We start from the raw sequence: 72089 nt of genomic DNA, 5'->3' as shown, positions 1-72089 counted from the left end.
GTTAGAGCAAGCACCTGTGATGGTGGAGTAGGGGAGATGTGCTCATTATCAACACGTATGTTCTAGAAACAGGAACATGTGTCATATTCACATGCATTATGTGTAAAGTAAGTGAGGGAGTCCTGGATTAGGGGGTCTCCGGACAGCCGGACTATATCCTTTGGACGGACTGTTGGACTATGGAGATACGAGATTGAAGACTTCGTCCCGTGTCCGGATGGGACTCTAATTGGCGTGGAAGGCAAGCTAGGCAATACGGATATGTATATCTCCTCCTTTGTAACCGACCTTGTGTAACCCTAGCCCCCTCCGGTGTCTATATAAACCGGAGGGTTTTAGTCCGTAGAACAACATACAATCATACCATAGGCTAGCTTCTAGGGTTTAGCCTCTCTGATCTCGTGGAAGATCAACTCTTGTAATACTCATATCATCAAGAACAATCAAGCAGGACGTAGGGTATTACCTCCATCAAGAGGGCCCGAACTTAGGTAAACATAGTGTCCCCTGCCTCCTGTTACCATCAGCCTTAGACGCACAGGTCGGGACCCGCCACCCGAGATCCGCCGGTTTTGACACCAACATTGGTGCTTTCATTGAGAGTTCCACTGTGTCGTCACCATAAGGCTTGATGGCTCCTTCGATCATCGCCAGCGATGCGGTCCAGGGTGAGGCTTTCCTCCCCGGACAGATCTACATATTCGGCGGCTTTGCACTACGAGGCAATTCGCTTGGCCATCTGGAGCAGATTGTGAGCTACGCCCATGGCCATCAGGTCAGATTTGGAATCTTGAACTACATGGCCGATATCCGCGGAGACTTGATCTTCGACGGATTCGAGCCCATGCCGGATGCGCCGCGCAGTCACGACGAGAAAGACGTAACTCTACCATCGGACAGTGTTCAGGAGATCGCATCCGCAGCTACTCCGGCCTTTAATCCGGAGCAAGTCGCGCCATTAAGAGCGGAGGGATGGACCCCGCCATGGAGGCCGCACTCTCAGTGGCGATACAGCCGGATACTGACTTCACCCCATACGTGAGCCATGTCGCCGAACCACTGGATTTATCCCCGGCCACGGACTCCGAGCTGCCTACATCTGTGCCTGCCGAAATCGACGGGGCACCGATCATGGAGTTCACCTCCGCGGATATCTTTCAGCACTCACCTCTCGGAGATGTGCTAAATTCATTAAGGTCTCTCTCCTTGTCAAGAGAACCCCGGCTGAACTATGTCCGGCTAGAATGGGATGCGAACGACGAAGAAATTCGTTGCCCACCCACCACCCACTTAGTAGCCACTGTCGACGACTTAACCGACATACTCGACTTCGACTCCGAAGATATCAACGGTATGGACGACGATGCAGGAGACGAACCGGAACCACCGCCCACAGGGCGCTGGACCGCTACTTCATCACATGATGTATACATGGTGGACACCCCCAAAGAAGCCAATGGCGATGAGAAAGCGGAGGATGACCCCTCCAAGAAGCAACCCAGGCGCCAACGTCAGCGGCGCCGCTCTAAGTCCCGCCATAGCAAAAACAGCGATAATAATAGTCCACGCGACTCTGGAAGAGACGACAACTGCACCACCCCGGTGGCAGAACACGATCAAGATGCAAACTGCAAACATAGCATGGATCCGACGTTCGAACACGATGACGCCAAAGATAAGCCTCATCAATCCCCGTCTAGGGAAGAAAACAGTCCGGACGAAGATGCACCCATCATCCCGGAAACACACTTGGAGCAAGAGAACCTCCGCAGAAGGCTTATTGCCACAGCGAGAAGCCTGAAGTAACAGAAGCAAAGGCTCAAGGTAGCACAAGATACACTCAACAGCACGTGGAACAAAGTAACAAAGTATGGTGGAAGTTACCATCCAAAAAGCTATCCAAAGCGCAAGCTATTACCGGAATTCGACGGTGAGGCCTTAGAGCCCATACAGCCGAAAAGTGATACGGCCAACCGGCCGGATCCACCACCATGTGAACGGGATAGAGCGGCTAACAAAGTCACGCATAAGTCAACACACGATCTACGTGAGAACTTGCGTCAAAAATCCGGCGCGACCAGATCTATCTATGGATCTATGAAGCGCGCTACGCTACACAACCAACACCGAATACTACAACCATCCGAACACCATGGTGCATTCCAATACAGGGGTGCCGCACACCCCTTATGTTTCACTGATGAGGTGCGGGATCACGAATTCCCAGAGGGATTCAAACCGGTGAACATAGAGGTGCACGACGGAACCACAGACCCTGGTGTCTGGATAGAGGACTTCATCCTCCACATCCATATGGCTCGTGGAGACGATCTCCATGCCATTAAATACTTGCCCCTCAAGCTTAAAGGGCCAGCTAGGCACTGGCTGAAAAGCCTCCCCAAAAACTCAATTGGAAGCTGGGAGGAGCTCGAGGACGCTTTTCGGGCCAATTTTTAAGGGACTTATGTCCGACCTCCGGATGCAGACGATTTAAGTCATTTAATCCAACAGTCCGGAGAGTCCGCCCGAAAGCTTTGGAACAGGTTCCTCACCAAGAAGACCCAAATTGTCGACTGTCCGGATGCCGAAGCCATAGCAGCTTTCAAACACAGCGTCCGAGACGAATGGCTTGCCAGACACCACGGCCAAGAAAAACCGAGAACAATGGCAGCCCTAATAAGCCTCATGACACGCTTTTGTGCGGGTGAGGACAGCTGGTTGGCCCGTAGCAGCACCAGCGACCCAAGCACATCCGAAGTCAGGGATGGCAATGGCAAATCATGATGCAACAAAAACAAGCGTCGAAATAAAGAGGGTAGCCCACATAACACGGTGGTAAACGCCGGATTCAGGGGCTCCCGACCACGTCAGTGGAAAAAGCCTTTCAAAGGAAGTAGAGAAGGACAATCTGGCCTAAACAAAATTCTTGACAAACTCTGTCAGATTCACGGCACCCCACACAAACCTACAAATCATACCCATAGAGAATGTTGGGTCTTCAAGCAGGCCGGTAAGCTAAACGCCGAACAAAAAGGGGAAGAGACACCAAGCGAAGACGAGGATGAACCTCGCCAGCAAAGCGCCGGAGGACAGAAGAAGTTCCCACCAGAGGTTAAAACAGTAAACGTGATCCATGTGACAAAGAGGAGAAGCAATCACACACTCCGATGCACACGCGCCATAGAGCCCGTCACCCCAAGGTCGAACCCCTGGTTGGCCTGCCCGATCACTTTTGATCGTAGGGATCACGATACACATATCCGGCGCGAAGGACTGATGACCTTGGTGTTAGACCCAATAATAAATGAGTACCATTTCACAAGGGTCCTCATGGACGGCGGCAGTGATCTAAATCTGATATATTAGGACACAGTCCGCAAAATGGGGATAGACCCGACACAAATAAGCCACAGTAATACTACCTTCAAGGGAGTAATTCCTGGCCAAGAGGCCCACTGCATAGGCTCCCTACTACTAGAGGTGGTATTCGGTTCTCCCGATAACTTCCAAAGTGAAACGTTAACTTTTCACATCGCTCCATTCTGAAGTGATTTTCAAGCACTACTCGGAAGGGCAGCTTTGGCTCGTTTTAACGCAATACCGCATTATGCTTTTCTCAAGCTCAAGATGCCCGGTCCACGAGGCGTCATTACAGTTAGCGGAAATACCAACCATTCTTTACGTACGGAAGAGGACGCGGCGTCTCTAACAGCCGCACACTAGACGGCCTCACCAACCAAAAAAATGGCAGGTCGTCAAGACCACAGACACGGTTAGACGAGTCCGGCGTTCCATCATACATGCATGAGATTGATTTTTGAACCCTCATAAAACAATACCAGGGGCTTCCCGCGTGTAATCAGGGCCAGCCCGGCTCAACTAGGCTTCTCTAGAGTTTTGATAATTCATTCTTCTTTTTGGCACGGAAACTTTCACCTAAGTTCTCTCCTTTTGCACATGACAATCGTGTTACACCCGTCCATGACACAGCACAACGGAGACACAGGCACAGACGTGCAGCAGGGACCCGCCCAAAGGTTTCTTTTTAGATTAGGACCCTGCGTAAACCTTTTTTACTATCTCCTGTTGCTCACATCCTCCGGATACTACACACAACCGAGAAGGATGCCGACGTTATTGGCATGTGGCCATGCCAGGATTTTGCAAGTACCTGGACACATGGGGTTTCTTATAAAGGGCGTTGTTTAGCCCGGTATATGTTATAAAGACCAAACACCTTAGGGAGTGTTCGGCGTCGCGAGTTTGGCCCTGTATGCATCAGCTCCAAATCATGTCTTTGGTCAAATGTTGGGTTTGCCCGGCTCCCAAGTTTTGCTACCTTATGTTCCGTTATATCGGCTAAGGTAGCACTGGGAGAACTACTGCGATTGTGCCCTGGTTCATCCGGATGAGCACCTCAGTAGAGAAAGCCGAAAACTGACTGTCATGATATAGCGAGAGACTGGTCAACCACTCGACGACTAATTGGAATCTTCGGGATTCCTTCGCATTAATGAAGGGTCGTTTCCCGGTCATATACGTACGCGCCCCGTACTCGGACGAGCGCAGAAGTACCAGGGGCTATATAGTAGCCCCACTGTCAAACTCCTATGGCTAAGTGAAAGTGTTAAAGCAATATAGTCTGATTGCCTCGTTCGCTACGCTATCACCTCCTTAACGGACCAAGACGTTGGATCAAGTGTGAATATGCGTCTTTTGCGAACACCCCCGCATTATATGCATGGGGGCAGAAGCCAACGACTGCAAACTTTCAGGTTATATTCATATATACATAAACGGCCACACAGGAGGCATCATAGTAATTTCGGGCAAAGGTACAAATACAGCCTTGATTAATTCAGAAAAACATTGTTTGTACAATGGGACTACATGTCACTGAAAAATAATATTCTTCGAGCACTGAGCCTCTCTCGAACGAGCGCCTTCAAGGACTTCTTCAAAGTAGTGGTCGGCAGCCAATCGGCCTATGGCCGAACCCTGTGCCGCAACAGTGGTGGCCTCCATCTCCGCCCAGTATGTTTTGACACGGGCAAGGGCCATCCGCGCACCTTCTATGCACGCCGATCTCTTTACAGCATCGATGCGTGGCACATCATCAAGGAATTGTTGCACTAAGCTAAAGTAGCTAGTCGGCCTTGGCCCTCCCGGCCACAGGTGATCCACAACGGACCTCATGGAAAGTCCGGACAACCTATGGAGCTCGGCCCACCCGGCCAATCGCTCATTCAGCAGGAGCGGACGGACTGGAGCATGAAACAGTGACCAGAACAGCTTTTCCACTTCGGGACCTTTCTGATCCTTGAAGTACTTGGCGGCATCAGCAGCACTTACAGCCAAATCCATGTACGCATCCGTAGAACTCCATAGCCGGTCCAGAGAAGCATACTTCGGATCTCCGAACTTAGTCCGCAACAAGAAGGGCTTCCCAGACACGATATCTGCAGCTTGATTCAGCTCCTCCTTCGTCGCTCTAATTTTTGAGTGGGCTTCCTTGGCAGCCACCCGGGCCTTCTCCAGGTCCGTCGCCTTCGCCCGGTTTTCTTCTGCAAGAAGCTGGTAACGGTTAGAAGCATCTTTTAACTCTACAGCCATCTTGGCTATTTTTTCCTTGCTCTCGCAATGCGCGGCCTGTTTGGCCCTTAACTCTTCGGCCGCCTTTAAAGCGGCCGCATTGCTACTCCTTGCTTGCTCCTTGGCTCGGGCAAGTTCCGCCTGAAGGGTCTCCATGGTGGCAGCTCCATCTGCAGTCACAACATATTAAAGATACTGGCATCATGCTGCTCTTATTACGTGACGATCACCAGAAAAATCACTCACCATGTGCCTCGTCAAGCCGCTTGTTGACAAGCACGATGTCGTCATCTGCCGCATCCAGTTGCCGCTTTAGTTCGGCAAACCCATCAGTCCGGCTAGCCACCGGAGCTTCAACCACCTGCACATAAAGGCGGTCTGGTTATTACCTGGGACTATGATCCTCTGTTTGCCACCGTTCTCGATGACAACCAGAGTCTCAGGGGCTACTATCTGCATGGGCATACCTAACGTATGTGGTACTGTTAAAAGCATACATTATTTCATGTTCCTCGAAGCCTTTCAGCAGACTCATAAAAGCTTCATGCAGACCGCTTTCAGCGGATGAAATCCTTTCAATTACCGAACCCATTAGCATACGATGCGATTCCGAGATGGCAGCTTGCCCCAGAAGATCCTTCAGCGCGTCCGACCGCACACTGTACGGACCCTTACTGTCGCTCTCCTTAGGAGCCGGATACTGGGGATTCCGGGCAGCCAAAGGGTTATCCTCTGGCCCTAGTGGATCCGGAGATACCCTTCGCGACGACACTTCAAGGTCACCCGCTTCTTGAGCTGGGGAGTCCGGGGAGGCGTTTCGCTCTCCATCATCTCCGGAAGAAGATCCCCCGAAGATGAACTCTGTAGAGAGGGGCTGCGATCCGGACTACAATTTATAAGAATCGGTTATTATCTTCGGAAGTAAGGAAGGATTGTCAGGACCCCGATTCCAAGTCACATCGATCTAGCCGGTAACACCTCATATCACATTGCGGCCTCACGCACGGTATCCCCACGGGTGTCGCCTTACCATGGCCTCGGACCATTTGCGCCTTTTGGCTCACGTATATGATAGTGTCGCTAGCATCCATATGACAGAGAACCCGAGCCGACATGGCTAGTCGAGAACCCAAAGCGGCACAGACCTATGGAGACAGGCATACATGAATCAAATCGAGCATGTCGGTCAACAGCGTGTGAATCCGGGTTGTAGCACTGGGCTAACAGGACTCCGGGGAACCCGGGCTGTAGCAGGCTAGGAAAGACTCCGAATGTCACCGCGTGACATTTCCCCGAAGGGACACACAAAGGAACGAACTGAAACACATGCTGGCCAGTCAAGTGTCCTGAGCAGTAGTGCTAGGCTAGCCAGACTCCGGTGAACCGGGCTGTAGCGAACTACTATGGCTCGAGGAGCACTAGACTACATTTTCCCATAAGGGAGGCTGCCAAGGATAAACAACTAGATTGTCGGATCCCACACATACCAAGCATTTCAATCATACACACAATATGCTCGATATGTGCAAATACAACATGGCATCACGACAAAACTCTACAACTCAAGTACTTTATTTAAAGGCTCCAGAGAGCCATACATAACATGTTCATACAGGTAGGGGTCACATGACCCGACACTCAAGTCATACAAGCATACAAGCACATGCGGAAGCAAATAGTCTGAGTACAGACACTAGAAAGAAAGGAGGCTTGTCGAAGCATGTCTATCTACATAGGGCCCTCCATGGCCAGGATCACCACCTGGGTGGCAAGTTACTCATCGACGTCGAGGTCTACATAAAACCCATCTGAGGGGCGGTGTTGTTGTCTGAAAACAGTAATTAAAGCAACATGAGTACAAAGGTACTCATCAAGTCTTACAACAGAACCTACTATACATGCTCATTCTCAAGAATGTGGTGGAGTTATTGCAGCAAGCCAGCTTTGACTCTTGGCTAAGCTATCCTACGAGACACCACTAGTAAAATAGTTTTCGCACACGAGTCCACTAATCACCAACACAATACTCCACCGGGGATCCTCCCTCGTCATCCTACGAGAGGGCCATCCTCGGTACTAACACTTATCTTGAGTCTTTTAGTTGTAACCATTAACTTGTCTATGAACTGTATAGGCAACCAAGTAGTCCTTTACCGCGGACGTGGCTATTCGAATAGATGATGTTAACCCTGCAGGGGTGTACTTATTCATACATGCTCTCACCACTTACCGTCGTTTACACGACATGTACTCGGCAACCTTCAAGCGGAAGCCCAACGAGGGTGTCGGCCACGGCCTACCTAAACACTCAAGTCTCTAGTCTAGGTTTATCGCCTATCCAAGTTCCATCCGCAGGGAGTCCGGCCGAGGTTTCCACATGCGGACCCGAACGATGTGAACAGGGTCCCGAGACGCCAAACGGGCGCCCGGCATACCGGCCATGGTGTATCTACCGCATCATAGCCCACCCCTAGGGCCAGCACTACGCACGGCCGCCAACACATAACCTACAAACACCAGAAACTAGTTGCAACTCCTGGACAGAGTACTAGGGTGATTAAGAAGCGGAGAGGGTCCATTGGTTTCAGGCCCAATGTATGGTAGTAGCTGATTGTTAAATCACACATACAGATCTCAGTTCTTAGGGACGGCCTCAATGAAACAACCCACCATGTACTCCTACAAGGCCTCTCATCGATACCTTTACCAAATCATGTTCAACACATCTCTCACATTACCGACATAATCATTTCACTCTAGCCCATCGCCCAGTTGAACCAGACCTGACACAACTCTAAGCATAGCAGGCATAGCAAGGTAGGAAACAGATACATGGCTCAATCAACTCCTACACATGCTAGTGGGTTTCATCTAGTTACTATGGCAATGACAGGTCATGCAGAGGATAAGGGTTCAACTACCGCAGCACACAGCAGTTTGAAACGTTGTTTTCTTAATGCAGTAAGTGAGAGCAGAAGCGAGAACATGGGATTGTATCGATATGATCAATGGGGCTGCTTGCCTGATGGAGGAGTAGTAGGGTACTGCCCTTCAGTTGGATACTCGGAGATATCCTCGGAGGCCGAACCTACCACGAAAGACACCAAAGAAAATAATCAACACATGGCAATATGCAACAATATGATGCATGCTATGACATGGCAAGATGAGGTGTCCTGCCTAATGCAATGGGAAACAAGTTGAAATGGGTCCATTTGAATCAAAGATTCAAATGGAAGTTTAAGTTCTTATGTATTATAAGTGTATTAGCTTGTTTCACCTAAACAACAAGGTTAAAGTGTTTTGTCATGCATGAAACCATTACAGATGGAAAGATTGAATTTTTCTGATCATTTTTCATATATAATTTGTTTGATTTGGAGCTATGGTTGATTTTCTATGATTTTTAGAAGTTTTGGCTATTTTCTGGAATTTCCTATATAAGAATAAATCCAGAAATAATTAACTACGTTAGCACTGCGTCACTGTGACGTCAGCGAGTCAAAGGCACCAGCCCAGGTCAAACCTGACTGGTGGGCCCCATCTGTCAGTGACCTATTGGGTTAACTAAAAGTTAATTAGTGCTAAACTAAAATTGGCAGGGCTCTGGGCCCACCTGTCATTGACCCAGGGGAGTTAAACCCCAGGTCAAACGAGGTCAACTCACCGGCGGTTTAACGCCGGCGACGACAGACACGGCAGAGGGCTTCGGAAAACGCCCACATGCGACCATTTGCGCGGCGGAGAGGCTCTACGCGTAGCTGGGAGCAAGCCGCATCGAGTGGTGCCAGTGGGTGGAGCTAGGGTGGCCGGAAACGTCGCCGGCGATGACCTTGGCGGTCGCCGGAGTTCGGGCGAGGTCAAAACCCGAGGCTACGGGGCACGGCGAGGCGCGTGGAGTGGTGCTACGGGCTCCTGTGGGTGCGGTGAGTGCGTTGGTCGCAAAGGTGTGGCCGGTGGGTGGCCGGAGTCACGTCGGCGACGAGCTCGGCGACAGTGGGTGCTCGGGTGAGCATGGTGCGGTGCACACGGTGCAGGAGGGAGTTAATGGAGAGGGGAAGGACGGAGCTGGGCTCACGACGATTGCAGCAAGCGTCGAAGCGGGCTCGGGGAAGGCCAGAGCTGAGCGGGGCGACGATGGCGATCTCGGCGGCCGAAGTTGGGGGAGACGGGGTCAGCGGCGACACCAGAGTGGGCGAGCGCTCGGGCCTCGGCCTGCTCGACGTAGTCGACGACGGCGGAGCTAGTGGACACGGTGACGCGGGACGGGGACGACAGTGGACGCGGTTAGCACGGTGGCGCGGGCACGGCAGCGTCGGCCATGGTGCGGGAGAGCGAGGGAGAGGAGCTAGGGAGAGAGAGGCGTGTCTGCGAGCTCGGGGGAGGGGTGTGTGACCGAACCAGGGCAGCAACACTGCGAGGGGAGGAAGCAGGGCGGCGGCCAGCTGCGTGGCGCGCGCAGGTGCCGGTGTCGAGCACCTCCCTGCCTGGGCAAGCCAAGCAGCTCGCTGGAGCGGTGGCTGGGCTGGGCTGGCAGGTGGGCCTGCTAGGTGGGCATCAGGTAAGCCTCTACTCTTTCTGCTTTCTGTTTTCTTTTTATTTATTCCTGTTCTGTGTTTTGAAATAGTAAAAATACTATTTCATTTAGGAAAAACCTGGAAATATTCAGAGGCACATTTGAAAATATTCTCAACAGCCTAAAAATACTTTCAGGGTTATTTGGGCATTTTAAAATATTTATAGGATTTAAATTGCCCAAATGCAAATAGTAATGATTTAATCCAATGACCTTAAGATGTCCTAGAAAAGTGTGCACCATTTTTGTCAAAGATTTTAACCCAAAACAAAATGGGTGGACTTTTTAGAAGGGCATTTCAGGTTCATTGAAAAAGTTTTTAGTAAACCCTAGTTGTTCCAGGGGGGGTGCTGGGGGTTCTATCATCCCCATTTCATTTTTCTGGGAAATTTAAACATGATGCAATCACTCTAATGCATGAACTAGCTAGGGTGTGACAACTCACCCCCACTCAAAAGAATCTCGTCCCGATATTTAGGATCTGTTGGGAAGAAAGTGGGGTACTCGAGTCGAAGACGATCCTCCCTTTCCCAAGTGGCTTCCTTTTCGGAATGGTGTGACCATTGAACCTTGAGAAACTTGATGTCATGGCGTCGAGTGGTACGCTCGGCTTGATCAAGGATACGAACGGGATATTCCCGATACGAGAGATTATCTTGTAGATCAAGCGTTTTGTGGTCCACTCCACGGATAGGATCCGCGAGGCAACGCCCGAGTTGAGAAACGTGGAAGACATCGTGAACTCTAGAAAGATGCGGAGGTAGTTCCAATTGGTAGGCAACTTCTCCTCGTTTGGCAAGAATGCGAAAGGGTCCAATGTAACGAGGATCCAATTTGCCTTTGATACCGAAACGATGGGTTCCCTTTAATGGAGTAACCCGAAGGTAAGCCTTCTCGCTGACGTCATAAGTCATGAGCTTATGTTTACGATCATATTGGCTCTTTTGACGAGATTGGGCTGTTTTCAATTTCTCACGAATAACGCGAACCTGCTCTTCTGCTTCCTGAATCATATCTGGGCCAAAGAGTTGTCTTTCTCCGGTTTCTGACCAGTTAAGAGGTGTTTGACATTTTCGTCCGTAGAGAACTTCGAAAGGAGCTCTGCCCAAGCTAGCTTGATAACTATTGTTGTAAGCAAACTCCGCGAATGGAAGGCATTTCTCCCAACCCATTCCAAATGAGAGGACAAAAGCTCGGAGCATATCCTCCAGAATTTGATTGACTCGCTCTACTTGACCACTTGATTGAGGGTGGAAGGCGGTCCTAAAAGAGAGATGAGTTCCCATAGCATTTTGGAAACTTTCCCAAAATCGAGAGGTGAAGAGACTCCCACGGTCTGAGTTAATTTCCAATGGGACACCATGAAGAAATACTATTCGGGAGATGTATAGGTCCGCTAGCTGGCTAGCGGTGATACTCTCACGAACAGGTAGGAAATGTGCTACTTTGGAAAGACGGTCAATGACGACGAAGATGGCATTATTCCCTCTCTTGGTCCTGGGAAACCCATTAATGAAATCCATACTGATTTTATCCCATTTTCACTCAGGAATAGCCAAAGGTTGAAGGGTGCCAGCAGGCCGTTGATGCTCTGCTTTAACACGATGACAGACGTCGCAACTAGCAATGTATTGAGCAATTTCTCTCTTCATCCTAGTCCACCAAAACCTCTGGCGTAGGTCTTGATACATTTTAGTACTACTGGGATGAATGGTGAGAGGGGATTCATGAGCTTCCTTAAGAATCAACCGCCTCAGGTTTTGTGCTTTGGGAACCACTAAGCGGTTTCCAAAGTATACGACACCTTGATCATCAACGGAGAAACAATTCGCGACTCCTTTCTTAATGTTTCTCTTAATACGGGAGATTCCCGGATCTACCTTCTGTGCCTTGATGATCTGATCCGTAAGGGTAGGTTTCGCCACCAGGGTGGATAGGAATCCTTGAGGAACAATGTGAAGGTTAAGCTTACGAAATTCCTCGTGGTGAAGTGGTTGACTTTGTTGTAACATCAGGTTGTTACAATAAGATTTATGACTTAGCGCATCAGCCATGACATTGGCTTTGCCCAGGGTGTAAGTTATTCCTAAGTCGTAATCCGAGATCAACTCGACCCAACGTCTTTGCCTGAGATTCAAATCCGGTTGGGTGAAGATATATTTCAAACTTTGGTGATCGATGAAGATCTCGCAACGATTACCGAGAAGGTAATGTCGCCAAGTTTTGAGTGCATGGACTACATCTGCAAGCTCTAGATCATGTGTGGGATAATTTTCCTCATGTGGGTGTAATTGCCATGAAGCATAGGCAATTACCTGACGATCTTGCATGAGTATGCAACCTAGTCCTTGTCGCGAGGCGTCGCAATAGATAATAAAGTCCTTGGAGAAATCTGGTGGTACCAGTACGGGAGCAGATGTCAGGCATCTTTTCAGTTCCTGAAAGCTGAACTCGCATTGTGGGGTCCACTCGAACTTTTTATCTTTCTTGAGGAGTTCAGTTAGGGGTTTAGCAACCTTGGAGAAATTCTCGATGAAGCGGCGGCAATAGCTCGCTAAGCCAAGGAAGCTCTGAACTTGCTTGACCGTTTCAGGTGGAGTCCAATCAAGGATGGCTTGAACTCGCTCGGGATTGACAGCAATACCCTTACCAGAGATTACATGGCCTAGATAGGTCACTTCTGGCAACCAAAATTCACACTTGGAGAATTTGGGATAAAGACGATGCTCTCGAAGTTTCGTCAATACCAGCCTTAGATGTTCGGCATGTTCCTCCTCACTCTTGGAGTAGATGATTATATCATTGAGGTATACCACGATGAATTTATCCAAATACTCCATGAAGACTGAGTTCATTAACAAAGAGAAGGTGGCTGGGGCATTGGTTAAACCGAAAGACATGACGGTGTACTCGTATTGGCCATAACAAGTAATAAAGGCCGTTTTGGGAATGTCCCCGTTTCTATTTTTGATTTGATGGTATCCCAACCTCAAATCCATCTTGGAAAAGACTGAGGATCCAGCGAGCTGGTCATACAGATCGTTGATCCTGGGAAGCGGATACTTGTTCTTGATAGTGACCAAGTTGACAGGCCGGTAATCTACGACCATCCGATCCGTTCCATCCTTGTTCTTGACGAAGAGGACGGGGGAAGCCCAAGGAGAGGAACTAGGACGGATGAAACCCTTTTTCAAGGACTCATCGAGTTGGTTCTTAAGCTCAGCTAGTTCTAAGGGTGCCATCTTATAGGGTCTCCTAGAAATTGGAACGGTTCCTAGAACAAGGTCTATCACAAACTCGACATCGTTGTCAGGTGGAACACCTGGAAGTTCTTCTGGAAAGACATCCGGAAAGTCTCGGACTATCGGAATATCTTCAAGGTCTGGAAGGGGTTGGCATTTAGGGAGTAAAGCTGGTGCTTGGCCACTCGAGTTAAGACATTGACTGTCTTGCCCAATGGGTGAGTAAGTTGAACGGTTCTAGTGGCACAATCAATCTTAGCATAATGAGCTGACATCCAGTCCATACCCAAGATGATGTTTATGTTCGAGGACTTGAGAGCTATTAAGGATGCAAGGAAGACAAGTCTATCGACAAAAAATTCATTCCCATGGCTTACTCTAGAAGTTTGCCATCTAGAGCCAGGGGTTTGAATTTCCATGGTAGTGGGCATGTCACAGAATGTCGTGTTATGCAATCGAGCATAGCTCTCAGATATGAATGAATGAGATGCTCCAGTGTCGAAAAGAACAGATGCTGGATGGCAATTAACAAGGAGCGCACCAAGGACGACGTTAGGATCCTCATGAGCCTCCTCATCCGAGACATAGTTAACATGGCCACGTGCAGTGGTGGCTGGCTTGGCGTAGAAGGTCTTTCCCGCTGGCTTACCACGGCCAATGAACTTTCCAGACTGATTGGGGTTGTTATTCTGGGGACACTCTCGACTGTAGTGACCCGGCTCTCCACACTTGAAACATATCACAACATTGGGGCGTGGAGCAGCATTAACAGCGGGGCCACCATAGGTCTTAGACGGTGCAAACTGCTGGTTGGGCCGAGGCGCCTCAAAGGATGGCCTCAGAATGAACCTGGGTGGCAGTGCCGTGCTTGGAATCCACACCCGGCGCTTCTGAGATCCAGAGCCGGATGAAGAACCAAAATCACGAGAGTGCTTGTGTGAAGCGTCATAGTCAGACTGGCCTGTCTCAGCACTGATGGCTTTATTGACCAACTTCTGAAAGGAGGTGCACTCGTGCAGACGAAGATCACGACGAAGCTCAGGGCTAAGTCCCTTGTGGAACCTTGCCTGCTTCTTAGCGTCGGTGGATACCTCTTCAGGAGCATATCGTGCCAGATTCCCAAACTCACGACTATATGCATCCATAGTCAGTCTTCCTTGGGTGAAATTGTAGAACTCTTCCCTCTTACGATCTGTGAGACCTTCCGGGATGTGGTGCTCACGGAAAGCCTCACTGAATTCAGCCCAAGTAGTGATTTGGCCGACCGGGCGCATAGCCTCAAAGTTTTCCCACCAAAGGCTAGCAGGGCCTTCGAGGTGATAGGCAGCATAGGTAACCTTATCAGCTTCGGCTACGTTAGCAGAACGTAGCTTGTGTGTGATGCTGCGGAGCCAGTCATCCGCGTCGAGGGGCTCGACAGAATGATTAAACTTTGGTGGGTACAACTTGATGAAGTCATTGATTGACACCAAGTCATTTCGCTGATGGCGTGCAGTGTTCTGCTCAATCCGCTCTAGCAAGCGGTTAGTCTCATGCTTGTTTCTTTCCGCCTCCAGCATAACTTCGGCCAGAGAAGGCGGGTGAGGAATATTTTCACCCATGGCTGCACTGGCTTCCCCCTGCTCCGAGGCAGCAGGGTTGCTGCAGGTGTTGACCATCCTAGGAAAAACAAGACAACGGTTTAGACAAGGATGGCACAAACTTAGCAAGGAAGTGCAGAATGTAATGGATAACATGGAATGCTAAGATGTTCATTGCATGACATGGTAATATAGAAACTGCCATATATATACCATTGGTCATACACACCGTACATAGTTTAGTACAAGCCCATGCTAGAGTACAACTACGGTGAAAAACATTACATCTCATCGGAGGCATTCCAAGCTCCTATACATTATTTTTCTACACCTCCAGAGCGTGATACACACCAAGTCGTATCCCACGGTCACGCAGGACTGTGGAGAATACAACTATTACAATACTAGAGAAACTACTACTAGCTCAGACGGCTCCGTAGTAATCCTCATAAAAGTCACAACCAAAGCCTGGAAGTGGAACATGATCATCTGGGAACAGACGGTCCTGCGGAGCATGCGGACCATAGGGACTAGGTTGTGGCCTTGGTCCCACAGGCGGTAGCAGACGGGGACCACGAGGAGGGGTGATTCCTCCTACATCGCGCCACTCCATACAATCTGGCAATCCAGACCGTATAGGGTACAGGTCCCTCATGTCCATGTATCCTACCTGCACCGCGGGTGCAAACCGAGTCAAAGTGGCCCAATGATCAGAACGAGTGTGGAAAAGCTCCATACGCAAGGCCCGATTTTCGCGGTCCTTATCCTCGAGCATCTCGGCAGTGGTGCGGAGTAGTGACTCCTCATGTGTAGAGTCATAGTACAAAGCCTGATAGTACCCCTGTGCTCCAGGAAGTGAGGCTGGCATGTAACGGAAATCAGTGTTCTGTAGCAAGGCAATCCTGGCTTGAATGATAGTCATCATTGAATAGGCTGCATCCTGCACAGACATCTCAATAGTGACCCCAAGTCCATAGGAACAATGAAGGGGCTCAGTGGCTCCAGGATAAGAGGGATATATCCTGACGGTACAAAGGTACTGGCTCTAGTTGAAATCTCTGAACTGCTCCTCGACGGTATATTCCGGATACCACCGATAGCCTGACTCAACCATCACTCGAACCAATATGCCCGTGTAGCCGGGCACATCGAGGCACCGGGTTAGACGAACCACTTGGTTCTGGGAACGGGTGGCCATCTGAAAGCACAGAATAATGCAAAGGCATTAGAATTTTCTAGGGAAAATCGGACAACATAACAGCTGTAAATGCTCAGAAAAAGATTTGAGACATCCACAACAGTTTGCAATACCACTCAACAACATCATATCAAGGTTCTGATTCAACTGACAACATACTAAAAGTAGTAGAAACTGTACTGAGGCTGGTAACAACAATCCTATAAGCTACTACGGATTAGTAAAACGTGAACCTGATAGAAGAAGAGAGCCTAGTCCTTAACCCACGTTGAATGAGAAGAGAATGACTCAGATCAGAGGGCATAAGGTAAAGGAGTAAAAAGAGCCTTACGTTCCCTCCCACAATCAATTCCCCTACATATAACTAAAGCATTTCTAGACTCGACATCGACCAGTTTGGCTCAACGAACCAACAGGCAGTCTGCCTCTGATGCCAACGCTGTCAGGACCCCGATTCCAAGTCACATCGATCTAGCCGGTAACACCTCATATCACATTGTGGCCTCACGCACGGTATCCCCACGGGTGTTGCCTTACCATGGCCCGGGACCGTTTGCGCCTTTTGGCTCACGTATATGATAGTGTCGCTAGCATCCATATGACAGAGAACCCGGGCCGACATGGCTAGTCGAGAATCCAAAGCGGCACAGACCTATGGAGACAGGCATACATGAATCACATCAAGCATGTCGGTCAACAACGTGTGAATCCGGGCTGTAGCACTGGGCTAACAAGACTCCGGGGAACCCGGGCTGTAGCAGGCTAGGCAGGACTCCGGATGTCACCGCGTGACATTTCCCCGAAGGGACAGACATAGGAACGAAGTGAAACACATGCTGGCCAGTCAAGTGTCCTGAGCAGTACTGTTGGGCTAGCAGGACTCCGGTGAACCGGGGTGTAGCAGACTACTATGGCTCGAGGAGCACTAGACTACATTTCCCCATAAGAGAGGTTGCCAAGGATAAACAACTAGATTGTCGGATCCCACACATACCAAGCATTTCAATCATACACACAATATGCTCGATATGTGCAAATACAACATGGCATCACAACAAAACTCTACAACTCAAGTACTTTATTTAAAGGCTCCAGAGAGCCATACATAACATGTTCATACAGGTAGGGGTCACATGACCGGACACTCAAGTCATACAAGCATACAAGCACATACGGAAGCAAATAGTCTGAGTACAGACACTAGAAAGAAAGGAGGCTTGTCGAAGCCTGTCTATCTACATAGGCCCTCCATGGCCAGGATCACCACCTGGGTGGCAATTTACTCATCGACGTCGAGGTCTACATAAAACCCATCGGAGGGGGCAGTGTTGTCGTCTGAAAACAGTAATTAAAGCAACATGAGTACAAAGGTACTCAGCAAGTCTTACAACAGAACCTACTATACATGCTCATTCTCAAGAAGGTGGTGGAGTTATTGCAGCAAGCCAGCTTTGACTCTTGGCTAAGCTATCCTACGAGACACCACTAGTAAAATAGTTTTCGCACATGAGTCCACTAATCACCAACACAATACTCCACCGGGGATCCTCCCTCGTCATCCTACGAGAGGGCCATCCTCGGTACTCACACTTATCTTGAGTCTTTTAGTAGTAACCGTTAACTTGTCTATGAACTGTATAGGCAACCAAGTAGTCCTTTACCGCGGACGCGGCTATTCGAATAGATGATGTTAACCCTACAGGGGTGTACTTCTTCATACACGCTCTCACCACTTACCGTCGTTTACACGACATGTACTCGGCAACCTTCAAGCGGAAGCCCAACGAGGGTGTCAGCCACGGCCTACCTAAACAATCAAGTCTCTAGTCCAGGTTTATCGCCTATCCAGGTTCCATCCGTAGGGAGTCCGGCCGAGGTTTCCACATACGGCCCCGAACGATGTGAATAGGGTCCCGAGACGCCAAACGGGCGCCCGGCATACCCGGCCACGGTGTATCTACCGCATCATAGCCCACCCCTATGGTCAGCGCTACGCATGGCCGCCAACACATAACCTACAAACACCAGAAACTAGTTGCAACTCCTGGACAGAGTACTAGGGTGATTAAGAAGCCGAGAGGGTCCATTGGTTTCGGGCCCAATGTATGGTAGTAGCTGATTCTTAAATCACACATACAGGTCTCAGTTCTTAGGGACGGCCTCAATAAAACAACCCACCATGTACTCCTACATGGCCTCTCATCGATACCTTTACCAAATCATGTTCAACACATCTCTCACATTACCGACATAATCATTTCACTCTAGCCCATCGCCCAGATGAAATCATTTCACTCTAGCCCATCGCCCAGATGAACCTAACCTGAAACAACTCTAAGCATAGCAGGCATAGCAAGGTAGGAAACACATACATGGCTCAATCAACTCCTACACATGCTAGTGGGTTTCATCTAGTTACTGTGGCAATGACAGGTCATGCAGAGGATAAGGGTTCAACTACCGCAGCACACGGCAGTTTGAAACGTTGTTCTCTTAATGCAGTAAGTGAGAGCAGAAGCGAGAACATGGGTTTGTATCGATATGATCAATGGGGCTGCTTGCCTGATGGAGTAGTAGTAGGGTACTGCCCTTCAGTTGGATACTCTGAGATATCCTCGGAGGCAGAACCTACCATGAAAGACACCACAGAAAATAATCAACACATGGCAATATGCAACAATATGATGCATGCTATGACATGGCAAAATGAGGTGTCCTGCCTAATGCAATGGGAAACAAGTTGAAATGGGTCCATTTGAATCAAAGATTCAAACGGAAGCTTAAGTTCTTATGTATTATAAGTGTATTAGCTTGTTTCACCTAAAGAGTAAGGTTAAAGTGTTTTGTCATGCATGAAACCATTACAGATGGAAATATTGAATTTTTCTGATCATTTTTCATATATAATTTGTTTGATTTGGAGCTATGGTTGATTTTTTATGATTTTTAGAAGTTTTGGCTATTTTCTGGAATTTCCTATATAAGAATAAATCCAAAAATAATTAACTGCGTCAGCACTGCATCACTGTGACATCAGCGAGTCAAAGGCGCCAGCCCAGGTCAAACCTGACTGGTGGGCCCCATTTGTCAGTGACCTATTGGGTTAACTAAAAGTTAATTAGTGCTAAACTAAAATTAGCAGGGCTCTGGGCCCACCTGTCATTGACCCAGGGGAGTTAAACCCCAGGTCAAACGAGGTCAACTCACCGGCGGTTTGACGCCTATGACGACAGACGTGGCGGAGGGCTTTGGAAAACGCCCACAAGCGACCATTTGCGTGGCGGAGAGGCTCTACGCGTAGCTGGGAGCAAGCCGCATCGAGTGGTGGCAGTGGGTGGAGCTAGGGTGGCCGGAAACGTCGCCGGCGACGACCTTGGCGGTCGCCGGAGTTTGGGCGAGGTCGAAAACCGAGGCTATGGGGCACGGCGAGGCGCGTGGAGTGGTGCTACGGGCTCATGCGGGTGCGGTGAGTGCGTTGGTCGCAAAGGTGTGGCCGGTGGGTGGCCGGAGTCACGTCGGCGACAAGCTCGGCGGCGGTGGGTGCTCGGGTGAGCGTGGTGCGTTGCACACGGTGCAGGAGGGACTTAATGGAGAGGGGGAGGACGGAGCTGGGCTCACGGCGATTGCAGCAAGCGTCGAAGCGGGCTCGGGGAAGGCCAGAGCTGAGCGGGGTGACGATGGCGGTCTCGGCGACCGGAGTTGGGGGAGACGGGGTCAGCGGCGACTCCAGAGCGGGCGAGCGCTCGGGGCTCGGTCTGCTCGACGTAGTCGACGACGGCGGAGCTAGTGGACACGGTGACGCGGCACGGGGACTACGACGGACGCGGTTAGCACGGTGGCGCGGGCGCGGCAGCGTCGGCCATTGTGCGGGAGAGCGAGGGAGAGGAGCTGGGGAGAGAGAGGCGTGTCTGCGAGCTCGGGGGAGGTGTGTGTGACCGAACCAGGGCAGTAGCGCTGCAAGGGGAGGAAGCGGGGCGGCGGCCAGCTGCGTGGCACGCGCAGGTGCCGGCGTCGAGCACCTGCCTGCCTGCCTGGCCAAGCCAAGCAGCTCGTTGGAGTGGTGGCTGGGCTGGGTCGGCAGGTGGGCCTGCTAGGTGGGCGTCAGGTAAGCCTCTACTCTTTCTGCTTTCTCTTTTCTTTTTATTTATTCCTGTTCTGTGTTTTGAAATAGTAAAAATACTATTTCATTTAGGAAAAACCTGGAAATATTCAGAGGCACATTTGAAAATATTCTCAACAGCCTAAAAATACTTTCAGGGTTATTTGGGCATTTTAAAATATTTATAGGATTTAAATTGCCCAAATTCAAATCGTAATGATTTAATCCAATGACCTTAAGATGTCCTAGAAAAGTGTGCACCATTTTTGTCAAAGGTTTAACCCAAAACAAAAAGGGTGGACTTTTTAGAAGGGCATTTCAGGTTCATTGAAAAAGTTTTTAGTAAACCCTAGTTGTTCCAAGGGGGGTGCTGGGGGTTATATCATCCCCATTTCATTTTTCTGGGAAATTTAAACATGATGCAATCACTCTAATGCATGAACTAGCTAGGGTGTGACAAGGATATATTCACTATTAAGTACTTTTTAATTACTTACAACTCGGTAGAGGGCTGATCCCCGCGCGGACATTGTGCGGCAAGAATACAATCTGAGGCAGGACCCTCTGGCTAAGATTTCTTCTCCCGTTTGGAAACCTTAGTTTCCGGATCTTCAGAGGTAGCCCTCTTCCTTCCCCGGGGAAAGAGGATGTCAGATTCTTCCCCTTGGTTATCCTCCCTCGCGGAGGCGCTCATTCCCTCGGTTGGAATAGGTAGCGAAGGAGGCCCGCCTTCGCCCTCTTTATTCCCCCCTTCATCTTCCTTTGAGGGCACTAGGCAAGGTGCTGGCTCGAGCATCTTTTCCAGCACCGGATTGCCCAAACCCTCAGGAAGGGGGGCCGAACACCGGATCATCTTCGCCTTTGTTATCCAGTCCTAGTCAAAAAGCAATTCTTCAGAATGATGTCATGATAAATAAAAGGACAGTGCGTTCGGCCATAGGATTACTTACTTGGGCAGCGGGGCGGTTGCAGCTCAGGCCCACGTCCTCGGTGGTGTCCGGACACTCTATTTGGGGTCCGAAGAACGATTTGTACATCTCCTCATGCGTCATGCCGAGGAAATGCTGAATAGTGCGCGGTCCTTCCGAGTTGAATTCCCACATGTGGAGGGGGCGGCGTTTGCAAGGCTGGACTTGACGAACCAGCATAACTTGCATTACCATAACCAGACTGAAATCTCCCTCGAAGAGATCTCGGATACGGCTCTGCAGCATTGGCACGTCCTTGGCTGGACCCCAACTCAGCCCCCTGCTGATCCATGACATCAGTTGTGGTGGGGGGCCCGAGCGAAAGGTGGGGGCAGCTACCCATTTGGCGCTTCGGGGAGCTGTGACGTAAAACCACTCCCGCTGCCACAATCTGGACACCTTTGGAAAGGAACCCTTTGGCCATGGAGCGTCAGCAATTTTTCTTATTAAAGCACCTCCGCACACTGCTTACTGCCCTTCGACCGTCTTCGGCTTCACATCGAAGGTCTTGAGCCACAGGCCGAAGTGAGGGGTAATGCGGAGGAAGGCCTCACATACGACAATAAATGACGAGATGTGAAGAAGGGAATCTGGGGCTAGATCATGAAAATCCAGCCCGTTAGAACATAAGACCCCCAACGAAGGGATCCAGAGTGAGGCCTAGTCCACGGAGGAAGTGGGAGACGAACACAACGCTCTCGTTGGGTTCGGAAGTAGGGACGACCTGCCCTCCGGCCGGCAGCCTATGCGAAATTTCGGCGGTCAGATATATGGCCTCCCTCAACTTCTTGATGTCCTCCTCCGTGACAGAGGAAGGCATCCACCGGCCTTGAAGGCTGGATCCGGACATGATTGAAGGTCCGAAGCACCTGACCTGAGCTTTTGGTGTTAGAACTCGAGGCGGGGGAAGGATTCAATTGAGCGCGGGAGGGAAAAAAGAAAAAACCTTGTCCCCTTTATAAAGAGGGTGAATATCAGGCGTCCTCCTCGTGGCCGTTTGAGACTTACCTAAGATCTAAGAGTCATACCAACAGGTATGGTTGGGTTACTCACGTTCGTATTAATGAGAATCTCGTGATAAGGGGAACACGATCTCTGCTTTGACAAGACGTGTCAAGGAAACCGCCTCGCGTTATGGTTCAAATAATGACCGGGCCGTGGCGTGATGTCATGCTACCAAAACATGTCAGCAGATTAGATTTGTGGAAATATTATTCTCTCTACGGTGGTATGTGGAGCTTATTTTGTAGGGTCAGACGCTATCCTTGTATTCAAACTCTTCCGTAGTGTATTTGGAGGAGGAACTCGCCTTGCAATGCCGAAGACAACACTACGCGCCAGACTCATCGTAATTGAAGCCTGGTTCAGGGGCTACTGAGGGAGTCCTGGATTAGGGGGTCTCCGGACAGACGGACTATATCCTTTGGCCGGACTGTTGGACTATGGAGATACGAGATCGAAGACTTCGTCCCGTGTCCGGATGGGACTCTACTTGGCATGGAAGGCAAGCTAGGCAATACAGATATGTATATCTCCTCCTTTGTAACCGACCTTGTGTAACCCTAGCACCCTCCGGTGTCTATATAAACCGGAGGGTTTTAGTCCGTAGGACAACATACAATCATACCATAGGCTAGCTTCTAGGGTTTAGCCTCTCTGATCTCGTGGTAAATCAACTCTTGTAATACTCATATCATCAAGAACAATCAAGCAGGACGTAGGGTATTACCTCCATCAAGAGGGCCCGAACCCGGGTAAACATCGTGTCCCCTGCCTCCTGTTACCATCCGCCTTAGACGCACAGTACGGGACCCCCTACCCGAGATCCGCCGGTTTTGACACCGACAGTAAGCATATGCAATTCAACAAAGTTAGAAGCAATACAAGCTAGACATCATACGCAACATGCAACCACATATAATAGTGCCAAGTTAGAGCAAGCACCTGTGATGGTGGAGTAGGGGAGATGTGCTCATCATCTACACAGCTACGTTGACTGTGCAGCCTTGTGTTGTCTTGGGAATCTTGTTGGGAGGATGGCGGAGTAGAATCTGTAGAGACCCTGTGTTAGAGTTGCTCTGAAGGACTACCATCATCCATTGCCGGACTAATTTCCTTTAGCTGTATTGATTTTGCATTGTGAAGTCAAACCGACAAGAAAAAGGAATAAAATTCGCTCTTGAGAACTCATTCATGGATGATACTGACAAACACTACTTGTCGGCGTCCTCCGAATGGGGGTACCCAGATTTGCCTGCCTGCGGCCCGGGCGTGGCTCCACCAACGGCCTTGTACGGCCCATCTTCACCATCAACCACTCAAGACCCTCGCGAGGGGCCAAGCCTCACGAGGAGGACGACACCAAGACCTCTTCTGGGGCGACCTCGCTAGGCTGGCTCCCGAGGAGCGGAGATATCTATGCAAGGGGCACCACGCGAGGTCCACGTGACGTGAGCCATGACAACCAAGGCCAGGCGGGCGCCATCGGGCGTAGGGTGCCAGTTTCATCTTTGGTGCTAATGGGGCAGGCGCAGGCGAGGAGTCCCGAGGCATCAGGCAAAGGTTTCCATATCGGTGCAGCAAGATCAAGACCAGCAGGACGGCAGGACAGAGGTCACCGCGTAGCCCGCGGTGGCGTCACCACCAGAGCCTTTGGCAGGCGAAGACCAGTCATAACTTGTACTAGTTGTCTCCCTTCAAAATTGGCCGTTGTGGGATCCATTCCTGCCTAAACATTTGGGAAGAGGACCCAGGACTCTATAAATAGGTCTAGCCACCACTGTAGTTAGGATCGGCTCATCGAGGGACGGATCATTCAGACCATCCTCAAACACACCAGGTCATCGAGCTCAAGAACACCTCTCCTCAGGAGGCTGTTCATCAATTGTACTAGTTCATCCTCAGCCCATGAGGCAATCCACCACACACACTGGAGTAGGGTATTACACCACAACAGTGGCCCGAACCAGTATAAACTCTCGTGTCACTTGTTCCTTTGGTTCGGCGAGCTAGGCCTAGAGATCGTTGCGAGTGTGAGCTAGGGAGAGAGAGATCTTCGTGCGCACCCCAGATTTCGAACCTCAAGGGTTTGCCAGAACCCGGAATCCGACATTTGTCGCGCCAGGTAGGGGTGCGCCGAAGCTTCGCCTCTCCGCTTGATTCATCCCGCTCCCATGGCAGGCGCCGCTCCTACAATTAGGCCGGCGGGCCCCTGCGGATGCACCCTCGCTCTACGATAGGTGCAGTGGCCATGCAAGTTCAAGCCAGAGATGCCGCCCCGCTACGACGGCGCGGCAGATCCAGCGGCCTTCCTGCAGGCGTACGAGGAGTTCGTTCTCGAAGCCGGAGGCGACAGTCAGGTCATGGCCAACTGGTTCCCCCTGGCCTTGACCGGCATACCACGCGCCTGGCTTCTCAGTCTGCCAGGATCATCGGTAGCCTCCTGGGAGGAGCTGCGCGATCTCTTCGTCGCGCGCTTCGCGGTACAGGCGCCCCATGCCGTAGCAGCCCTCCTTGGTGGATCGCGGGCACCACCCATGGATCACCATGTCAAGCAGTTCATCTGCCAGGTGGGCGCTGCCCGCGTGCAGCAGGGGGCTCCCCCAGGTTGGGAGGCGCCCCAGGCCGACCTCACCTTCATCTTGGAGGACCACCCAGCAATCACCACGGGCTCAGGCGCGCTCCCAATGCTCTGCACACCCACCATCTGCAACGTGGCTGTGACCAAGACCCTCATCGATGGAGGAGCCGGCCTCAACATGCTATCCATGGAAGATTTCGGCTTGCGTCACGTACCATACGGTCGGCTCCGCCCCACCAAGCCTTTCTCTGGAGTCGGCACCGGCTCCACCAGCCCCCTGGGGCATATACGCCTCCCGGTCACCTTTGGTACCCGCCACTACTACCGCACCGAGCTGATCGACATCGACATCGTCCACATCGGCCTCCCGTACAATGTCATCCTCAGGTACCCTGCCCTAGCTCAGTTCATGGAAGCAACCCATCCAGCCTACAACCTCATGAAGATGCCAGGGAGCAGCAACGTTCTCATCATGACTGGGGACACCAAGGAAGCCTCGACGACTCTCAAGCTCGCCTTCAAGGCCGTCGCGGCGGCACGCCCAGCCAATGAAGCCGCCCCGGGGGCTGAGGGGGCCGCGCCAGCAAAAAAGAAGCAGCTGTTCACTCAAGATCGGGCTGAAACCAAGCAAGTGCCATTCGAGGAAGATGGGGCCTCGGGAGCCACTTTCACCATAGGCGCCAACCTCGATCCCGTCCAAGAAGAGGCACTAGTGATATTCCTGCGTGCGAACAAGGAGGTATTCGCCTAGGAGCCCAAGCAGGTGGTGGGGGTCCCAAGGGGAGTAATCGAGCATCACTTAAGGGTGTGCCCCAATGTGCATCCTGTGAGGTAGAAGGCGCGACGACAGTCCACGGAGAAGCGGTCCTTCATCATCCAGGAAACCCGCAAGCTACAAGCTGCGGGTGTCATCCGCAAGGTCCGGTACCCAGAGTGGCTGGCGAACCCCATCATTGTGCCCAAGAAAGGTGGGAAGGAACGTATGTGCGTCAACTTCACCAACCTCACACAAAGCCTGCCCTCAAGACCCGTTCCCACTTCCGCGCATCAACCAGATCGTCGACTCCACCGCCGAATGCGACCTGCTGTGTTTTCTAGATGCCTTCTCGGGTTATCAACAGATCAAGATGGCACTGGAGGACATGGAGAAGACGGCCTTCCTGACCCCGTGCAAGGTATACTGCTACACCTGCATGTCGTTCGGGCTGCGCAACGCTGGGGCCACCTTCCAGCAGTTGATGCACATCGCCCTGGGCCAGCAGCTCAGGAGGAACGCTGAGGCCTACGTCGACGACATCATGGTAAAATCTTGGGAGGCGAGGACCCTCATACAAGACTTAGAGGAGACTTTCGCTAGCCTGTGCCAGGTGGATCTATGGCTCAATCCAGAGAAGTACGTGTTCGGCGTCCCTTTGGGCAAGCTACTGGGTTTCCTCATATCGCACAGGGGGATCAAGGAAAATCCGGAGAAGGCCAAGGTGATAGAAGACATGAGCCCGCCCCAAACTCGCGAGGAAATGAAGAAGCTCGTGGGTTATGTGACCTCGTTGGGGCGCTTCATCTCCAAGCTGGGAGAACGCGCCCTACCGTTCTTCAAGCTGATGAAGAAGAAGGGCCCATTCGAGTGGACCCCAGAGGTCGACCTGGCGTTTCCAGACCTCAAGAGATATTTGACCAACCGTCCGGTGATGGTCGCGCCTCGACCCCTCGAGCCCCTAGTGCTCTACCTGGCCGTCACGCCCCACTCAGCCACCACGGTATTGGTGGCTGCCCAGGAGGAGCGCCAGGCCAAGGATGCGCCGTGTAATGCCGTACCTCCAACCGGGATGAAGTGGTGCCAGGACGGCACCACTAAAGCCATGACGACATCCACGGACGATCAGACCCCGCAAGACGGCGTGTCTGGGCCTGCAGAGGCCATGGTGGACAACCAAGCTCCTATGGTCACCCTACCTCAGGAGGCGCCACAACCCCCAGAGGCCACGAGGCTCCACCGACGCCCTCGCCCTCGTCGAGCACCCGGTCTACTTCGCTAGCACGGTACTACGGGACGCAATGGCGCGACACCCCATGCGCAGAAGCTCCTGCTCGTGCTCCTGGTGGCCTCACACAAGCTACGTCATTATTTCCAAGGCCACCCAATTAAGGTCATCTCAGCCTACCCATTGGAGAGCGTGCTCTAGAGCCCCAACGCAGCGGGAAGAGTTGTCGAATGGAACATCGAGCTGCAGGCGTTTCAGCTGGAGTTCAGCACAACCAAGGTTATCAAGGGGGCTGCCCCTCGCCGACTTCGTGGCAGAATGGACCGACGCTCCGGAACCTGAAGCAGGCGAGAACCGATCCCTCTCGCCAGGAAGTGAAGCGCCAGACGGCTTGGTCATGTACTTCGACAGCGCTTTCGCACGCCAGGGCACGGGGGCTGGAGCCATGCTCATCTCGCCCACCCAGGACAAACTCTACTATGCCGTGCAACTCTGCTTCCAGCGGGGCGAGAAGGTCTCCAACAACATCGCAGAGTATGAAGGTTTGATCGCCGGCCTCAAGGCTGCGGCGGCCTTGGGGGTGAAGCGCCTCACCATCAAGGGTGACTCTCAGCTCCTCGTCAACTTCTCCAACAAAGTATACGAGCCTCAGGACGAGCACATGGAGGCATACCTCATGGAGGTACGCAAAATGGAGAAGCAATTCTTGGGCCTAGAACTACAGCATGTGCCTCGGGGCACAAACAAGGATGCGGATGATATATCCAAGAGGGCATCAAGGAGACAGCCCCAGGAGCCTGGCGTCTTCGGGGAGCGGCTCTTTAAGCCTTCAACAGCCCCTCCGGCTGCGGAGCCTATGCCGCCTTAGGAGGAGCTCCCCCCACCACCAACCTCAGGAGCTCCCGCCTGTGGCCAGACCTCAGGAGCACGCCCGCTCCTTGCGCTTGAGACTTAGGAGGGGTGCTGGACTGAAGAATTCAAGGCATACCTGCTGCGGGGGACACTGCCGGAGAAAGAGGAGGACGCGGAGCGTGTGGCCCAGCAAGCTATGACGTACTGCATTCAGGACAGTGAGCTGTACAGAAAACGACCAAACGATCTTTCTTCACGATGCATCTCTAGGAAGCACGGGAGCGAACTGCTAGCTGACATACACGTCGGGGACTGCTGGCATCACTCGTCGTCGCACACCCTAGTTGGCAAGGCCTTCTGCAGCGGGTTCTATTGGCCCACGACACTCAACGATGCAGCTGAGCTGGTAAGGGGCTGCGAGGCCTGCCAGTTCCATGCCCAGCAAATCCACCAGTTGGCCCAGGGCCTCCAGACTATCCCTCTCACGTGGCCGTTCGCGGTCTGGGGGCTGGATATCCTGGGTCCGTTCCGTCGAGCGCCTGGGGGCTACCGCTAACTCTACGTTGCCATCGACAAGTTCACCAAGTGGGTAGAGGTGGAAGCCGTACGCACCATCCCAGCTGGGTCGGCAGTTAAGTTCATCAAGGGCCTCGTGAGCCGGTTTGGGGTCCCTAACCGCATCATCACCGATAATGGCTCGCAGTTCACTAGCAATCTCTTCAAGACATATTGTGCTAACCTTGGAACGCAGATTTGCTACGCTTCAGTAGCACACCCCGGGAGAAATGGCCAAGCCGACCGCGCCAACGCGGAGGTCTTGAGAGGCCTCAAGACTAGGACCTTCAAGAAGAAGCTCGAAGCCTGCGGCAGGGGCTAGCACGACGAGCTCCAGTCTGTCCTATGGTCCATCGGCACCACCGCCACCAAGCCAACGGGTGAGACCCTGTTCTTCCTAATCTACGGAGCAGAAGCGGTTCTCCTTCACGAGGTCAGGCATCGCTCCACGCGGGTCCTGGCGTTTGATGAGACGCATCAGGACACCATGTGGGGGATGGACCTTGTGCTGGGGGAGGAACGCCACTGCCAAGCCTCGCTACCAGCGGCAAGGTACCAGCAGGCACTGTGACAGTATCACTGCTGCAATGTCCGATCCAGGATGCTCAAGGTGGGCGATCTTGTCCCGAGGCGGGTGCTCTCCAGGAAAGGGATACATAAGATGTCGCCCATGTGGGAGGGCCCATTTAGGATTGCCCGCCTCTCCAGGCCTGGTGCCGCACGCCTGGAGACGCAGGACGGGACCCCCATCCAGAATGCCTGGAACATCCAGCACCTCCGGAAGTTCTACCCGTGAAGCAAGGCCTAGTGCATGTGAAGGTCTCTTCTCGTGACACTCGCACGTAATAATGAGTGGGGCTGTACACGCCCGGAGTCTTCGGAGTGCCACCCTCGGGCCTCGGGGGCTCCCTCCCATGTCCTAGTGGCAGCACTTAGCTCTGCGCTGGTGAGAAGACTAGGCTAGGTGCCAGACGCGGCTGTTCATTTGCTTTTTGTAGTTGGTTTGCGCCCCCTTTTTTATGGAATTTGGAGTTCTGGCGTTTCTCTATTGCTCGGTTGAACCCTTTCTTTTCTCTTCTTCCTCACTCGGTTCTTTGTTTTGCACCAGGGAGGGCGGCAGTTGCCCGGCGCTCTCCCTCGCGTGCCTCGTGCGGGGGCTGGGCAGGTGTGTGCATGCGCTGGGCTAACCTAAGCCACGGACACGCCTTGCCAAAGCCCTGTTGCTCCATAGCTTCGGCTCCCCTGACCTTCGCGAGGCACCCTCGATTAAGCTCGCAGTTGGCGCACCCCCCTAAGTTCGTGCCCCACGGGTACCGCGACATGGTGCGCTGGGCCATGATCATGAGGCCTCGCGCAAGGAAGGACAAGGCACCCGACGAACGTCTTAACAATTTCTGCAGCCCTATGATGCCTCCCGGGGACAAGGGCTCCCAATCCAGCAACAAGGAGGGCTCACCAGGTGCCAAAGGGCACGCCCACACGAGAGAGGAAGCTACCCTGGGCGCATCCAGCTAAGTTACCCCTCTGTCTCTACATGAAGCACGAACGTCATAACACAACACATGAACAATAAACATAGCACAAAGCAGCATAAGCACTGCGGTTCATTACATGCCCTCGCAGGGCCCCATACTTGTTTCTTGATATGCATGAGGAAAGGAAAAGACTGTCAAAAGCGGCTCCTATGACGCGGATGCTCACCAGGATCGCCCCTCCCCCCTGGACTCAGCCGGAGCCCTCCTCGCGCTTCACTGGGGCGCGGCGACAAGACGACCCTCCACCGTCCTTGAAGCGAGCCCGGTGACGGGGCGACGAGTCATAGCCGCCACTGTTGGAGCTTTTATTGGAGGAGGAGTTGTCGTTGCCAGACGAACAACGGCCGTCGTCGGGGGCGAGGCCGCCCTCGTCCTCGTCACGGCCATCGCCAAGGCCGAGCACTCCGTCACCCTCGCTGTCTTTAGGGCAGCACCCGGCACGGCGACCATCTTGCCCGAACACCGTCACAAAGAGGGTCGCGGCTCCGTCTTACTTGAAGTGGAGGGTGCATCGCCTACCCAGGCCGCGAGCATGGGAAAACGTCTGCCAGCCGCGGGCTAGGGCTATGTTGCCCCTGATGGAGACCTCCACCGCGACCCATGAAGCCTTGCTGCAGCAGCCGTCGGCCTGCAGCCAGAGGCCGCCAGGACCCGTGGCCGGCAGCTCGCCGGCAAAGGACCACGGAAGCTGAAGCCATGTGCCAGCCGGGTTGTCCGACCACGCGACGAATTCTGGCAGCACCTCTGCCGAGTGGAAGCGCGGCCGGGGAGGTCGGGGGACCATGGCACTCCTCATTTATAGCCAGAGGGAGGCCAACCGCCGGCCTCCATGATCTAAGGTAATGATGGTTTTCTTCTGCATGCAGCAGGGTCTCGTCAAGTCGGGCAGTTGTCGAGCCAGCATGGGGAAGCGGAGACTCCCACGACCTATCAAACACCATGTGTCAATCGGGGCCACAAGCGGTTGGGGCCTGTGGTGCTATGCACTTTCCCTTTGGCTTCGCCTCGAAGACAAGTCCGAGCGCGCCTTGGGCTCGGGGGCTATTGTCGGCGTCCTGGGAACGGGGGTACCCAGACTTTCCTGCCAGCAGCCCAGGGCGTGGCTCCACCAACGGCCTGGTACGGCCCATCTTCACCAGCAACCAATCAAGACCCTCATGAGGGTCCAAGCCTCGCGAGGCGTACGACACCAAGACCTCTTCTGGGGCGGCCTCGCTAAGCTGGCTCCCGAGGAGCGGAGATATCTATGCAAGGGGCACCTTGGGAGGTCCGCGTGACGTGAGCCATAACGACCAAGGCCAGGCGGGCGCCAGCAGGCGCAGGGTGCCAGTTTCCTATTTGGTGCTAAATTGGCGGGCGCAGGCGAGGAGTCCCGAGGCATCAGGAAAATGTTGCCATATCGGTGCAACAAGACAAAGACCAGCAGGACGGAGGTCACAGCGGAGCCCGCGGCGGCATCACCAGCAGAGCCTTTGGCAGGCGAAGACCACCTTTTGTCAGGATAACTTGTACTAGTTGTCTCCCTTCAAAATTGGCCGTTGTGGGATCCCTTCCCGCCTATATATTTAGGAAGAGGACCCGGGCCTCTATAAATAGGGCTAGCCACCACCGTAGTCAAGATCAGCTCATCGAGGGACGGATCATTCAGACCATCCTTAGACACACTAGCTCATCGAGCTCAAGAACACCTCTCCTCACGAGTCCGTTCATCCATTGTACTAGTTCATCCTCAGCCCACGAGGCAATCCACCACACACACTGGAGTAGGGTATTACACCACAACGGTGGCCCGAACCAGTATAAACTCTCGTGTCACTTGTTCCTTGGGTTCGGTGAGCTAGGCCTAGAGATTCTTGCGAGTGTGAGCTAGGGAAAGAGAGATCTTCGTGCGCACCCCAGAGTTCGAACCTCAAGGGTTTGCCAGAACCCGGAATCCGACACTACTTGGATGAAAGGAAAACACATGATACGAGGATGGAATATGTACGAAAAACAGGACGGCGTGACATATTCACACCTATGATGTGGTAACTAAGCAGAAGGCATTTCAATAAATTAGAAGCACTGCAAGCTAGACACCATATGAAAGGTGCAACCAATATCACTCTGCCAAGTTCAAACTGTCTGGCGTTTCAATAAATTAGAAGCAGTACATGCTAGAAATCATATGCAAGACATAACCAACATCACAGTGGCGACTTAAAGGTGCCTTATCATAAGTGACCGATATGGGATATGCAAGAACCCTAGTCTGATGTAAGAACATGGTGTGGTCAGATATAGTATGTTCAAGAAACAGGAACACGTGTCATATTCACAGGCATTATGTGTAAAGTAAGCAGATGCAATTCAACAAAGTTAGAGGCAATGCAAGCTAGACATCATACGCAACATGCAACCACATATAATAGTGCCAAATTAGAGCAAGCACCTGTGATGGTGGAGTAGGGGAGAAGTGTTCATCATCTACACAGCTATGTTGACTATCTAGCCTGCGTTGTATTGCGAATCTTGTTGGGAGGATGGCGGAGTAGAATCTGTAGAGACCCTCCATTTCAGTTGCGCGGAAGGACCACCATCATCCAATGCCTTACAAATTTCCTTCCGCTTTATTAATTTTGCATTCTGAGGTTAAACCGACAAGAAAAAGGAATAAAATTCGCTCTTCACAACTCATTCATGCATGATACTGACGAACACTACTCTGATGAAAGGCATAGTCATGATACGAGGATGGAATATGTACGAAAAACTGGATGGCTTGACATATTCACACCTATTGTGTGGTAACTAAGCAGAAGGCACTTCAACAAATTAGAAGCACTACAAGCTAGACACCATATGGAAGGTGCAATCAATATCACTCTGTCAAGTTCAAACTGCCTCGTCATAGGTGGCGTTCATCAAACTAGAAGCACTACATACTATAAATCATATTCAAGACGCCAACCAATATCATACTGCCAACTTAAAGGTGTCCCATCATATGTGACTGATGCAAGATACACAAGAAGAGTAGTTTCATGTAAGAACATGGTGTGGTAGAAAGATATAGTATGTACCAAGAATAGGAAAGCATGTCATATTCACATGTATCATGTGTAAGCTAAGCAGATGCAGTTTACACTAATTAGGAGCAATACAAGCTAGACAACATATGCAACATGCAACCAGATATCACACTGCCAAGTTAGAGCAAGCACCTTGGATGGTGGAGTAGGGGAGCGGAGACTTGGAACTTGTAATGCACTAGCACTACAAGGAGAATCCGTACAGATGCTTCGTTTACATTGATGCACAGGACCACCATCATCATCTTCCTTACTCTTTTCCTTCCTCTTTTTTGATTTTGCCTTGTCAAGTCAAAGTCACAAGAAAAAAGGAATAAAATTTGCTCTTCAGAACTCATTGATGCATGATACTAACGAACACTATTTTCATGTAAGGCAGCCGCAAGATAGGAGGATGGAATATGTATGAAAAACAGGACGGCATGACATATTGACATGTATGATGTATAAAGTGTAAACTAAGCACAAGGTGTTTGAACTGGTTAGAAGCAATGCAAGCTAGAAACCATATGAAAGATGAAACAAATATCACTCTGCCAAATTAAAAGGGTGGCCTAACAAATGTATTTGACCAAATTAGAAACAATACATAGCAACATGCAAGAAATAATATACAATATGCAACGAATAAAGGTGTCTCATCGTAAGTGATTGATGCAGGATACAGAAGAGAGGTAGTTTCATGTAAGAACATGGGTAACACATAGATGTAGTGTGTAGCAAAAATAGGAAGGCATGTCATATTCACCGGTATAATGTGTAAACTAAGCAAATGCAATTTACCCTAATTAGAAGCACTAGACGCCAACCCGTGCATTGCACGGGCTAGTTTATTGAAAAATAGTCTATCCGTTCCAAGATACACATGTGGAACACCTTGTAATTTTAAAATTTATTTTTGACATATTTGAAAAAAACTACTATTTATGTATGTATGTTTTCATTTTTTGTATAATTGTGATGCCTCACTAATTTGTATTTAATTTACTTTCTTTATGATTTCATATTGTTTTATGTTATCTAAAATATAGAAATATTCCGTGCTTATGAACTTTATGTATCTTTATTAGTACTACATTCTAAAGTATGTCAATTTCTTTCGAGCTGATTTAGCTTAAAATGCAAAGATTGCAATTAAGCAAGTAGTACCTTGTTCCCCTGATGATGGATTAGTGAGCACTTCTATGCTACAGGTTTGCAAGCATGTAGTTATTGTGTACTTGAAATAAGGTCAATGGCAAGAGAATTCCTACCAAGAAATCTAATGGGTCAAATAAACTGAGCAAAGCAAGATCATGGAATGCATACTATATTAACTATATTAACTGTAGCTACGTCATCTAGATAAATTCCCTCTGGCCGGGAAATAAACCATTGTGACATATACATTTATAAAGTAAAAGTAAAGTGAGAATGGAAAAAAACACCTCGATGATAAATACAATAAACATTAGCACTTAGTTAGAAAAAAAGTTGTATGAAGGTATATGTGTGATATTCTATAAAATAACATAATCTTCCAAATATAGGTATAGGTCAAGTATGATTAATAAGTTGTGTTTGGACGCACCGCACGTATTTCTTATGAATACAAGTGATTTACAGGATAAAATTTTTATTTACCCAAATATACCACTGGTCTAATCGATCGTAAAAGTTGACCTGATAATATGTGCCAACCTTGTAAACTAAAAGGAAGGAGCTTTTAAATGGGTCTAGATTTTCATGATATAACCCCTGGAGGGAGCTAGCTTACCTGAAATTGCGATGCTAAAATTTAAATGGCACTAAGGCCTGGTGCCCACAAATAGTACGCGAGTTACTTCCATCATTTCCATTGAAGGCCGTATTATTCATCACAATAATGTCAAATAACTCATTTAAATTGCAATGAAGTTTAAAATGGAGTGTACGTTTCAACTACTATTTGTTTCACACTTATACCACGGATAAACCTACAACTAAACACAATGCGAATGTTTAATCCCATACCTGTTCAAATGAATATCCTGCGGTAGTTTGTGGTGCGCTTGGCGGCTCGGCAACGCACGGCGGTTTAACGCGGGCGTGTTGACCCGGCAGGGCCACGGCGGTCTTGGCTCGGCGAGCTTCAGTGACGGCGTACAGTGACGGCGGCTCGGCGTTAACTCGCCATCTCGAAGGCGGCTCGGCCATGGAGGAGCCGGCTTGAAGACAAGCGCGGCAGCCCGCGGCGACAGCAGGTCATGGCAATGACTTGGGGTTGAACCTATTGCAACCTGGCGACAGCGTGTAATGACGGCGGCTCGCGGCGATTTGATAATGTGGAGGCGCGCGCGGTAGTGACGAAGCGCCGGCGAAGCAGCGGGTTGAGGTAGCAGGGCGATTCAGAGTTCGGGTCGTCAACGGGGCGGGTCTTCCGAGGAGTACGAGCCCGCAGACAATCCGCTCCCGGGTCGTGGAACGATGCGGTGATCCACCTGATATATCGTTAATCATCAATTTCTTATTGACCTTCACAAATAGTGTCTGATTCGTAGTCTCATCTGACGGCTTGATTGGGACTTGGCTTTGTGCGTGTCTGGTAATTTTGGCAATTCTCATGGAGAGCAAGCGTGGTACCGGCGGTTCACGGTGGAAGCAATTCTGATAATCTTGCCAACCGACCTGATAAATCTTTCCCTATAATATACTGTAATAATAAACCACTTATCGCTTCTGGTCGTACGTCATCGTCATTTTTGCAGAAAAGTCCCTTCGTTTTTTAGAAATCAACCCGCAGTCTATTTTTAGTGAGAATCTGAGTAAACGTTTCGTTTTTGCAAAAACGCCCCTGTATTCATTGGTATTCAACCCGCGACCCTTCATTTATAGAAAAAAACTGAGTCCTCTTATCCATAGCGCCCGTTCTGTCGTTCGCCGGCGGCCGCTGTGGCTTGCGCGGGAGGATGGAGGACGCTCACCGGGGCGTGCGCGGCGGAGACGGCTTCTGTCGCGCGGCGAGGTGGAGCAAGGACGGTGGTTGTCGGGCTACATGAGGAGGTAAAGGCGGCCAAGGCAAGGAGGCATAGGCGTCGGCTAGCCAAGAGGCGGCCAGAGCAGAGGAGGATGGGAAGGCAAGGAGGCATGGGCGTCGGCTAGCCAAGGGGCGGACGAAGCAGAGGACGATGGGAGGCGGTCGACCATGGACGCGGAGGTGCTCGCAAGCAGGGAGGAGCAGAGGCGACGACGGAGTGGCTCGGGCGCTCGCGCTCGCGCAGTGTCAGAGGTCAAGATTTCCACCACGAGAGAGTGGTCGGTGCTGGTGCTGGACCGCCATGGCCGCTAGCGGTGGTGGAGGAAGGATGACGCCATGGCCGCTGGTCCTGGTGGAGCAGGGGAGCCGGGGGATTCGGCGGCGCGCGGGGGGTCTGGCGATGTGGAACGGGGGGGATCCGCCGGCGACAGTGGTGGAGGGACGCCCGCCATGGCCGCCCGTGTCCTAGTTGAGCAGGGGCTTGGTGGCGCGGGAGAGCGGGCATACCGGCGGTGGGGAGCAGGGGGATCCGGCGACGGTGGGCGCGCAGGCGGCAGCGGCGGCGTATCCTGGGGTGGTCGTGTGGTATCCGGGTGGGGGATGAGGATGGATAAGAGCCGCGCTTTGGCGACGGGGCTCGCGGAAGAGAAAACTGACGAGCGGAATTTCTGGAGAGAACGCGTGTTAGCTTTTTTAGCGATCAGCTGACGTGTTGACCGGATTTTTTTTCTCTTGTTTTGTACTAAGAAAAAGGGGTGCAGTTTGGATCTTCACGGACCGTAAACATCCAAGCCCATCACGGGGACATGTCAACGTGCACAGATGTGTTTTTGTTTGTTTCTCCCAACTACGTTGTCCAGTTTGGCGCTACATATTTTTGTTTTAACATTGAATTTAACTACCCCTCACGAATTCATATTAATTGGCTACCAGGAGACGAAAAATATATCAATCGATTTGGGATAATGACCATATCCCGAACTAAGTAAAAAAACACCCTTGGTCAGTTAATTGTTCTTTACATAGATCAATTGATTTGGGATCATGTCCCATGTCTTGAACTAAGTCCAAAAATCACTCCCTTAAAATATGCCCTTTTTTGCGGGGTATGTCATTTTTGTTATCAGTGTCCCATGTCCCACAACCCAGTTTCTCGATCAGATAAACCACTATTCATGGCACCTGACATTTGCTCCATACCAAAGCACCTATAATGATTAGGATCCATTCAGCGAAAGAAGATTTCAAATCATGCATCGTGAATGATGAATTTCGTCATTCAATATATACCGCAAGCCTATGTCAAAATTTTGAGTTACTCACATCAATATACTAATCTAGATACCGTCGACAATTTAGACATTGTCCCTCATTCGATTGTTTCGTTGGCCACAAACCAAATCGGTGCTATATGTGCACGTGAATCAGATGTTGACAACTCTGGCAGCACCTTCAGACGTCATTGGAATGTCTTTCCTAAGTAAAAGTTTCGTGTCACATTACAAATTAAGAGCAGCGAGCCTTTGAAGCTTCGCCTTCCACCTTTTTTCTCACCTGTCATCTCATACAATTCTGTATTGTAACGTTATATATTTTTGCTACACTCCCGTTGCAACACACGGGTATTTGTGCTAGTTCCATTAATGATAATTTCCGATCTTGATCAAAGCTGATGTAATACTTTCAGAACTTCCTCGGGAAATTTGCGAACTTCTCGAAACCCTAGTGAAGATCCCTCCAAAAACTCAACACCACCGTGCGCAGGCCCCACGGTGGGCGCCAACTGTCGTGGAAACGTCACGGCAGATGTTCTAGTGTGAGGACTTAGTCGTGAGGCCAACGCATCTATGCGGTAGCTTGAAGGGGTTGATCGGAATCGAGAAATGCAACACGCAAGAGAAGATTTAGACAGCTTCGGGCCCCGGGAAATATCATCCGGTATCAACCCTACATGTTGTTTGTGGCTAGGTCTCATTATCGTCCTCAGGGAGTCGTCGTAACTCCGGCTCTCCTAATCGTGTCTAGACTTAATGATTATTCAATCTCCCTCTTGGGGTGCCCTGCCCCTCCTTATATATGTTGAAGGGGCGGGTTACATGTAGAGTCCAACTCGGACTTAAGACTTAACTATTCTATTTTCTCTCCATGGGCTTTCTTTAACGTTTCGGGCTTCTTAACTGTTAATCCACAATCTGACTTACCATCTGGCTTAATTGTCCGGCTTAACTGTCTGGCTTAACTGTCCAGCTTAACTGTCCGGCTTAACTGTCTGACTTAACTGTCTGCTTAACTATCTGGCTCATATGACTGTGTCTGCCTGGTTACATGACTGTGTCTGCCGGGTTAAATGACTGCGTCTGTCGGGTTACATGACTGTGTCTGCCGGGTCACCAATGAAAACATCAACTCCTAGCCGGGTCATATCTTCAGTCGGGTCATACCGCGGGGTATATCCCCGACAGAAAGGCTCCCCCTGAAGATGTACATATAAATACTTTGCTTTTGAATGCAAATGCACATGACAAGTTGTACTTGCGGAGCTCCTCTTCTACTTATGAAGACAATTCATCATGCATGAAATGACATAATGAAGATAATGACATGCATAATGAAAAATGGACGTCTGCAAAATGACTTCGTGCGGAATTTATCGTCGCACATGCGGAATTTATCATCGCATCACATAGTGTCGAAAAAGGTAGCAGACGACCATCAAGTTTAAGTGTTACAACTCAAAACGAACCAAATGTTTCAAAAGCGAGAGTTGTAAGCACTTGGCAAAAGTAGAAAAAAGTAAAGCAACCACCCATATGAACCCGCTTGAAGACTATCAACTCATATGCTTCTCCCCCTTTTGTCAGTAATGACCAAAAAGGTTTGAAGACATAGAGCTTCTACTCGTTCCCATGAGGTGCAGGCGAGGCAGTAGGGTCGTCGTTGAGGTACGATGGTGCAGAAGAACTTGGTGCAGTGTTGAGACGCGCTGAAGGTGGAGGTGGTGAAGTGGCATCATCTTGATCATCTATAACTCTGGCATTCACCGTGGCAGCTGAGGAAGAATAGTCAGAGTCTTCAAGGGAGGGAGTCCAACGCAAGTGAGCATTCCTTGGAGGAGTGGAGTCAAACTTGAATCTTTCTGTGAAGCCATCATCTTGAAGATCTTCTTCAGCAGTGAGCAAGGTCAAACTCTTCCAAGACCTCCGACAAGTTTCATGCGTGACAAAGGCATTCTTGGTGGTGAGATTGCGAATGCGATTGATGTTCACCAAGAGGCTTTGCATCTGACGCTTAAGCCAGTCATGATGCTTATCCTGTTTCTGATGTAGCGCAACGAGAAGCTCTCGGTCATTGAGAACACGAGATCGCTTCCGAGGCTTTTGGGCAATGGTGCTTCCAGTTGCGTTAGTTTGGGCACGAGGGGCACATGTGTTACCAGCCAAGGGATAAACACGAGAGACTGCCTGAACTCCTTCAATGGGCTGGGTGAAGCTTTGATGATCAACATTCTGAAGATAATTTGGATCCTTAGCAGGCTCTGGGTAAATAGCTTCAACAGATAGATCAACCTCTGGCAAGAATACAAGATGATTGCGCGCAGAGTGAAGCTTGATAAGACACATTACCCATGGAGCATAGAACTTCAGACCAAAAATGTCGGAGCCAGATGCAGCCAACTGCCTGATGAAGAAGTCTTGAGCATTGAAGCTGATGCCATTGAAGATATAGAAAACCAAAGTCTTCATTGCTCCTTCAAGCTTTGCTGCAGATGAATGTCCTTTGACAGGCCATAGAGTCTTTCTGATGATATGATAAATGGTGCGGGGCAGATACTCTAGTCTTCAACAAAGAATTCGGTTGGGTATTCAGGGTCGCGTGGCAAAGGCTTCATCATGCTCAGCATTTGACTCATGTTGAGTTCTGGCTTCTGGAAAATGCTCTCCAAAGCATTCTGGTGTTGTTGACAACCTGGTTCATAGTAGTCACCAGGAGTGGGCAGGGCTGTGAGCTCAATGATGTCTTGAGCTTTAGCTTCATGATGAACATCTCCTGTCATCCACTCAAGGATCCAAGTCTTGGGATCCCTGTTGCATCCACGAATGAGGGTAGCATAGAATTGAAGCAGAAGTTCTTCATTCCAGTGTTCCTTGTCAGTCACAAACTTAAGCAGACCCGCATCACGGAAGCAGTCAAGGGCTTCTTCAAGGCATGGGAGTCCAGCAATGGCTTCACAATCAAGATGCATGTGAGGGAAGATGCGTCCCTGATTGTACAAGATGCATGAATAATAGCTTCGCCGCTGATAACTCCAGAATCGGTCCGAAGAGATTCTTGGCCTGGTGTAGGGGTTCTTGGCACTGTTGAAGAATGTGTTGTGTGCCTTGAATCCATTCAGATTAAAGGATCCTGGTGAAGTTGCAGTACCTGGAAACCGTGGTAGCCTTGGCTTTGGCTTCTGGACCTGAGGCCTGTGCTCAACATGATAGGCAAACTGAGGTCCGGGAGCAGGCGGAGGAACCAGGATTAGCCAGCGGATAGTAACAAGCTGTCCATGATCATATGCTTGCTCGATGGTGTGTGGCCTTGGAGGAGGTACAGGAGCAGAGGCATTGGCTTCAGGCGGCGGATTTGCTTCAGGTGCTGCATTGGCTTCAGGTGCATTCACTTCTGGCACCATATTAGCTTCAGGCGCCACATTAGCTTCAGCCATGACACCGTCATTGGCATCAGTGTTGATGTTGGTGGCCGCCTCAGTATTGGTAACCTCCACTTCAGGAGCTGGAGGATCGGACATGTTCTCCTCGAGAACAACTTCAGGGTTGGACGGGGGTGTAGCAACTCTTTCTTCATCACGTGGTTCTTCTTCTTCATCGGCTGATGCAGCCGAAATATCTTCAGCCGCTTTGACTTCAGATTCAGGAATGTTCACAGTAGGAGAGGCTTCAGGAAAGACTTCACGTGAGACGGATTGGCGCTCTTCTCCTTCGGGAACACTTGACAATGTGACCTGTGGCCTAGGTCCTCTGCGAAGCCTGCAAAATGATGGCGACGCCTGTGGAGATGGAGTTGGTTGGGCCTCAAAGTCTTCACTGTCAATCACCGGAGTGGTGACCTGTGGTGGGGGAGTGACTGGTGTTTCTTCAACATGAGGGGATTCTTGAGGGTGATCAGCCCATGAGTCATCCTGAGCTTGGTGTCAATGGACGACCAATGCTGACGAGTTCGCTGTTCGTGAGAATAGGCGATGATACTAAACTGTGCTCGATCTGAGGAAGGACTTCATCATCTTCAACATTGTCGTGAGGACCAATGTCTTCAGCTATGGTGGGGTCAACAGCTGGATTCTCTTCAGCTTCAGGAGCCTCTGTGGAAGCAGGCTCATGAAATACCAGACGACGTTCACGATGTTCAGACGCAGGACGAGCAACAGAAATTGGCTCGACAAGAAGGGGCTCTGTGAAAGCAGCCTGGTCTCTCTTCTTTGTTTTCCTTCTCTTGGTTGGGGAGCATCATTAGTGGTGGCTTTGGTCTTGCGCTTTCTGGCTTCGTCTTCAGCTGCTCTGGTTTTTTGAATTCTGAAGCCACTGTGGGGACCTTAGGCTTCGAGCCTGTCATACTGGCTGGGAAGACAATGCAAGGTTCTTCCTTCCTTGATGCTTCTGGTTTTGGCACAGCTGGCTTCTTCTTCTTCGTCTTGGCAGCCATTCTGGGGTTGATGCCTGGTCGCCCCAAGGCCTTGCGCTTTTCAGCTTCATTGTAGCCTTGAACACATTTTGCAGCAAGATTCTTCATGCGGTCTGAAAGTGCTAGTGATCGACTAGAGGGGGGGGGTGAATAGGCAATTTTTATGAAAGTCTTCAAAACATGGAAGTTTCGAAGACAAACGATAGAAACAACCCTATTACCATGCAGCGGAAGGTAGACTACACTAAGCAAGCCATAGTCAAGTATCCAATGAACTGAAAGCACAAAGACTAATAGCAGCTAGGCAGTATAGATCAGGACGGAAGATAGTATGAAGCCAATCAGAACAAGCAGTCACACAGTGAAGACAAATAGATAATGCAAACAGGCAATGACTTCACAAGGACCAATCTGCAAATAAAGAGATGGGAAGGATAGAACCAGTGGCTCGTTGAAGACAATGATTTGTTGGAACAGTTCCAGTTGCTGTGACAACTGTATGTCTGGTTAGGGAGGCTGAGATTCAACTCAGAAGACCGCGTCTTCACCTTATTCCCCTTGAGCTAAGGACACCCAGTCCTTGCCCAATCACTCTGGTAAGTCTTCAAGGTAGATTTCCAAACCTTCATAGACTTCGTTCACCGGCGATCCACAATGACTCTTGGATGCTCAGAACGCGACGCCTAACCGGCTGGAGGATTCACAGTCCTCAAGTGTAATAAGTCTTCAGATCACACAGACAAGAAGACTTCGGTGATGCCTAACACTCTTTCGCTCTAGGTGCTTAGGGCTTTGTCCTCGCAAGGATTTCTCTCTTAAAGGCTTCAAGGTGGGTTGCTCTCAAACGACAAAAGCCGTACACTAACTCTGAGCACCAACCAATTTATGGTGTAGGGGGTGGGCTATTTATAGCCACTAGGCAACCCGACCTGATTTGTCTGAAATGACCCTGGGTCATTAAGGAATTGACACGTGTTCCAATGGTCAGATTTCAAACACACACGGCAACTTTACTTGGGCTACAAGCAAAGCTGACTCATGTAGCTCTGGATAAGATTTGCTCTCATAGTCTTCGCTCGAAGACATAGGATTTTTGGTTAAGTATCACTTTAGTCATTCTGACTGGTTCACTTGGACCCCACTTAACAGTACGGTGGTTCCTATGACTCGACAAAGAAGAAAAAGAATGACGAAACAACTAAGTCTTCGCGCTCCATAGTCTTCACACAATGTCTTCTCTTGTCAGTCTTCAATGTGAATACCTTCACGTACCACCTTTGTCTTCAATGTCTTCATACATTTTTAGGGGTCATCTCTGGTAGGTAAATCGAATCAATGAGGGACTTCTACATGTGTTATCCTGCAATTCTCATAAAGACATTACTCCCTCAACCAGGTTTGTCGTCAATACTCCAAAACCAACTAGGGGTGGCACTAGATGCACTTACAATCTCCCCCTTTTGGTGATTGATGACAAACTGGTTGAAGTCTTCAACGGAGAATAAAATATGTGAAATTGTAAAGGATAGGGTATTGTCTTCATAAGTGGCAAAGGCTTCCCCAGAAGATGTGCATATAAGTAATTTGCTTTTGGAATGTAAATGCACATGGCAGGTTGTACTTGTGGAGATCCTCTTCAACTTATGATGACAATTCATCATGCATGATTTGATATTACGAAGATAATGACATGCATAATGAAAAGTGGACGTCTGCAAAACGACTTCATGCGGAATTTATCGTTGCGCATGCGGAATTTATCATCGCATCACATAGTGTTGAAAAGGTAGCAGACGACCATCAAGTTTAAGTGTTACAACTCAAAGAACCAAATGTAGCAAAAGGCGAGAGTTGTAAGAACTTGGCAAAAGTAGCAAAAAGTAAAGCAACCACCCATATGGACCCGCTTGAAGACTATCAACTCATATGCTTCTCCCCCTTTTGTTAGTAAGGACCAAAAAGGTTTGAAGACATAGAGCTTCTACTCGTTCCCATGAGGTGCAGGCGAAGCAGCAGGGTCGTCGTTGAGGTCCGGTGGTGCAGAAGAACTTGGTGCAGTGTCGACACGCGCTGAAGTTGGAGGAGGTGAAGTGGCATCATCTTGGTCATCGATGACTCTGGCATTCACCGTCGCAGCTGAGGACGAATAGTCAGAGTCTTCAAGTGAGGGAGTCCGATGCAAGTGAGCATTCCTTAGAGGAGTTGAGTCAAACTTGAATCTTTCTGTGAAGCCATTGTCTTGCAGATCAGCTTCAGCACTAAGCAATGTCAAACTCTTCCAAGACCTCCGACAGGTTTCATGTGTAACAAAGGCATTCTTGGTGGCAAGATTGCAAATGCGATTGACGTCCACCAAGAGGCTTTGCATTTGACGCTTAAGCCAGTTATGATGCTTATCCTGTTTCTGATGTAGCGCGACGAGAAGCTCTCGGTTATTGAGAACACAAGATCGCTTCTGAGGCCTTTGGGTAATGGTGCTTCTAGTGGCGTCAGTTTGAGCGCGAGGGGCACGTGTGTTACCAGCCAAGGGATAAACACGAGAGACTGCCTGAATTCCTTCAATGGGCTGGGTGAAGCTTTGACGATCAACATTGTGAAGATAAATCGGATCCTTAGCAGGCTCTGGGTAAATAGCTTCAATAGACAGATCGTCCTCTGGCAAGAATACAAGATGATTGCGCGCAGACGGCTGATAGTTGAAGGCATAGTGCAGCTTGATAAGACGCATTACCCATGGAGCATAGAACTTCAAACCAAAAATGTTGGAGCCAGATGCAGCCAATTGCCTGATGAAGAAGTCTTGAGCATTGAAGCTGATGCCATTGAAGATATAGAAAACCAAGGTCTTCATTGCTCCTTCAAGCTTTGCTGCAGATGAATGTCCTTTGACAGGCCATAGAGTTTTTCTGATGATATGGTAAATGGTGCGAGGCAGATAGTCTAGGTCTTCAACAAAGAATTCAGATGGGTAGTGAGCGTCGTGAGGCAAAGGCTTCATCATGCTCAGCATTTGGCTCATGTTGGGTTCGGGGGCTTCTGAAAAATGCTCTCCAGAGCATTCTGGTGTTGTTGACAACCTGGTTCGTAGTATTCACTAGGAGTGGGCAGGGCTGTGAGCTCAATGATATCAAGAGCTTTGGCTTCATGATGGACATAGTCTGTCATCCACTCAAGGACCCAAGTCTTTGGATCCCTGTTGTATCCTCGAATGTGGAGAGTTGCACAAAACTGTAATAGAAGCTCTTCATTCCAGTGTTCCTTGTCTGTGAAAAATTGCAGGAGTCCAGCGTCTCTGAAGCAATCCAATGCTTCTTCTAGACAGGGCAGGCCAACTATAGCTTCAGTGTCGAGACGCATATGTGGAAATATGCGCCCTTGATTATATAAGACGCATGAATAGTAGCTGCATTGCTGATAGCTCCAGAACCGATCCGATGAAATGCGAGGTTTGGAGTAATGGTTCTTGGTGCTGTTGAAGAAGGTGTTATGTGCCACGAAGCCATTCACATTGAAGACCCCAGGTGAGGTTGCAGTGCCTGGGAATCTTGGAAGTCTTGGTTTGGGCTTCTGGACTTGAGGCCTGTGCTCGACATGATAGTTAAATTGTGGACCCGCAACAGGTGGAGGAACCAGAATGGGCCATCGGACCATAACAGGCTGACCACGATCAAATGCCAGCTCAACAGTGTGAGGCCTTGGAGGGGGTACAGGAGCATTGGCATTTTCGTTGACATGGGCTGCAAGTGGAACAATAGCTTCAGGAGGAATGATTACGTCTGGTGCAGCATTGGCTTCAGGGGCCACATTGTCTTTGGGCATGACGACATCAGTGTCGTCAGCAGTGTTGTTGTTGGTGGTGACGTTAGCTTGAGGCGCCACATTAGCTTCAGCCATGACAACGTCATTGCCTTCAATGTTGATGTTGGTGGTCGACTCAGTATTGGGAACCTCCACTTCAGGAGCTGGAGGGTCGGACACGTTCTCCCTGAGAACAACTTCAGGAATGGTTGGTGGTGTAGCAACTCTTTCTTCATCACGTGGTGCTTCTTCTTCATCGGCTGATGCAGCCGGAATATCTTCAGTCATTTTGGCTTCAGACTCAGAGGCGTTCACAGTTGGAGTGGCTTCTGAAAACACTTGACGTGCAACAGATTGGTGGGGCACTTCTCCTTCTGGAACACTCGGAAGAGTGACTTGGGGCCTTGGTCCTTTGTGAAGCCTGCGTAACGCTGGCGACGCCTGTGGAGATGGAGTTGACTGGGCCTCAACGTCATCTTCATCTTACACTGGAGAGGTGACTTGTGGTTGGGGAGAACTTGCTTGGTATGTCTTGTTGTTGTGGGTGATCAGCCCATGATGCATCCTGAGCAGTTGGCGTCAGAGGACGACCAATGCTGATGAGCTCGCTGTGCGTGAGCATAGGCGATGATACCAAATTGTGCTCAATCTGAGGAAGAACTTCATCATCTTCAACATTGCCGTGAGGACCAATGTCTTCAGCTGCGGTGGGGTCAATAGCTGGATTGTCTTTAGCTTCAGGAGCCTCTGTGGAAGCAGGCTCATGAACTATCAACTGGCGCTCTCGATGTTCAGACGCATGATGAGCAACAAAAATTAGCTCGATAAGAAGGGGCTCTGTGGGAGCAGCCCGATCCCTCTTCTTTGTTTTCCTTTTCTTGGTTGGGGGAGTATCATCGGTGGTGGCTTTGGTCTTGCACTTTCTGGCTTCAGCTTCAGCTGCTTTGGTTTTCTTGAATTCTGAAGCCACTGTGGGGACCTTAGGCTTCGAGCCTGTCATACTGGCTGGGAAGACAATGCGAGGTTCTTCCCGCCTTGATGCTTCTGGTTCTGCCACAGCTGGCTTCTTCTTCTTCTTGGCAGCCATTCTGGGGTCGATGCCTAGTCGCCCCAAGGCCTTGCGCTTTTCAGCTTCATTGTAGCCTTGCACACATTTGGCAGCAAGATTCTTCATGCGCTCACGAGAAACTTTTGCTTCTTCTCGTTTCTTGTGGAATGCCTCCTTGAGCTCATGCATCATGACCTTGAAGTTTTCAATGTCTTCAACATTGAGCTTGGCCATGTGCTTCTTGAACTGAGCCTTTTCATAATCGATCTTATGCTTCAGCTCAACAATTTTCTAAGCTAGAGACAGCTCAGGAGCAATGGATCCGTGGAAGGCGACGCTGAGGCCAATGGGAAGCTGAAGATCATCAAAGCTGACATCTGGGCTGTCAAACCACTCATCAATAAACTTGTTTAAGATTTCCAAATCAAAGAAAGGAAGATCATTGAAGATTTCCGCCTCTTGCTTGCTCTTGATCAACTGCTTAAGAGCGTCATCGCCAAGATTGTCGTCGCTGGATAGATCAATGGCGTCATGCTCGTTTCTCAAAACAGCAGCAGGGGTCAGTGCTTGACCAGTGGGTTGCATGGGCTTTTTCGACTTGGTAGACTTGGAGATGCGTGAGAGATCTTCAGACTGCACACTGGCTTCAGGAGGTGCAGTGGACAGAGGCTTTGCCTGTGAGACCTTTGGTGCAGATAAGGGCTTTGAAGCCTTTGGTACTGAAGAGGGCTTTGAAGCCTTGGGTTTCATTTGCTTCACAGGCTTCGGTGGTGTAGGCGCTTCGTCAGAATCAGCGTCGTCTGCAGGTTGATCCACGTCTGCCCCTTGAACCATTATGTGAGTGATGAGACCTTCTAAGTTGTAGAAGGGCCCAACAAGATTGGGTTCAGCTTCTCATGTGCCGTCGGCATGTGGCGCAGAGGGGCCTGGGTTGAAGTCTAATCCCAAGGACTTCTTGTTTTCCTTGGCTGAGTTCTTTGCAAACTGAAAGTTGCGCTTGAAGAGATTATCTTCACGACACCACAACAGAGAGGATGGGTCGGCATTTGCAGGCTGAGGTCCACGAAGCATGCAGGGGTAGAAGCCTTGAGCAATAGCTTCGGACCTTGACTCGGGCTGAAGACCTTTGTATATAATATCTCCCCAGGGGCCCTTGATGGCACTCTTCTTAGCATATTCGTCGGTGACAAATCTGTACTTGAACCATTCCTCTGCCCAATGTCTTCGAATCCATTGGATTCGGTTCTTGCGTTCTCCATAGCTCTCTTCTGGATCTGACTTGTATAGCTCATAGAGATCTGGTGGCAGGTCCTTAGCAGTGTTTCCACGGTGCTGTCTGCTGCCCTTCCTAACTGATTTTTCTGTTGCCATGAAGTTTAGACTGAAAGGCTTCAACACTGTCAAAGTCTTCCATCTACTGGTCAGACAAGAACTAGCTTCAGGAGAATTTATATGATGCTGTAAGAACTCTGCAAATGAATGCAGACTATGAGAACCAAGGGATTCTCCCACGGACATGTACCTGTGACAGCATTAAAGGTGCGAGGGAAGGGGAATAGGTCATATGCATTCTCAGAAGATTTTGAAGATAAATCAGTTTAGAAGACATTGACCTCATAGTGTGAAGACATTCACTCATATGTAGAGAGTTGGTTCCAGATTTGTACGAATCCACGAATAAGTACAAGTGAGGAATCTAACTACTTTGTGAAGCATAAGTGAACATACTAGACATGCTATGAGATGCAGAATGAGATAGATCCAACTTGTGGGAACAGAAACCACTTGTGGTTGAAAAGGATGAATCTATCGAATCAAAAAGACTATAAAAAGAGGCTTTATTTACCACACGAGGAACTGCTAGACGGAGTGGGAGAGGAGGCCGAGCTGTTCGATCTTCCGTGCCCTAACTTGGCGATGAAGGACACCTACGGCGACGGCGGAGAAGACGATGTCCGCGGCCGGCGTGAGGACGGCGTTGGTGAGGTCGCGGCAGCTAAGCGCTTCGTCGCCGGCGTCGTCGAGGGCTAGCGGTGGCGCTAGGGTTTGTGCGAGAGTGGAAGAAGAGATAATGACTGGGGTGAGGCGTGTATTTATAGAGACAGGGACGGCACAACGTTATTACGCAGGTGCCCCTGGCGGTTCACATCTGAAGGACACGTGGCAATCATGCAACACATTGGAGGTTGTTCCACGTTCCCACACATGGCTAGATTGTCGGGAGGTCGTTCCCACTTCTCCGGGTTTCAGGTAAAAAGGATTGAGCATTGAAAACAGATTAATGTTTGTCTCTGTGCCTCCCGCTGACAAGGACTCAGCGAAGACATTCGACAGTTTCAATAGAATGCATATGATTTGGATAGATAGACTTGAGACGGGAGCATAGAAAGGTTAGGGTCCGATCACATTCACTTAGTTCAAAAGATTCAACGTGAAGACATATCTATAAGTGAATGCTGTAGAGGACATAAACCAAATCAGTACATTTGAAGATAAACATGAGGCCATGTTAACATTGAAGACAAACAAAATGCGAAGACTTGCAAATGTAATGCCATGAGAAAAACACTTCTAAGGGAAGAATTTGGTGGTGGCGTTACCCACTGTATAGGAAGTATTAGACCCAGACAGGGCGCACAATTATCGTGGCGCTCCGAAGTCAAATTCCACGTTAATGTATTCACACTCAGAATGTAAGTCTTCATTGTTTGAAGATATACTTTACTTCGTGTGTTGCACATCTAAGTCATCAACATGCATAAGTGTTAGGATATGTGCCTGATCACAGGACATTTGAGGATTCCAAGATATTTAGCTCACACCGTAACTTGCAAAACCTTTTCTCATCCAAGTGCTTTGTGAAGATATTTGCCAGTTGCTCTTCAGTGTTGACGTGTATGATATCAATATCTTCCTTCATGACATGATCTCTGAGAAAGTGATGATGAATTTCAATGTGCTTTGTCTTCGAGTGCTGAACTGGGTTGTTAGCAATCTTGATGGCGCTTTCATTGTCGTAGTAGAGTGGCACTTGCTTTAGATGAATGCCATAGTCTTTGAGTGTTTGCTTCATCCATAGAAGCTGAGCGCAGCAAGATCCAGCAGCAATGTATTCATATTCAGGAGTGGAGAGAGATACACAGTTCCGCTTCTTTGAAGACCAACATACAAGTGAGCGTCCCAGAAAGTGACATGTGCCTGATGTAGACTTGCGATCCTCCTTGTCACCAGCATAATCAGCATCCGAGAATCCAACTAGATCAAACTCTGAGCCCTTTGGATACCATAATCCTAGTGTTGGGGTGTGAGCCAAATATCGAAGAATTCGCTTCACAGCTAAGTGATGCGATTCCTTTGGTGTCGCTTGGAATCGGGCACACATGCAAACACTAAGCATGATATCTGGCCTAGATGCACATAAATAAAGCAAAGAACCAATCATGGAGTGGTATACCTTTTGATCGAACTCTTTACCATTGTCGTCGGGACCCAGATGGTGTTTAGCTGGCATTAGCGTCGTTGTGTTTCTGTCACCGAGGTATTTATCTTGAGATATGAAGATGCCGTTGTGTTTCTGTCGTATTTAAAGTCCAAGGAAGAACTTCAACTCTCCCATCATGGACATCTGATATTGCTCTTGCATCATGTATCCAAACTCATCACTGTATTTCTGATTAGTGCAGCCGAAGATAATGTCATCCACATATATTTGGCACACAAACAGTTCATCATCATATGTCTTCATGAAGAGTGTGGGATCTAGGGAACCAGGTTTGAAGACTTTGCTCTTCAGGAAGTCTTTGAGTGTGTCATACCAAGCATGAGGGGCTTGTTTGAGGCCATACAGTGCCTTGTTGAGCTTATACACCATGTCAGGATGATTTGGATCTTCAAAGCCAGGCGGTTGTGCAACATACACTTCTTCTTCAATCTTGCCATTGAGAAAAGCGCTCTTCACATCCATTTGATACAGAAGAATGTTATGATGATTTGCATAGGCCAACAGTATGCGTATAGCCTCAAGCCTAGCCACATGAGCAAATGTTTCATCGAAGTCAATTCCTTCAACTTGAGTGTATCCTTGAGCAACGAGACGAGCTTTATTTCTGACAACTTGACCATGCTCATCTTGCTTGTTGCGATATATCCATTTAGTGCCTATGATATTGTGCTTACGAGGATCAGGACGCTTGACCAGTTCCCATACATTATTCAGCTCAAATTGTTGAAGCTCTTCTTGCATAGCTTGAATCCATTCAGGTTCCATGAAGGCTTCATCAACTTTCTTGGGTTCAGATATTGAGATGAATGTGAAGTGCCCATAGAAATTTGCTAGTTGTGTTGCCCTTGAACGAGTGAGTGGACCAGGTGCATTGATGCTATCAATTATTCTCTCAATCTGTACTTCATTTGCAACCCGAGGATGAACATGACGAAGATTTTGCTCTTGCTGATCATTGTCATCGTTAGAAGGATTGTCTTCAGTCTGAGCATTGTCTTTAGGTTGATCAGGTGCAGAGATGATGAGTTCCTCTTCAGGCTGTGCTTCAGACGGTATGATTTCTCCAGTTCCCATAAGCTTGATGGATTCACTGGATGGAACTTCATCTAGCACATTTGGCAGGTGCTCTCTTTGCCAGCCGTTCGTCTCATCGAACTGCACATCCACAGTTTCAACCACTTTATAGTGAAAGAGGTTGAAGACTCTGTAGGAGTGTGAATCCTTTCCGTATCCAAGCATAAAACCTTCATGTGCTTTCGGTGCAAATTTTGAAGTGTGATGTGGATCCTTGATCTAGCACCTGGCACCAAATACTCTGAAGTAACTGACATTTGGCTTCTTACCAGTGAGGAGCTCAAAGGATGTTTTGTTCAGAAGCTTGTGAAGATAAACACTGTTGATGATTTGGCATGCAATATCAATGGCTTAAGGCCAAAACTTTCTTGGAGTCTTGTATTCATCGAGCATCGTCCGGGCCATCTCCATGAGTGTTATGTTCTTGCGTTCCACGATGCCATTCCGCTGCCACGTGTACGGAGCTGAGAACTCATGAGTGATGCCCAAAGTATCAAGATAAGTGTCGAGGCCGGTGTTTTTGAATTCAGTGCCATTGTCACTTCTGATGTGCTTGATCTTGACGCCATAGTTGTTCATGGATCGATTGGTGAAACGTCTGAAGACATCCTGCACTTCAGTCTTGTAGAGAATTATATGCACCCATGTATATCTTGAATAATCATCAACAATGACGAAGACGTAGAGACAAGCAGTAGTAGTAAGAGTTGAGTAGTGAGTGGGACCGAAGAGGTCCATGTGTAGCAGTTCGAAGGGTTGAGTCGTTGTCATGATTGTCTTCGAGGGATGCTTGGCCCTCGTCATCTTTCCAGCTTCGCAGGCACCGCATAAGTGATTCTTCTTGAACTTGACGCCCTCAATGCCTATGATATGCTTCTTCTTTGCAAGTGTGTGCAAGTTCCTCATGCCAGCATGCCCTAGCCTCCGATGCCAGAGCCAGCATTCTGAAGCTTTTGCAAGAAGACATACGGCAAGCTGTGGTCCTGCTGAGAAATCTACCATGTACAAATCATCTTTCCGATACCCTTCAAAGACTAGAGACTTGTCAGATTCCATTAGAACAAGGCAATGATATTTTCCAAACATCACAATCATGTTTAAATCACAAAGCATTGAGACAGACATTAAGTTGAAACCAAGGGATTCAACAAGCATCACTTTATCCATGTGCTGATCCCTTGAGATTGCAACTCTACCTAGACCCAATACCTTGCTTTTACCAGTATCAGCAAATGTGATGTGACTCTTGTCAGATGGGCATAAGGTTGAGTCCATGAGAAGACTTCGCTTGCCAGTCATGTGATTAGTACATCCACTATCAATGATCCATTCTGAAGCAGCTGGTGTCATACCCTACAGTGCAGTTAGGGGGATAGGCTTCACGAAGAGAATTGTGAAGCATAAAAATTTGACGGGCAAGTGGATTATGAAAGCTTTGATCGAGGTTAGGACTGATAGGGCAAATAGCAAGCGACTCAGGAACAAAATACATAATAAGACCATTTGGGCATTTGATCTTGCGCCCTACAAGATGTTTAAGGTCCCCAGCAATAGCTTCAGACACATTTAATTTTCGACTGGAGACCCTTCCCTGCAGAAAAAAGTTAAGATTTCTTAGCCACCTACATCTTCAAGGGTGGCTTCGAAGCAATGAGTCTAAGTGCAGCATCTGAGAACTTCAGCTTTGGAGCCCTAGCAAATAGTCTTGCAGGTGAACAATAGTACTCATAAGAATAAGCAGAGTAGTTCTTGGTCTTATGAACATGGCGGTTTGATGAAATGCGCTCATATTCATAGGCCTGAGTATGGTTTCCCTGCAAAACATTTGCTTTAGTGCGACTCAGGTGAGTCCTCTGTCTGTATGAAGCCTTTGGACCATATGAAGCCTGTGGTCTAGGGTTTTTCTTCTTCACTTGTGGTGTCATGACGACATTCACGGGAAGATTCTCCAGACACTTTTTCGGCACCCAGACTTTCTTCATAGGTGGCCCATTCCTGCAGTTAGTACCAATATACCTAGCAAACACTTCACCATTATGATTCTTAAACAGTTTATAGTTTGCATCAAAGGATTCATCAATGACAATGGGATTAGTACAAGTGAAGCCAGATAGGGTGGATGGATCCACTGAAGGTTCATTTGCAGCAACCCATGTGGTTTTGGGGTACTGCTCAGGTTTCCAGTAAGAGCCATCAGCATTCATTTTCCTTTCGAACCCAACACCCTCTTTCCTAGGGTTTTGGTTCAGGATCTGCCTCTTGAGGACATCACATAGTGTCTGATGCCCTTTGAGACTTTTGTACATCCTTCTTTCAAGCAATGTCTTCAACCTAGCATTTTCATCAGCAATAGCAGTGGCATCCTCAGCAGAGGGGTTAGTTACCACATCAATAGTTGAAGATATTGCAACAGTAGCAGCAGTAGAACATCCAGTAACAGAAGTAGCGTTGTCACGCTCAATGCATTTAAGACACGGTGGTTCAAATCCTTCCTGAGCGGAACTGAGCTGTTTGGCGCGAAGTGACTCATTTTCCTTTTGAAGATCTTCATGAGCCGCTCTCAATTTCTCAAGATCTTGCTTCCTTTGAAGATAATCATAGGAAAGCTTTTCATGAGTTGTGGAGAGCGTTTCATGACGACTTTCAAGTTCCTCATACTTAACATGAAGATTTTTTATGTCTTCAATTAAGGACTGAGATCGAGTCATTTCAGCGTCTAACATGTCATCGCTTTTGTCTAACAGTTTTTGAATATGTTCCATAGCTTTCTATTGTTCAGTTGCAATTTTAGCAAGTTTTTTGTAGCTGGGTTTGGAACCACAATCAGAGTCATCTTCACTGGATATTTGATAGTGAGTAGTGCGTGAGTTTACCTTGGCACCGCGTGCCATGAAGCTGTAGGTGGGAGCGGAGTTGTCCTGATCATTAGCATCGGCGTCGGTGATGAATTCATTGTCTTCAATGTTGAAGATGGACTTGGCAACGTAGGCTGTAGCCAGACTAGCAATGCCAGAATCGGACTCCTCCTCCGACTCCACCTCCACCTCCTCAGAAGCAGACTCCTCCTCTGAATCCATTTCCTTGCCAACAAAAGCACGAGCCTTGCCAGATGATCTCTTCTTGTGTGATGAAGACTTTGATGAAGACTTGGAAGAAGACTTCGAGTATTTCTTCTTCTTCTTGTCGTCAGAATCATATTCCTTGCTCTTCTTCTTCTTCTTCTTCTTCTTCTTCTTCTTCTTGTTCTCATTGTCCCACTGCGGACACTCAGAGATGTAGTGACCAGGTTTCTTGCACTTGTGGCATGTTCTCTTCTTGTAGTCATGAGTAGAAGCTTCATTATTCCTTGAGCTAGATCATGAGGACTTTCTGAAGCCTTTCTCTTGGTGAATTTCTGGAACTTCTTCACAAGCATAGCAAGCTCCTTTCCAATGTCTTCAGGATCATCAGAACTGCAATCAGATTCTTCTTCAGATGAGGAAATAGCTTTTGCCTTCAAAGCACGAGTTTGTCCATAGTTGGGACCATAGATGTCTCTTTTCTCAGAAAGCTGAAACTCATGTGTGTTGAGCCTTTCAAGTATGTCAGACGGATCGAGTGTCTTGAAGTCAGGGCGTTCTTGAATCATCAGGGCTAGGGTGTCAAATTAGCTATCAAGTGATCTCAGGAGTGTCTTGACGACTTCATGCTTGGTGATCTCAGTAGCGCCGAGGGCTTGAAGCTCATTTGTGATGTTAGTGAGTCGATCAATCGTGAGCTGAACATTCTCATTGTCGTTTCTCTTGAAGCGGTTGAAGCGGTTGCAAAGGACACTGATTCTGTGATCTCACTGGGTTGAGACGCCTTCGTTGACCTTGGAGAGCCAGTCCCAGACTAGCTTGGATGTTTCCAGAGCACTCACACGGCCATACTGTCCTTTGGTCAGATGACCACAGATGATGTTCTTGGTAGTGGAATCCAGTTGAACGAACTTCTTGACATCAGCAGCGGTGACACCTTCACCAGCCTTGGGAACGCCATTCTTGACGACATACTAGAGGTGGCTTCCAGATGCATGCGCATCTTATTCTTCCAGTAGGGATATTCAGTTCCATTGAAGACTGGGCACGCAGCAGAGACTTTGATTATCCCTGCAGTCGACATAGCTAAAACTCCAGGTGGTTAAACCGAATCACACAGAACAAGGGAGTACCTCGCTCTGATACCAATTGAAAGTGCTAGTGATCGACTAGAGGGGGGGGGGTGAATAGGCGATTTTTATGAAAGTCTTCAAAACATGGAAGTTTCGAACACAAACGATAGAAACAAACCTATTACCATGCAGCGGAAGGTAGACTACACTAAGCAAGCCATAGTCAAGTATTCAATGAAATGAAAGCACAAAGACTAATAGCAGCTAGGCAGTATAGATCAGGATGGAAGATAGTATGAAGCCAATAAGAACAAGCAGTCACACAGTGAAGACAAATAGATAATGCTAACAGGCAATGACTTCACAAGGACCAATCTACAAATAAAGAGATGGGAAGGATAGAACCAGTGGCTCGTTGAAGACAATGATTTGTTGGACCAGTTCCAGTTGCTGTGACAACTGTACGTCTGGTTAGGGAGGCTGAGATTCAACTCAGAAGACCGCGTCTTCACCTTATTCCCCTTGATCTAAGGACACCCAGTCCTCGCCCAATCACTCTGGTAAGTCTTCAAGGTAGACTCCCAAACCTTCACAGACTTCGTTCACCGGTGATCCACAATGACTCTTGGATGCTTAGAACGCGACGCCTAACCGGCTGGAGGATTCACATTCTTCAAGTGTAATAAGTCTTCAGATCACACAGACAAGAAGACTTCAGTGATGCCTAACACTCTTTGGCTCTGGGTGTTTAGGCTTTGTCCTCGCAAGGATTTCTCTCTCAAAGGCTTCGAGGTGGGTTGCTCTCAAACGACAAAAGCCGTACACTAACTCTGAGCAGCCAACCAATTTATGGTGTAGGGGGTGGGCTATTTATAGCCACTAGGAAACCCGACCTGATTTGTCCGAAATGACCCTGGGTCACTAAGGAACTGACACGTGTTCCAACGGTCAGATTTCAAACACACACGACAACTTTACTTGGGCTACAAGCAAAGCTGACTCATCTAGCTCTGGATAAGATTTGCTCTCATAGTCTTCGCTCGAAGACATATGATTTTTGGTTAAGCATCACTTCAGTCATTCTGACTGGTTCACTTGGACCCCACTTAACAGTACGGTGGTTCCTATGACTCAACAAAGAAGAAAAATAATGACGAAACAACTAAGTCTTCGCGCTCCATAGTCTTCACACAATGTCTTCTCTTGTCATAGTCTTCAATGTGAATACCTTCACGTACCACCTTGGTCGTCAATGTCTTCATACATTTTTAGGGGTCATCTCCGGTAGGTAAACCAAATCAATGAGGGACTTCTACCTATGTTATCCTGCAATTCTCACAAACACATTTGTCCCTCAACCAGGTTTGTCGTCAATACTCCAAAACCAACTAGGGGTTGCACTAGATGCACTTACACGGTCACGAGAACCTCTTGCTTCTTCTCGTTTCTTATGGAATGCCTCCTTGAGCTCATCATGACATTGAAGTTCTGAATGTCTTCAACATTGAGCTTGGCCATGTGCTTCTTGAACCGAGCCTTTTCATAATCAATCTTATGCTTCAGCTCAACGATTTTCTGAGCAAGAGCCAGCTTAGGAGCAATGGCTCCATGGAAGGAGACACTGAGGCCAATTGGAAGCTGAAGATCATCAAACTTGACGTCTGGGCTGTCAAACCATTCATCAATAAACTTGTATAAGATTTGCACATCAAAGAGGGGAAGATCATTGAAGATTTCCACCTCTTACTGCTCTTTATCAACTGCTCAAGAGCGTCATCGCCAAGATCGTTGTCGCTGGACAGATCAATGGCGTCATTCTCGTTTCTCAAAATAGCAGCAGGGGTCAGTGCTTGACCAGTGGGTTGCATGGACTTTTTCAACTGGGCAGACTTGGAGATGCGTGAGAGATCTTCAGACTGCACACTTGGTTCAGGAGGTGTAGTGGCCAGGGGCTTCGCCCGTGAGACCTTTGGTGCAGGGGATGGCTTCGAAGCTTTAGGTTTCTTCATCTTCTTTGGCTTCGGTGGTGCAGGCGCTTCGTCAGAATCAGCGTCGTCTGCAGGTTCATCCACGGCTATCCCTTGAACCATAATATGAGTGATGAGACCTTCTAGGTTGTAGAAGGACCCAACAAGATTGGGTTCAGCTTCGCGTGTCCCATCGGCACGAGGAGCAGAGGGGCCTGGATTGAAGTCTAATCCCCGTGACTTCTTGTTTTCTTTGGCCGAGTTTTTGGCAAATTGGAAGTTGCGCTTGAATATATTGTCGTCATGACACCATAGCAATGAAGATGGGTCTGCATCTGCAGGCTGTGGTCCATGTACCATGCAAGGATAGAAACCTTGTTCAATGGCTTCAGCTCTGGACCTGGGTGGAAGGTTTTTGTACAAGATGTGTCCCCAGGGTCGCTTGATGGCATTCTTCTCAGCATATTCCTGGGTCACGAACCTGTACTTGTACCATTATTCTGCCTAATATCTTCGAATCATTGGATTCGGGTTTTCGTTGATTGTAGTCCTCCTCTGGATCTATCTTGTACATCTCATAGAGGTCAGGAGGCAAATCTCTTGAGGTGTTTCCACAGTGCTGTCTGCCACCCTTCCTTGCAGGCTTTTCTGTTGTCATGAAGTTTAGACTGAAAGGCTTCAACTTTGTCGAAGTCTTCCGTCTACTGGTCAGATAGGAACTGGCTTCAGGAGAGTTTATGTGACGATGTAAGAACTCTGCAAATGAATGCAGACTGTGAGAACCAAGGGATTCTCCCACGGACATGTACCTGTGACAGCATTAAATATGCGAGGGAAGGGGAAGAGGTCATATGCATTCTCAGAAGATTTTGAAGATAAATCAGTTTAGAAGACATTGACCTCATAGTGCGAAGACATTCACTCATATGTAGAGAGTTGGTTCCAGATTTGTACGAATCCACGAATAAGTACAAGTGAGGAATCTAACTACTTTGTGAAGCATAAGTGAACATACTAGGCATGCTATGAGATGCAGAATGAGATAGATCCAACTTGTAGGAACAGAAACCACTTGTGGTTGAGAAGGATGAATCTATCGGCTCAAAAAGACTGTAAAAAGAAGTTTTATTTACCACATGAGGAACTGCTAGAAGAAGTGGGAGAGGAGGCCGAGAAGTTCGATCTCCCATGCCCTAACTTGGTGATGGAGGACACCTACGGCGACGGTGGAGAATACGATGTCCATGGCCGGCGTGAGGACGGCGTCGGTGAGGTCGTGGCAGCTAAGCGCTTCATCGCCGGCGTCGTCGAGGGCTAGCGGTGGCGCTAGGGTTTGTACGAGAGTGGAAGAAGAGATAATGATTTGGGTGAGGTGTGTATTTATAGGGATAGGGACGACACGGTGTTATTACACAGGTGCCCCTGGCGGTTCACATCTAAAGGACACGTGGTGATCATGCAACACCTTGGAGGTTGTTCCACATTCCCACGCACGCCTGGATTGTCGGGTGGTCGTTCCCACTTCTCCGGGTTTCAGGTAAAAAGGATTGAGCATTGAAAACAGATTAATGTTTGTCTCTGTGTCTTCTGCTGACAAGGACGCAGAGAAGACGTTTTGACAGTTTCAATAGAATGCATATGATTTGGATAGACAGACTTAAGACGGGAGCATAGAAAGGGCAGGTGTCGGTGTCAAAACCGGCGGATCTCAGGTAGGGGGTCCCGAACTGTGCGTCTAGGCCGGATGGTAACAGGAGGCAGGGGACACAATGTTTAACCCAGGTTCGGGCCCTCTTGATGGAGGTAAAACCCTACATCCTGCTTGATTAATATTGATGATATGGGTAGTACAAGAGTAGATCTACCATGAGATCAGAGAGGCTAAACCCTAGAAGCTAGCCTACGATATGATTGTATGTTGTCCCAAGGACTAAAACCCTCCAGTTTATATAGACACCGGAGAGGGTTAGGGTTACACAAGGTCGGTTACAAAGGAGGAGATATCCATATCCATATTGCCTAGCTTGCCTTCCACGCCAAGTAGAGTCCTATCTGGACAGGAGACGAAGTCTTCAATCTTGTATCTTCATAGTCTAACAGTCTGGCCAAAGGATATAATCTGGCTGTCCGGAGACCCCCTAATCCAGGACTCCCTCAGTAGCCCCTGAACCAGGCTTCAATGACGATGAGTCCGGCGTGCAGTATTGTCTTCGGCATTGCAAGGCGGGTTCCTCCTCCGAATACATCACAGAAGAATTTGAATACGAGGATAGTATCCGACCCTGCAACACAAGTTCCACATACTTCCGTAGAGAAAATAATATTTCCGCAAATCTAATTTGCCGACTTGTTTTGACAGTATGATGTTATGTCATGGCCCGGTGATTATTTGAACCGTTTCCTTTAACTAGCCCCGCACATAACGCGAGGCAGTTTTTCGACACGTCTTGTTAAAGCAGAGATTGTGTCCCCTTATTACGGGATTCTCATCAATACGGGCGTGGGTAACCCAACCGCGCCATCGATTATGGTGCTTGGGGTATAAGCGAGTTTTACCAGGCAAATGGGGACGCTTAGTTTCGTCCGCCCATATAAAGGGATAAGGATTCACCTTTCTATCCACGCCTTCTTCCTCCTTTGCTCATCCGTTTTCGCACACTCGAGCTCTAGCGCCCAAGTCCGCACTTCCCACCTCAACCTTCTCCAACCATGTCCGGAGCAGGAGGCAGGTGGATGGTCTCCTCCGTCACGGATGGAGACGTCAAGAAGCTGAGGAGAGCTGGATACCTGCCCGACGACATCGCGCACCGGCTCCCAGATGAGGGGCAACTCATCCACACCCCCGGGCCCCATGAGAGGGTAGTGTTCCTCACCCATTTCCTCCGCGGACTGGGATTCCCTCTCCACCCATTCGTCCAGGGGCTCATGTTCTATTACGGCCTGGATTTCCACGATCTGGCCCCGAACTTCATCCTCAACATCTCGGTGTTTATCATTGTGTGCGAGGCCTTCCTCCGCATCAAGCCCCACTTCGGCTTATGGTTGAAGACCTTCAATGTCAAGCCGAAGGTTGTGGGCGGCCGCCAGGCGGAGTGAAGAGGTGCCATGGTGGGCAAGATGCCCAATGTAACATGGCTCGAGGGCTCCTTTGTGGAAACCATAAAGGGGTGGCAATCGGGGTGGTTCTACATCACCGAGCCGTGCAACCCTGCATGGGCAGCGGCCCCCGAGTTCCGATCTGGCATCCCCACGCGGCTCACCTACTGGAAAGAGAAGGGCCTGTCCTGGGGTAGTTCGGGAGAGCTGACCGGACTCCAAACATGTATTCAAAACATGGTGAACAAGAAGCTCAAACTTGTCAACGTGGTCCAGGTCATGCTCCACTGCCGGATCCTCCCGTGCCAACAACGGGAGTTCAACTTGTGGGAGTTCGACCCGGCGCAGCACCGAACTCTGAACAGGCTCTTCGACACAACTCACAAAGATGCCTGGAGGGTGCTGTTCAAAAGCGCCGAGGTCCCCCCTCCCATTACTAAGGATCGCGGATTCAGCGCGAAGCGCCAAGCCAGTGCGGTAAGCTGCTTTACCTTTCACAGGATACTTATTTTTTATAGATTGATTCCATGCGGGATCTAAACTCCCGTACCTTTGACAGGACTGGTAGGATACGGCCGGACAGATCGATTGTCTGGCTCCTTTGCTCGAAGGCCCAGCAGACGCTCTTCTGGCGAAGATGCTGACTGTGGCTCCTTATACGGTGTCGGAGAAGACCAAGAAGGACAAGGGAACCCGGAAGAGTTCCCGATGCCAGGCGTCGTCGGACTCACCGTCCGATGACTCTGCGGCGCACTCCTCCCCCGAAGACGAGGAATAAGAAGAAGATGCTCCCCCTCCGGCTGGGGGAGATAAGAAAAGGAAGGCCGCCCCAACTGGGGGGCCAAAGGGTCCAAGAAGGGAAGGACTCTCCTTCCGGACAGTTCCGCCGCCGCCGACGAAGGCGAAGACGAGTGGTTGCCCAGGGCCAAGCCCCTGGGGAGATCGTAAGTATTCGGATACCAGAGTGACTCATAGCATTCCTTTGTCGCACTGCTTTCCCTAACACCGAACATAATTATGCAGGCCGCCACGAGCCAGTATCGATGTATCATCGGACGGCTCCCTGGGCTCGTCGGACATGGATAGCGATCCAGTCCGGACCGCCACCTCCCCTCATCCCGCCGACGATGCCGAGGTGCTATCTCAAGAGGCACCGGATCGTGGGGAGATAGTCCCGGAGGCGCCTCAAGGCGACCTTCCGGACTCCGGGAGCCGAGGGGACGGGGCCCCTGAGAGCTCCGAGTTCGGCCCTCAGCCGAACACCACGCCGGAACCTCTAGTGGTTCTGGGCTCGGGCAGGCGGCCTCTTTCTAAGAGGGGCAAGACGCCTGTGCCGGTGACCTCTGTCCATCCAGAGGCGCCGGACAATCTGCTGGAAGCACTTCGCAGCGCTTCCATTGACGAGGAGCACCGTACTATTATGAGTGCGGTGGTCCAGAAGGTTCAGTCCGCCAAGAGCGGGTTGGCTGAAGCCTGTGCCAGCCTTCTAACAGGCTTTGAGGTAAGTGTTTTAAAATGTAGTAGAAATATTACTGCATAGACGGTAGCCCCTGATGCTTTGTTCGGTGTTCACAAAGAAAAGCCGAACAGAGGATCAAATAATATCGCATGAGTCTAATATAAGTATGTCAATATGCATATGCAGGCTTCGCTGCTGGCGTCCGCCGCACTGACTGCGGAGGTCACCGTACTGAAGCAGGACCTCGAGGGGTCCAGGAAAGAGCTCGGCCTTGTCAAGAGGCAGCTCGAGGAGAACAAGGGTAAGTAATACCCTGTCTATAGATATGTATATATAAAAGAAGACGCGATTGCAAAATGACAGGATCATCGTATATTCGCCAGGGGCCACGACCGAGGTGGCGACCCTGAAGCAAGCGCTAACCAAGGCCGAAGATAACGCGGCCAAGGAGCGCACCGAGCGAGAGAAGCACGAGGCTCGGGTGGGCGAGGTGCAGCAAGAGCTCCAGGCTCTCGTGGCGAAGCACGAGGCGTTGGAGCTTGACTCAAAGACGCAGGAGTCTGAGATTGCCGTGGCCCTCGAGAGCGCAAAAAGTGCCAAGGCCGAAGCCCAAAGGGCCCTCCAGGAGATCGATGCAATGAAGAAGATAGCGGCGGGTAAGGCTTTCTATATGCAAAGCAAGCATGTAAAAGTAAATTACCGATTACTTACCCGAATCCGAAGCTCTCCGGGAGCATTCGCAGATTTGCCCCGCAGCGTGTCCGATGCCGCACAATTTTACCAGGCCGAGGATGGAAGCTCAACGGAGAAGCTGTTCTGGTCTCAGTATGTTGATTCCGAACACCCGGTGCCAATGAGCGACCAGCTGAAGCAGATGGTCGAGCTACATAAGGCGGCCGATCAGGCCATGAAGGGCTTTATAGTCCGGCTATGGCCTAGCGACGCCCTTCCGAACAGCTTCTTCGTCCTGGTGAGGCGGCTTGTGGATGCCTGCCTGCGGATGGAGGTCGTCAAACGATCTGTCTGCATTGAGGGTGCACGCCGGGCTTTCGCCCGTGTGAAATTGCAGTGGGTCAAGCTAGATGCCGTGAAGCTGATCAAGGAGGGGCCGCCGGAGGGCAAGGAGCACCGCCACCCCGAGATGTACTACGAGGGTGTTCTGCCGGGTGCCCGTCTCATAGCGGACGAGTGTTCAAAAGATGTAACATTTGAGTGAGACTTGCTCATTTTATCCTGTATTTATGAAAACTTGTTTCATACGCGCTATGCAACGCTTGTTTGAATTTAAAATATTACCTTCTGTTTGGCTGTTTATCCAATCTGAGAGATGGCTAGTCCTCGGCTTCTGCCCCCATGCCATGAGTGCTGGGGTGTTCGGGATAAACCTGAGCACTCTAGTTCCCATGTTTGGGTCCTTCGAGGGAGGTGCTCAGCACAGCGAACAAGGCAACCGGACTAATAATGCTTTATCACTCTCACTTAGCCATAGAATTCTATAATTTTAAATTTCGGCGAAGCCCTTGGTATTCGTAAGGCCGAATTTGGGGCGCGATACACGCCTTTAAGCCGGACAGGGCCGGCCCCTCGCTCTAAGAAGCATAAGTCTTTAGGGACTCGAAAACCTCGCCGAACAGCGACCAGTCTCTCGCCTTATCATGATAGTCAGTTTTAGCTTTCTCTACTGAGGTGCTGAACCCAGCAGAACCGGGGCACAATTGCAGTAGTTCTCCTAGCGCTACCTTAGCCGATAGAGCGGAACGTAAGGTACCAAAACATAGGAGCCGGGCAAACCCAACATTTGACCAAAGACATGATTCGGAGCTGATGCATATAATGCTATAAGTTTGGGGTGCCGCACTTGTAAAAGTGTTCGGACTTTTCACACCATATTGTGGGGTACGTAAGCCCCTGGTGTATTGGCCGTACCAAAGTGTATGGTTGCAAGGCGTCATTAATGAACACATAGATATATATATATATATAACAAGAATGCAATAATAGTCGTAATGTCATGCATTGTTTATTCAAAAAATTGCGTTAAAGCAAAGTGATACAGATAGTGTGATAAGCAAAGAGTAGGACTATGTCCCTTCCAAGGGCAAGCTGAGGAATGATATTAAATCGAATATTTCGCTCGTTACTATAATCCACCTAGAATTCCGTGGTATGACGTAGCTGTCTGCCTCCTTGGTTGCTGCATCATGTGTTCGGCAATAGTGCTGCCGGCCAGTGTTTCCAGAGATTAAGGTCCTGAAAAAAAAGGAAAATAACCAAACGGGAAGCCCCTAGTGCGGTTTAAGCCGCGTCTTGGGGCGTGCCGCAGTTGTGCCCCCCTCCCCACCTGTGCCCATGGTATTTTTAATGCGTAATTATGTATGCGTGGCACGAGTTTCGCCGTTGGGCTGGGATTGGGGTGGCTGCCGCATTGCTACGCGAGCTCAGATCGCACCAGGCGGTCTATTTGCCGATTGCTCCGAGCGCGCTTGAAGGTGTCCGGGCTTTGAAGCACCGAACTAGTTGATTGCCTTGAGAGGCTGCTTTGCGCTTCTGCTGCGAGGGCCGCGGTGTGCTCCTTTGTTCGCAGAGAGCGCTCTGTGTTTCCATTGACTGTAATAACTCTGCGAGCTCCTGGCATCTTGAGCTTGAGGTATGCATAATGCGGTACCGCATTGAATCTAGCAAATGCGGTTCGCCCGAGCAGCGCGTGATAACCACTACGGAACGGGACTATATCGAAGATTAAGTCTTCGCTTCGGAAGTTATCCAGGGATCTGAAGACCACTTCCAGTGTAATTGAGCCTGTGCAATGGGCCTCTACACCTGGAATGACGCCTTTAAAGGTCGTTTTTGTGGGTTTGATCCTTGAGGGGTCTATACCCATTTTGCGCACTGTGTCCTGATAAAGCAGGTTCAGGCTGCTGCCGCCATCCATAAGGTCTCGAGTGAGGTGAAATCCGTCAATGATTGGGTCTAGGACTAGTGCGGCGAATCCGCCATGACGGATACTAGTGGGGTGGTCCCTGCGATCGAAGGTGATCGGACAGGAGGACCAAGGGTTGAACTTTGGGGCGACTGGCTCCAACGCATATACGTCCCTGAGCACACGCTTCCGCTCCCTCTTGGGGATGTGGGTTGCATATATCATGTCCACCATCCGCACTTGCGGGGGAAACCTCTTCTGTCCTCTGGTGTGCGGCTGCCGGGGCTCCTCCTAGTCATCGCTATGTGGCCCCTTGTCCTTGTTTTCGGCAATTAACTTGCCGGCCTGCTTGAACACCCAACAATCCCTATTGGTGTGATTGGCTGGCTTGTCTGGGGTGCCGTGTATTTGACACGAGCGATCGAGTATACGGTCCAAGCTGGACGGACCCGGCGTACTTTGTTTGAATGGCTTTTTCCGCTGACCGGGTTTAGAGCCTTTGAATCCGGCATTGACTGTCGTATCCTCGGTATTTTCGCTGTTAATGCGGCGCCTATGTTTGTTGCGACGTGACCTGCTATTGCCGTCCTTGGTATCAGAGGTACCATGGTTCTTTGATATGTTATTACTGCGAGCCAACCAGTTGTCTTCTCCCGCACAAAAGCGGGTCATGATCGTTGTGAGAGCTGCCGTAGATTTCGGCTTTTCTGACCAAGGTGCCGGGCTAGCCACTCATCTCGGATGTTGTGTTTGAAAGCCGCTAAGGCCTCTGCATCCGGACAGTCGATGATTTGATTTTTCTTAGTAAGGAACCGAGTCCAGAATTGCCTGGCCATCTCTTCTGGCTGCTGAATTATGTGGCTCAAGTCATCGGCGTCTAGTGGTCGCACGTAAGTTCCCTGAAAGTTGTCGAGGAATGCGGCTTCCAGATCTTCCCAACGGCTAATGGAGTCTGCTGGCAAGCTGTTAAGCCAATGCCGCGCTGGTCCTTTGAGCTTTAGTGGGAGGTATTTGATGGCGTGTAAGTCATCACCGCGGTCCATGTGGATGTGGAGGAGGAAATCCTCGATCCATACTGCGGGATCTGTTGTGCCGTAGTATGATTCAATATTTACAGGTTTGAAACCTTCTGGGAATTGATGATCCATTACTTCGTCTGTGAAGCATAAGGGGTGTGCGGCGCCTCTGTATTGGGCTATATCGCGACGCAGCTCGAATGGGTCTTGCCCGCTGTGTTCGGCCTGGACGGATTTGCTTTTACTGTATCCGGCGTGACGTTTATCGTCTCGTAGAGTTGTGCGCCCTCGTGATCCGTAGATCGATCTTGCATGCTCTTCTTTGTCCTCCAATATGTCTCGCAGGTCTGGCGTATCTCCCCATGCCTTTTTATTTGAATGGCGTCGGGGTGGAGGCTGAGTTTTTGGCTGGAATGCCTCTCTATCACGTCCACGAGGTGGCCGATCAGCCGTATCATATGCTTCTTCCTCTAGTCGGGGTAGTAACCTGCACTTTGGGTAATTCTTGGATGGGCGCTCGAGTTTACATTCCTCGACCGCGAGGACTTCAGTCCATCTGTTAGCTAGCAGATCTTGATCAGCTTGAAGCTGCCGCTGCTTTTTCTTCAGGCTATTTGCCGTGGCCATAAGCCGGCGCTTGAAGCGCTCTTGTTCGAAGGGATCCTCTGGTATGGCGAATTCATCGTCGCCAAGGCTTGCCTCGTCTTTGGAGGGGGGCATGTAATTGTCATCCTCCTCCTCTCCGTCCGCCGCTCTCTCAGGAGGGCTGGCTCCTCCATCCTCCTGCTCTAAATCTTGCTGGAGGGGATTGTTGTTGTCTTCGGCACTATCCGGAGTGTTATTATCTCCTGTGCCGGTATCACCACTTTTGCTTTGGCGGGACTTAGAGCGGCGCCGCTGACGTCGGCGCTTGGGTTGCTTCTTGGAGGGGTCATCCTCCGTTATCTCGTCGCCATTGCCTTCTTTGGGTGTATCCACCATGTATATGTCATATGACGAGGTGGCTTTCCAGTGCCCTATAGGCGCCGGTTCACGTTCATCTCCTACATCATCGTCCATACCGTCGATGTCTTCGAAGTCGAAGTCGAGCATGTCGGTTAAATCATTGACAGTGGCTACGAAGTGGGTGGTGGGTGGGCGTCGAGTTTCTTTGTCGTCCGCATCCCAATCCTGTTGGCCATAGTCCAGCCAGGGCTCTCCTGACAAAGAGATAGACTTTAGTGAATTCAGAATGTCGCCGAAGGGCGAGTGCTGAAAGATATCCGCGGCGGTGAATTCCATGATCGACGCCCAATTGGATTCGATTGGCAGGGGCGCGGACGGTTCGGAGTCCGGAAAAGAGTCTGGCACCTTGGAGTCACGGGATTCGCAGAGGATTAGGCTGGTGTTCGGCTCGATCGCCGTTGAGACTACAGCCCCTAAGGTGGTGTCTAGCCACCCGTCCTCGATTGGCGCAGTTGGCTCTGAGCTAAGGGTCCGAGCTGATGCGGGCGCGGCCTCTGGGGTATTGTTCGGCGGCAGAGCTAGGTCATACCCATCGTGACAGTGCAGTGCGCCCGGCTATGGCTCGAACCTGTCGAAGATCAAGTCTCCGCGGATGTCAGCCGTGTAGTTCAAACTTCCAAATCTGACCTGATGGCCAGGGGCGTAGCTTTCAATCTGCTCCAGATGGCCAAGCGAATTAGCCCGCAGTGTAAAGCCGCCGAACACGAAGATCTGTCCGAGGAGAAAGGTCTCACCCTGGACCGCATCGTTGTTGATGATCGGAGGAGCCATCGGGCCTAAATGTGACGACACAGAGGAACTCTCAATGAAAGCACCAATGTCGGTGTCAAAACCGGTGGATCTCGGGTAGGGGTTCCCGAACTGTGCGTCTAGGCCGGATGGTATCAAGAGGCAGGGGACACAATGTTTTACCCAGGTTCGGGCCCTCTTGATGGAGGTAAAACCCTACGTCCTGCTTGATTAATATTGATGATATGGGTAGTACAAGAGTAGATCTACCACGAGATCAGAGAGACTAAACCCTAGAAGCTAGCCTATGGTATGATTGTATGTTGTCCTACGGACTAAAACCCTCCGGTTTATATAGACACCGGAGAGGGTTAGGGTTACACAAGGTCGGTTACAAAGGAGGAGATATCCATATCCGTATTGCCTAGCTTGCCTTCCACGCCAAGTAGAGTCCTATCCGGACACGAGATGAAGTCTTCAATCTTGTATCTTCATAGTCTAACAGTCCGGCCAAAGGATATAATCCGGCTGTCCGGAGACCCCCTAATCCAGGACTCCCTTAGCAGGGTCCGATCACATTCACTTAGTTCAGAAGATTCAACTAGAAGACATAGCTATAAGTGAATGATGTAGAGGACATAAACCAAATCAGTACATTGAAGATAAACATGAAGCCATGTTAATAATGAAGACAAATAAAATGCGAAGGCTTTGCAAATGTAACCCCAACAGAAAGTATTCCAAACAAAAGTTTGGTGGTGGCGTTACCCACCGTATAGGAAATATTAGACCCAGACACGACGCACAACTATTGTGGTGCTCCAAAGTCAAATTCCACTTTAATGTATTCACACTCAGAGTGTAAGTCTTCATTTGTTCAAGATATACATTACTTCATGTGTTTGCACATCTAAGTCATCAACATGCATAAGTGTTAGGATGTGTGCATGATCACAGGACATTTGAGGATTCCAAGATATTTAGCTTACACCGCAACTTGCAAAACCTTTTCTCATCCAATGGCTTTGTGAAGATATCTGCCAGTTGCTCTTCAGTGCTGACGTGAATGATACCAATATCTTCCTTCATGACATGATCTCTGAGAAAGTGATGACGGATCTGAATGTGCTTTGTCTTCGAGTGCTGAACTGGGTTGTTGGTGATCTTGATGGCGCTTTCATTGTCACAGTAGAGTGCACTTGCTTCAGATGAATGCCATAGTCTTTGAGTGTTTGCTTCATCCGTAGAAGCTGAGCACAGCAAGATCCATCAGCAATGTATTCAGATTCAGCAGTGGAGAGAGATACATAGTTCTGCTTAATTGAAGACCAACACACAAGTGATCATCCTAGAAAGTGACATGTGCCTGATGTATACTTGCGATCCACCTTGTCACCAGCATAATCAGCATCCGAGAATCCAACTAGATCAAACTCTGAGCCCTTTGGATACCATAATCCTAGTGTTGGGGTGTGAGCCAAGTATCGAAGAATTCGCTTCACATCTAAGTGATGCGATTCCTTTGGTGCCGCTTGGAATCGGGCATACATGCAAACACTAAGAATGATATCTGGCCTAGATGCACATAAATAAAGCAAAGAACCAATCATGGAGCGGTATACCTTTTGATCAAACTCTTTACCATTGGCGTCAGAATCTAGATGACTCTTGGTAGGCATTGGCGTCGTGTAACCTTTGCAGTCTTGCATTCCAAACTTCTTCAGGCAATCCTTGAGGTATTTCTCTTGAGATATGAAGATGCCGTTGCATTGCTGTCGTATTTGAAGACCAAGGAAGAACTTCAGCTCACCCATCATGGACATCTGATATTGCTCTTGCATCATGTATCCCAACTCATCACAGTATTTCTGATTAGTGCAGCCGAAGATAATGTCATCCACATATATTTGGCACACAAACAATTCACCATCATATGTCTTCGTGAAGAGCGTGGGATCCAGGGAACCAGGTTTGAAGCCTTTGCTCTTCAGGAAGTCCTTGAGTGTGTCATACCAACCACGAGGGGCTTGTTTGAGGCCATACAGTGCCTTGTTGAGCTTGTAAACCATGTCAAGATGTTTTGGATCTTCAAAGCCAGGTGGTTGTGCAACATACACTTCTTCTTCAATCTTGCCATTGAGAAAGGAACTCTTCACATCCATTTGATACAGAAGAATGTTATGATGATTTGCATAGGCCAGCAATATGCGTATAACTTCAAGCCTAGCCACAGGAGCAAATGTTTCATCGAAGTCGATTCCTTCAACTTGAGTGTATCCTTGAGCAACGAGACAAGCCTTGTTTCTGACAACTTGACCATGCTCATCTTGCTTGTTGCGATATATCCATTTAGTGCCTATGATATTGTGCTTACGAGGATCAAGACGCTTGACCAGTTCCCATACATTATTCAGCTCAAACTGTTGAAGCTCTTCTTTCATAGCTTGAATCCATCCAGGTTCCATGAAGGCTTCATCAACTTTCTTGGGTTCAGATATTGAGACAAATGCGAAGTGCCCACAGAAATTTGCTAGTTGTGTTGGCCTTGAACGAGTGAGTGGACCAGGTGCATTGGTGCTATCAATTATTTTCTCAATATGTACTTCATTTGAAACATGAGGATGAACATGACAAGGATTTTGCTCTTGCTGATCATTGTCGTTGTTAGAAGGATTGTCTTCAGGTTGATCAGGTGTAGAGATGATGAGTTCTACTTCAGGCTGTGCTTCAGACGGTATGATTTCTCCAGTTCCCATAAGCTTGATGGATTCACTGGATGGAACTTCATCTAGCACATTTGGCAGGTGCTCTCTTTGCGACCATTAGTCTCATCGAACCGCACATCCACAGTTTCAACCACTTTATAGTGAAAGAGGTTGAAGACTCTGTAGGAGTGCAAATCCTTTTCGTAACCAAGCACAAAACCTTCATGTGCTTTCAGTGCAAATTTTGAAGTGTGATGTGGATCTTTGATCCAACACCTGGCACCAAATACTCTGAAGTAACTGACATTTGGCTTCTTACCAATGAGGAGGTCATAGGATGTTTTGTTTAGAAAGTTGTGAAGATAAATACGGTTGATGACATGGCATGCAGTATCAATGGCTTCAGGCCAGAACTTTCTTGGAGTCTTGTATTCATCAAGCATCGTCCGGGCCAGCTCAATGAGTGTTCTGTTCTTGCGTTCCACGATGCCATTCTGCTACAGCGTGTACAGAGCTGAGAACTCATGAGTGATGCCCAAAGTATCAAGATAAGTGTCAAGGCCGGTGTTCTTGAATTCAGTGCCATTGTCACTTCTGATGTGCTTGATCTTGACGCCCATAGTTGTTCATGGCTCGATTGGCGAAGCGTCTGAAGACATCCTGTACTTCAGTCTTGTAGAGGATTATATGCACCCATGTATATCTTGAATAATCATCAACAATGACGAAGCCATAGAGACAAGCAGCAGTAGTAAGTGTTGAGTAGTGAGCGGGACCGAAGAGGTCCGTGTGTAGTAGTTCGAAGGGTTGAGTCGTTGTCATGATTGTCTTCGAGGGATGCTTGGCCCTCGTCATCTTTCCAGCTTCGCAGGCACCGCATAAGTGGTCCTTCTTGAACTTGACGCCCTCGATGCCTATGACATGTTTCTTCTTTGCAAGAGTATGCAAGTTCCTCAAGCCAACATGCCCTAGCCTCCGATGCCAGAGCCAGCATTCTGAAGCTTTTGCAAGAAGACATACGGCAAACTGTGGTCCTGCTGAGAAATCTACCATGTACAAATCATCTTTCCGATACCCTTCAAAGACTAGAGACTTGTCAAATTCCATTAGAACAAGGCAACGATATTTTCCAAACATCACAATCATATTCAAATCACAAAGCATTGAGACAGACATTAAGTTGAAACCAAGGGATTCAACAAGCATCACTTTATCCATGTGCTGATCCCTTGAGATTGCAACTCTACCTAGACCCAATACCTTGCTTTTACCAGTATCAGCAAATGTGATGTGACTCTTGTCAGATGGACATAAGGTTGAGTCCATGAGAAGACTTCGCTTGCCAGCCATGTGATTAGTACATCCTATGTCAATAATCCATTCTAAAGCAGATGGTGTCATACCCTACAGTGCAGTTAGGGGGATAGTCTTCACGAAGAGAATTGTGAAGCATATACATTTGACGAGCAAGTGGACTATGAAAGCTTAGATCGAGGTTAGGACTGATAGGGCAAGTAGCAAGCGACTCAGGAACAAAATACATAATAAGACCATTTGGGCATTTGATCTTGCGCCCTACAAGATGTTTAAGGTCCCCAGCAATAGCTTCAGACATATTTGATTTTCGGCTGGAGACCCTTCCCTGCAAAAGAGAGTTAAGATTTCTTAGCCACCCACATCTTCAAGGGTGGCTTCGAAGCAATGAGTCTAAGTGCAGCATCTGAGAACTTTGGCTTTGGAGCCCTAGCAAATAGTCTTGCAGGTGGACAATAGTACTCATAAGAATAAGGAGAGTAGTTCTTGATCTTATGAACATGGCAGTTTGATGAAACGCGCTCATATTCATTGGCCTTAGTATGGTTTCCCTGGAAACATTTGCGTTAGTACGACTCAGGTGAGTCCTCTGTCTGTATGAAGCCTTTGGACCATATGAAGCCCGTGGTCTGGGGTTTGTCTTCTTCACTTGTGGTGTCATGACGACATACACAAGAAGATTTTCCAAACACCTTTTCGGCACCCAGACTTTCTTCATAGGTGGCCCATTCCTGCAGTTAGTACCAATATACCTGGCAAACACTTCACCATTCTGATTCTTAAACAGTTTATAGTTTGCATCAAAGGATTCATCAAT

At 49.3% G+C, this 72089-nt stretch overlaps 1 long non-coding RNA gene across 4 annotated transcripts; it reads right to left on the bottom strand.

The window, feature by feature from the left end:
- Positions 1 to 15212: 15212 nt before the first annotated feature.
- Positions 15213 to 36633, bottom strand: LOC125549539 (uncharacterized). Of its 4 annotated transcripts, none has more exons than XR_015599149.1 (5): positions 34823 to 36633; positions 32963 to 33112; positions 32191 to 32384; positions 22985 to 23306; positions 17263 to 18816 (listed from the first exon to the last, which is right to left on the bottom strand). It is a non-coding gene; the product is annotated as an uncharacterized LOC125549539 (long non-coding RNA). The 4 variants fall into 4 exon arrangements; XR_015599151.1 differs by having other exon boundaries at positions 32191 to 32348; XR_015599153.1 differs by lacking the exons at positions 17263 to 18816; positions 22985 to 23306 and adding an exon at positions 15213 to 16188 and having other exon boundaries at positions 34823 to 36631.
- Positions 36634 to 72089: the final 35456 nt, after the last annotated feature.

This window comes from Triticum urartu, chromosome 1A (assembly GCF_056163025.1).
Source record: "Triticum urartu cultivar PI428250 chromosome 1A, HENAU_Tu73, whole genome shotgun sequence".
NCBI lineage: Eukaryota > Viridiplantae > Streptophyta > Magnoliopsida > Poales > Poaceae > Triticum > Triticum urartu.
This window is presented reverse-complemented; position numbering and strand designations above follow the sequence as displayed.